We start from the raw sequence: 51,594 nt of genomic DNA, 5'->3' as shown, positions 1-51,594 counted from the left end.
AAGCATTAAGTTACTCTCTTTAGAAGGAGCTTTTGGAATCATTATTTTATTCTCCAGATAACAGATTATAGTCTCCCTCGAACTGGAGGGAAAGTGAATGAAAGCTCTGAGTGTATTCCATAATGGGCCTTTTGGTCTGCTAGCAGATAAAACTTGGCAACTTCTACCTATGAATATCACTTCCCCTCCCCCTCCTTTTTCTTATAAACTGGTGCTTATTTGATATCATGCTTATCTGACAATGTTCACAGGTAAAAAAAAAAAAAGGGTAACAATGAGAACAAAGTAACAGGAGAGATTTGAAGAGGAGAATTGGGACAGAAAGAAACAAGCACTTCATTTAAATCAGTCTTTAAGTACAAATCATTCTAGGCAGGACTGAGCATTATTAATACCCTGGACTCATGACAGAGTTGTTGTTACAGCTTAAGATGCATTTGCCTTTGTGATTGGTCTTGGTTTAAGCACGCAAGTACTTTGCAGAGGTGCTCTTGGTGAGACACCGAGTGATGTGTCATCCGTTATTTTTGCATTCTCCAGCAGAGAATGGAGGAAAACATTTTAAGATCAGTAGTCACATTAATCTATTTTAGGCATCCTCCTTCATAGTAAAAAGTACATAGTCCTTGGTATGTTAGTAAGTCATGATATAGATATTACACATCAGTATTTTAACTGCTTCTTGATAAGGTTAGTGATTCTCTTACTTTTCAGTTTCCCATATTTGGTGTTTCACATGCAGCCCTTGAATTAAACATCTTTATTCTGGGAGCACTGCACTGCACTACCCCAGTTATCTTGACTGGCCAAGTGTTACCTCTCTGGTTAAACAAAACTAGGCAGACGTCAGTGCTGTTTTATGGTTGACTAAAAGAGCAGAACACAGGTAGCCTGCAAGACATGTCCAAAAATCTCCAGGTGGGCAAGACTGACAAAAATGCTACTTATTAAGGGGAGGCTGTGAGCTCCAAGAGCAGCTCCCAGGCAGGAATAACCCACAAGTCCCATACCTAGTGACATAAATAGGCCATGCTGATCAGTTTCAGCGTGATCCGGCAGAGTCCTTACCTTGTCCGGCTGCCAAGAATTTGTAGTATCAAGCAGCTCCTGTGCCAGCACAGTCCTATTCAGTCCTAGGATGCAGCCATACCATGGAAGGCACCCTTTAAGTGCCTTTGAAGCTCACAAATCTAAATTGCTTTGTAGCATGTTCATAGTAACAAAGCTTCACGCAGACTGCTGGTAGCATGGCAGGTAGCAAGGGAAGCAGGTGATTCCCTACCACCTCCTGACTGCAGGAAGAAAGCTAACCTATACCCACCTGGGAGAACTGCTTTTGAGGAGAAAGCAGCAGCTGGCAGTACAAGTCCCAGTACTGGCCACCTATAGACTGGTAATATACAGCTGTAGCTCCTTGAATATCCAAAGAACAGCTTTACAATACATCCTTTCCAAGTTGCCTGCATACCTTACTTCCTGTTCTTCAGGGGTGGTAGGCTTGGAGACACCATCTTAAATACCTAAGTGATTACAGATTTTGCAGGAGTAGGTAGTTGGAAAATGCAAAAACTGCTAGGAAAATAAAATACAAACTTAAGGTTTAGCTTATGGTTAGTAGAAGGTATGTCCTTAGTTGCTTTAGAGTATCTCAACTAATATCCTTAGGGAAGGGAAACAGGGAACTGAGGGCCCAATTTTTACATAAGAGCCTTATTCTCTCATAACTAATGTGCAGTTCTGGTTGGAAAGGTAAGTGCAAGAAAAAAAAAAGCAGGAAAAAAAAAATGAGTGTCTTAAAGTTAGATCCATGAAATCAGATTTCTTCCTTTGTTCCTGCAGTTTAGGAGAATCTGGCTGGTCATTTGTCACCAACATTTAGAGCCACTCAGAACTGAGAACTGATAGCAACCTGTTTTTTTCTGATACAACACTTTCTCCTTGTCAAGTTTTAGAAAGACAAAAATGGATAAAGAAACTCTCAGACTTAACAAAGGCAAAGCATTCTGCTGATCTTTGCTTAGCTGTGGAGTAATATCCGGGCAGACCTTGCTTCAGCAGGGCTTTTGTTACTATCACTCCATTGACTTTGCTATATAGGCTCTTGGTTCACTTAATCTTGAGAAATGTTGGCTCCAGGAACGCTGATGGCATCGTGCATTAGCTGTGTTACAGAAAAAATCAGCATGTACTGCTAAATTGGGTGCTTCTGAACATGTAGCAATGCCTCGTTACAAAAAGTACTTTAGATATATTTCATACTTTCTTTCTGCAACAAAAATATTTACGCCTGCATCAAGGCAGTGGTATAATTTACTCTTTCAGGTATAAGTTTAAAAAGCAGAAAGCAATGGTGTTTGTCATTTGTAGGTGGATGAGTTCTCACTGTAGGTTCAAGGGCAGGACCCCCCCTGGGTTTTTTTCCTCTTTTTTTTAAACTCCCCTCCTGTGTGTAAAGGAGTGTATAGTTGCCTATCATTCAGGCCAGTTTTGACAGATTTCTCAGAATCCTTTTCCATCTGCTGGCAGCCAAGGAATGCAGGAATGCTGCTGTATGCAGCACATACAGGCCCCAGTAAAACCTCCCTGAAACTAGTACTCGTATGCTGAGCAACGTTGCAGTGCTAGGCCAGGGGAGCAGAACTAAGTATTTTAACTAGCTGGTTTATTTCCTCTGCAACTCAGCACATCCGAAGTTAACAGAGCAGATACAGAAAGGATAAGGAAGAGGAGAAAACTGGCAATCAGTAGCAGGTTCTAGGCCCAAATAAAAAAAAAAAAAGTGCTTATGGCAGCTGTAGAACAGAGAAACAGAACAGGCCAGGGAGCTACAACAGATAGGACAGAAAGAGGACATTTATTGTCATTTCTGCCTCAAAGGGAGATCAGAGAACATGGTCCTCTAGCCCTCCTTTATTACTTCTTGGGAATATAGAAGAACAGAGGATCTCCTCTGTCATCTTCCTTTCAGTACTGCTGTGTGCAAAAGTTAAAGGGTATGGACAGGTGCATAAAGAGATAAAATAGCAGCCTTCTTGCTTGCAGGGAAGATGACAAGGCACACGCTCGGAAGTGTAGCATTTAAGCAAACAACCATATTACTGTGATTTTATTCTCCTGATAGTTTGGGGTTTTTTTGCTTTTAGTAATTGATGTCTGTGCATCTAGAAGGGTGCAGCACCAAGACCAGAAAGGGAGTACAAGTCTGTAAATGCATGTCTGGTGCAAGCGACTACTGGAGATGGCTCAAGTAAACAAACTCCCTTCTTTTCCAAGCTACCATTAGGAGACTTTTGGAGAACAATCAGTAGGAAGGTTAAAGAGATTCTCAACAATTGCTTTAACGTGATTTAATCCTACAATAACCCAATTTCTGTGAAGTCTGCAAGAAGTCTGTTCATGATTCATGGAGTGGGAATAAATAAAAATGAACCTGTTTGTTACCCAAACTTCTGGAGCTCCTACTATGTCTCTTTATCTGCATCCTTTATTCTCATTTCTCTCTGGCTTATAAAAAAACCCAAAACACTGAACTTTGTATTAGCATGATAAAAAAATGGGATTGAAACATCTGGTGTCAAAGGAATATGAACACTAACAATGAAAACAGTAACCACTAGTTTCTAAGAAGCAGCATGATAGGCACCAAGAGTAAGAATTTACATAGCTGTATACCAATCTAAACTCTTTAAAAAATCCTTTTTATTGATTCATTACCATACAAAATTTATTCAAATTACATCCATTTGAAGTGGTAAGATCACAGCTAGAGAACAGGTCATCCCTTAATAAATCTATTTACAAAACTCACCATAAAAGCTTTTTTTTTGTTGGGTTTTTGTTTGTTGGTTTGTTTTTTTTTTGTTTTGTTTTTTTTACAGTATTTTACAGAGGGTTTTTTTTTAAACTAGCATACAATGCAAAGCTAAATTATATTAGTATTTTGCCCACACACATTGGGACAAGTGTTTAATTTGTACAAAAAAAGATGGTCTGCGTTAATCTTCATTTTCTCTTCCCCCACAAAAGTGCCCCTTTGTCTCGCAAATCTTCATGCTCACACAACTTTTACTTTCCTCTTCCACAAGACGAAAACGTTAAATACTACAATTTTATTTACAGATCCACATCTAAAAAAACTCTTAAAAAATTACAAACCAGCTAGAAAATATCCTGGCAGTGTTTACAAATTAATTCTATTGTACAAAACTGCTAGATAACTAAAGTGTGAGTTGAGAACATATATCAACTTAAATACAACTGCTGAATGATCTATGCACACATTTGTACATATAAACACACACTTAACACTGTTTAACAGTTCTTTATGTGTTGCCCTTTATACATTTGTTATATTCCAAAACTCACACAGTTATACAGTTTTCTTATTGTGACTTCTTGCTTTTTCATGTGTGAGCTTTCATAGCAGCAACTCAATGGTACCAGAAAACCTGCATACATAATATTCTACTACAGTACAAATAGTACTAATTTTCTGAGTATGTCAGATAAGCACAACAGTAATGCAAACAAAAGGATTATATGGGCATCATGTAATCATTACATCAATTTAGCCCAGAACGTGACAACACAGTTTACACTCCAAAAAAAAAAATTGTTTAAGACTTCTTAGAATTCCTCTCACATTCAAAAAATAAATATTGGTACTATACTACCAAAGATCTTTAAAAAATAAATGCAATTCAGTTGATGTGGTACTTACAGTTATGTACTTTGGAAAAAAATCAGTTCCATTTTGCTGGCGAAGAGAATTATAAAAAGCTGTAAGCAGAGGAAGCTAACCCACTGAGATAAATATGATATATTGAACAAACAAAGCTTGGCATAAGTGTTTTCCATAGAGGGAAAAACCCACAGTGCATCTCTAGTAGGCACTTAACACAAAGCCCCACTTAGTACCACAAAAATTTATGTACCAGTTCTAATGCACACTGGGGGCAGTAAAATTGAACTGTGCATCTTCGTTCTAGTTTAAAAAAACAACAAACAAAAACTACTTTCACACACACACACACACACATACACACACACAAGCATTTTTGAAAAATCTGTGATTACTACGAGAAGTGGCAGAACTTTATACTTTTCAATATTTGCAATATACACTACATTTACAGTGTATTTTTTATTAAAAGCTTTTAAGGACACAAGTATTTGACCTCATAATGAGACACATACACAGCTCAAAATGAGCATTATGACAGCAATTTCAACATTCCCACAAGTAGCTGAAGAATCCCATTTCACGCTTTTGCATTACTTCATATTTATGTTCACTGCAGGTACAATCCATGTTGTGACACTCAAATGACATGCATTCTCTGCAGAAGGCACGACCTGAAATACTATTATAAAATTGTTATTTAGGACTAAACCAGTTCATTGAGCCCTTCTCCGTAAGCCCACTTGTCACGGTAAGCAGAGACTGGGGGAGTGTGAAGATAAAACATTTACGGTCACCTGCTTGCACTTGCTGACTCACCAGGCGCTGGAGCTCAGGGTCAAGGAGAAGGCCTTGCTATAGAAGCCTTCCGTGTTGTTTATAGTATTTTAGGGTGTATTTAATTAAAATACCAGCACTGTTCAAGAGCCTAGTTTATTTAATAATGCTATTTTATAGTAAGTAGGGGACAACTCTGAATGACGGCAGGTTTTTTGATTCCATTAAAATTATGATTTAGGTACAGACAGCATTTAAGAGAATCAGCTGTATATAAATTCATCCACCAATGAAGGAAGCTTCTCTAAATCATAAGCATCAAAGAGGTCACTGATGCCTTCTTCATCCCCAAGGCTCAGTAAATAATCTTCCTGAAGCAGAGGAGGCAGCAAATTCACAAACGGTCCTTCAAAGTTTGATGGAATTTGGTCCTCAGTCTGCTGTAGAAGGTTGCCTGGAGAAGCTAACGGAGAGATAGTTGCCATATTTACTGAGCAGTCAGCTTGTCCTGAGTTAGCAGAAGCCACTTCTGTAAGAGGAGGGAGAGAAAAAATAAAGATGACACATTCAAAATACAAGAGACAGATCAAACAAAGTAGCCACTGCAATAACGGGCCTGTCATAAGGCATAATTTCAGCAAAAAATTACCTCCCTAGTTTCTAGCTTGTTTTTGATGTGTTACAAAGGGCTTCTCAAAAATGCTCATGCTGCTATCACCCCTGACTTTTCACTAAAAAATTATTTTATAAGGTTATAACAAGGGGAGGGGGGAATCAAGCATAGAGATGCCCATTTTTCAGTGGAATTCATAGTCAAAGTGAAAACTTTGAAGGCAACAGATATCATCACTGTGTGATGACGCTGTGCAGCTGCATATACCCCCACACAGAGATTTCTGCCTTGTGTTTTGACGTGACTCTTTCCTGCTCTTGTCCTATTTGCAAATGCAAAAAGAACAAAATTGTCTTTTTTTCTTCAATATTGCATAAACTTTGGTCACATATGATATGCAAATAGGAAACTTATTTTAAACAATTGATGCTGAAAAAACCATATTTCCTTCTATATAAACCAGAAAGGCACAGTGGAAAAATCAACACCTTAGCTTTTCACTTCTTCAAAAAATAAAGCCAAAACATAAGAGCAGGATATCTGACATTCAAAACAAAATCTTGAATGAGAGCATGAAGGCAGGACATTTGTATTACAAAAAAAAAAAAATTACCTTTGGAAATTATTTTGGAAATATTTCCGTTGTGGTCCTGACTATAGGTTTTCATTGGACTGAGGGCATCATTTTCCTCTGGGCACAGATAAACTTCAATAGGTCCTTGAGTACTAGATAAATGTATCAATGCACTCTGCTAACAAAACAAACATCGGTAAGGTGTTATAGCAATGAACACAACAGAATACTGATGATAGAAAGTAAATTCTTACTAGGGTGTGAGTCTCCGAATACAGTTTTTACTAAAGAAAAGAACCTGAAATCCCCCATGCATTTTTTTTAAGATGTGAAAGGCTTGGCTGATCTGTCTTGTAGGCTAGAATAGAACATAAAAAAGCTTTTCCTGGTGTCTGTAGTGCACAAATCTCAGAAGCCCATGATTTTATATGTTGTATCATAACCAGAGAGTTATGAAGGATTGAACACCTAACATTTTCTTACACCAACAATAACCTGGAGCATTCTGAGGGAGTGGAAGTATGGGATGTAAGTCATCAGTTTTATTATTATTCATAACAATATGTTTTGATGTATTTGTGTAAATGTTTCTGCTTCGAAAGGATGCCAAAACATCCTTCCCACTCCCCCAAAAACCTTCAGCACTTATTCATACTGAACTCAAACAGCTATATGAAAGTTCACCTGTTTATCAAGGAAGTTCTTCCAAATGACAAAAAAAAGAGAAACAGATGCTATTTTCTTCACCCAAACTTGTTTATATAAGTCCTTCTGCCCCCTCAAGGCAGCAATTTTGATGGTGGTTCTGAATAACAGAAACCCCTAATTCATCACAAGAGGTTACATTTTCTTAACTTTTGCACATTGATGCAATAAAACAAAGTAACATATATAGACATAGAAAATCTGCAAAGTTGCTCTTCCTGTGATGACGCAAAATTATAAACAACTGGCTCCAAATAAACCTGCTCCAGCTATATTGCAGTAATAGTTTTAAAAAGCATGAATACAGGCATTATATACCTCTTTGCAAACTTCTTTCAAATACATTTTAATGGGCGCTTTGACAAAAAGTTCCTCGTTATTTGCTTCTGACCTTTATGTAACATCATAGACAGTGTTTACAAATACAGAGAACAACTGAACAGGGATTCCCCCAGGGCAGAGAAAATAGAGAAGAGTACTTAGGGCAATGCTATAGATAATTAGAAAAAAGGAAATGGAAAGAGCAGGAGTTGGTGAAGGTACTGTTGAGTGACTGAGGTTTGCAAAAAAAGACACCGAAATGTAACAGCAAATGAGAGAAAGAAATAGGACTTCACTGCCTGAAGCTGAAAATTGAGTAAGTTGGGTACAGGGGCTGAGAGAGGTCTATGTGCTAATTTTAATGATTGTGTGCATCTCTCTCTACATGCCTGCTTTCACTGAATTAAAAATCAAAGCATAACGCCTAGGGGCAAGAAACAGGAAAGCAAGCAGCAGTAACAGTATATATTTATGGATACTGATAAAAGATATTCCTTCCTCACTGCAGCAAAATGATTTGTTCTTCCAAAACCTGCACCTAGGTTCAAAGAGGAAATTAAGGACAATGGTGGGGGGCGGGGGAAGGGGGGGGGGAAGGGGAAGGATGGAAACTATAATGGGCCTAAGCAAATGCAGAATAATCTTAGGAAAAGACGTGACAGGGAATCAGGAGCCTGTTCCTGCCCACCCCTGGCAGCAGGTAGCCCTGGGCTCACTGGAACTGGTCCAGCAGAAGGGAGGAAGGAGTAACGCAGAGGGATGACCACCACACAGGAGTTAGGGGGTTAGCCCTGTCTGTAATTGCTCCTGAAGAAATCAGGTACACTTCTTGAATCTCTAAAGGAGTGGCTCGTGCAGTTTATTTATGTTTGCCCAACATACCCGGGTCTGTCATAACAACTGGGAATTGCGAAGCAGCACGCTTTTGCCACCAAGAGAGAAAATACCAGGAGCATCTGAACCACGTAGTTCATAAACCAAGAGGAATGAAGAAAAGTAAAGCTACTCCCTGAGGGTATCTTCAAAGAAAAGTCACCTGAAGCATTTTTCTCTACAATTATGACGTAGGTAAAGCAAGCAGCTAAGTTACCCTAGACATCTACCTGAGATAAGTGAAAGAAAAAAAAAAAAATGAGGACATAAGAATGACAGCCAGGCCTCTCATGGACAAAAGCTGTCACTCAGAGAGAGAGAGAGTCTGTGGCTTGAGTAGCAAAGGGCAACAGAAGAGAGACGCAGATGAACACAGACAGCTTCAGAAATGGAAGCACTTACGATAAAACAGGAAAGGAAATCCCCATCCCCTACAGCCTTCATGACAGCAAACAAGTGCACAAGCAGAATGTAAAAGTCTTACAGAGATGTGAAAAGTCAGTGTCAATGAACCAAAGGTGATGATGGAAGAGGGAAGGGCAGGAACAGATTCTAGGAGTAACAACAGTTTCTACAGTAACTGTAATACTTCATAAAGAAAAATCCTACATGAAAACATGGGTCTCAATAAATTAGGATATCAGTAGTACAAGTGATCAAGATGCTTAAGGTATTAAGTCATCCATAAACTCTAAATACATAAAGCTACAAAAAAAAATAGAAGAGCTGAATCTCTTACAAAAAGGGATTTACATAGTTACAAACAGGAAATTTACATAAAGTATGGCAAAAGAGAGTATCTGTAAATAGTAATCTATACTCCATGAAGGAAGGCTGGAAGCGAAAGAAAAACAAGTAATGATTGCCCTGTGTAAATCCATTATTTTAAAGTCTCCCCTTCCTTTAAAAAGAAAAAGAAAAAAAATCTCTACGGTTTGTGAGACAGATGAATATAGGACTGTATGCCAATATAATCCAACCTGGGCATCAGGTAGCACAGTCAGACTCACAACACACTTGCTCTGTCTATAGAAAAAGGATATATAACCTGGCAGGAAGCGCCAGGTTCTCCTTACCTCCACTGGGTCAGGCACTTCAAGTCTTGTTTCTGGAGGAGCTTTCACAACTATAACAGTTTGGTCTTTAAGGCCACTAATTTTTCGAATATCTTGATATGTCACATAAGCTAATGTAATCACTGTTAAGGAATTTTCCAACCCAGGTTACAATATATTCAGGCTATTAGAAGAGGTATAAGTCTTTGAATTATTTTTCCATTTTCTCATGGCTACATTGCTTTTAGCCCAAAATTTCCTACTCTCTCACTGGTTGTGATTGCTGCAAAACTATGTGAGAACTTCCCTTTGATCTAACACCCGGGCCACTGGCGTGTGAAAAAAGGGATTCTCTGTGCATCTCTCTCTCCTCTTTTACACACGTAAAGCTCCATAAGCTGAAGCTTATGTATCTGAAAGTACTCACAGACTGCACGAAGCCCAGGTTTTTTTTTTTCACACACTCACTACCAAAATGCAGAGAACTGGAAACAACAGAAAAAATGTAAAGGAATTTAAAGATGCATGTTATAAATGCACACACACAATGTATTTAAGTCATCGACAAAAATCAGTTTCAGTTTTCATTTTGTAAGCATTTATACGACATATAAATGTGCAAATATTTATACAACATTCATATATTTATGTATTAATTTATATTATATACAATTACTTAAAAAACTGTTTAAACAACCAGTTTAAACAATGTGACAGTGCAGAAAGTTGATATCTGGATTAGTGTAGCATGAATATGAATATTTCCGTGTTCAACATGAATTTGTCCAGATCAGCGTAAGTGTTTTGGTGGGTTACTGCATGGCCCTGCCTCCTGTACTGATCTGTGTAACTGAGGTGTCACGGTGCTTTTGCTCACAAAAAGAACTGTGAAATGGCCTTGATCGCATGCAAGTGCTTGCAGCCCTTTGGTTTGCTCATCTACAAGGTACCTAGCATAATGTTTATGCCACACAAATAAAAAACCTGATTTATTATAATATTTTTGGGAGTGTAAAAGTGAACAACTTTGGTAACTGTGTACTATTACCACACAGCACAGCAAGACAGACTGCCCAAGCTCGGAACACCAATACCTCTCACCTCTAACTTGGAACAAACAGGTCAAGAGGCAAAATGACAGGTCAGCTTTCACCCAAATGGCTTTTACCACTCATCTAGTAAGGTTTTGCAAAGGCAGAGTAGAAATTACAGCAACAGTGGCTGTCACTACATGAACAAAGGAAAGGATTGCATGGTTTTCAAATAAAACCACAATCTTCAGTGCTGTAGCTAAAGGCTCCCCACGCTAACACCGGGCACATTCCAATACATCAGTTACTTTCTCATGCTATTTATAAGGGAGACGAGGAAGCACACTACTTAATCACGAGGGAAAAGAAAAAACCCATCAAAAGCAGATACTTCATCTTCAGTGATAAAGCAAAGGAAGAGGCTTCTCAGCTCCCTGAGTATTCAGCCAGTCCCCTCATGTCAGTGAGGTGAGCAAAAGACAGTACTGGGATGCACTCAGATCCGTCCCCAGGTGTCACACTTTTGCATTCCTTCCTCAGTAATCACTAGTAGTATCAATAAACGAAGTCACAGAAGGATTTGGGGAATATGCTCTCCTAAACCCAAAAGCATGAGGCCAACGTGCTGCTAACGCTGATCCCTCCTTGCCCATCCCCACGGGAGCAGGCAGCAGCAGGGCAGGGATCTCTACCACAGCAATCAGCAGTAGAGAAATATAGAATCATAATGCTCAGTTTTGTCTTGCTTAAACCTCTTCACGGATCAAGCTCTTAGCTGAAGGCAGTGCTGACACTACTCCCCTGTGCTACTTGGTGGTTTTTGCTTACATCTCAAAACAGTGTATGAAAGCTAGTCAAAAACCAATATTTACGTAGTTCTTTTATTTCTTACTGACGCTCCCGTAGTTGTTTCCTACCCTTCAGAACAGAGAATCAGTCCACCTTGTTAGATGCTCTTTAAGAACTGCTCATTAAATAAAGTAATACAAGTTTTCACATCAGCATTTAATAAAATGCTTTCTTTGTTGCTAGTAGGTGGGAAATCTAGTGAAGATGAGAACTGGTTAATTACAAGGGGTATGAACAGCCAAAATACCAGAAGTCATACAAACCTTATGCATTTCAGCTTTGCTATTGCATTGAATAATTCAGCAAAAAATAGACATTTTGAGAGCTCATAAAACCTTCATCTATGATAATCTATTGTAAATTCTCTAACCAAAGGAATCTGAAAATCTGTTGTAAGTTTCAGACTAAACTGACTCCCAACTTTTATTTCCCTCTCTGTGCCTGTAATTTATATGCACATCAGTTTAAAGTGAAAAAAAAAAATGAAGTAATGAGTACACACATACACAATTGTCTGTTACCTTAGTAAAGTCTTTGTCTGCTTGCCTTTATAATTTCTGCACCCATAAAAACAGGGTTTGCACGAGGCTTGAAATAGCTGAAAAAGCACAGGGCTTTTGGATATTATCACTCATTAATCAGCTAGATTCTTGGTTCTACTCTATATGAACATAGATTTTAACAGGATCCTTCATATACCACCTTTTTTTTTTTTTTGGATATCCCAGAAGCCTTACAGGTGCGAGTGGCTTAAGTAAATTTTACACAGAACTACATTAAAACCCATCAGCCATCTTCTTGAAATTTCTGATGCTTTGTAACACATTACGTAGAGGAATTCTCCTAGTATTACAGGGCACAGCAAGGAGACTGACCACTTTTGAGGTTTCAGGGAAAAAAGGATATCTCTGATTCTCCGAGTCCTCCGTTAGCAGCTTGAGGTCCAGGGTGCAGCTTTGGATTAGCTCATCCAGTTTCTTCTCTTCCTGAGTCAGTTCGGTCACCTCCTTCGTGAGGCCCTGACGTTGTGCCAGCATGCCACCGTCCTCTGACAGACTGCAGCCCCTACGGATACCAACAAGGAAAACACCCTTTCAGCATCTGTAGAACTTGACCCTATGCTACGGGAAAGGGAAGAGGCAGGTTTTTACACCACAGATCAGGTTCTTAGCCCTTTCTCCTTAAACCTGCCCACAGGGAGTCAACATAAACTACGCTTTCCAGAAAAAGCATCTTTTTACCATAACACATTTTGGAACTGCCGCCATAATGGAAAAGTTGAATATTTCTAAGCACTTCCAAAATCTTGCTTCTAGCTCCCCTTTCCTCTAACCACACTTTGAAACAGACAGAGGAAGGCAGTAGGTAGAGGTGTGTACCTGAAAACTTACTCCACTTGCAGAAGTAAAGGACTTAGTCCAGCATTCACATAAAATCTCAGTTTCTAATTTCCCTAACAAATGCTATTAATACACTAAAAACCTGTCTCGACAGAAGAAGAAAGCTTTATCCTCATGGAAGGCATTTGGGATGATTGCTTGGAGCAAGGTGTTAGAATGGAAGGTGGGAGAAGAAAAAACACTGCTGCACTGTGACAGTGAAATTAGCCAGCAGGAATGGAAAAGGATAATGAATACTCACATCCACTGAATGTTGTTTTTGGATTTTTTCTTAATGAGATGGATGCCTTCCAGTACATTGGTGATATCGTAAATCCTCCTTTTTTGCACCTTGAGGACCTCTGCCGCTCTGTTCAAATCTAAGACCCCATCAGGAGATTGGCTCAGCAACTGAATGAACTTCTTTGTAAGAAGCCCAAGTGATGTATCATACCGAGTCTTTTCTGAAGGAGATTTTGGAGCTTGGAAAGAAAAAAAAAAAAAAAACAACACAACAAACCAAAAGCTCAGACAAATCAGGTTTTCTCATTTTGATTCTGAAAGCAGCATCCAGAAATGAAATTATACATATTACAGATATTCCTTTCATTTTTATTTAAAAAAAATCTCTTAAACCTTTGCATTAAGACACAACTTACCACTGGGTATTTATTTGTATTTCAAGATGTACCTTTCCAAAAGTCACAGGTACATGAGCAAATACATACATTTTTTAAAATGCAAATATTTCCGTTAGTCTGACAGATACATGTTCTACTTAGGCTTTCATTATGTGAATTCTTAATAGTATTTTTAGTATCTATTTATCCTGGCAGCAATACCAAAAATTCCCCTATGACTCTCCTTCATCAGGCTGATAGCCAGCTTTCATCAGGGTTTGATTTTCCCCTCTTGTAAGATAAGTGTTTCACATGCAATTAAGCAGGACTTAGGTGTACTTCAGTGGGCGAACACAATGACAGATTCCATCAGCGCCAGACCCCACAGCTTACAGAAAACTCAAGTGAATTAGAGGAGATTGACATCATTCCTCATAACCAAACAATGCTCAAACTAGGCAAGAGCATCCACTTCTAAATTAGAAGTCAGCAAACGGCTTGATTCTTACTATAAAACTCTGTTTTAATGCATGAATGCAGCATCTATATACTTAATAGATGCGCTTTTAAGAGTTTAAATACTTAGAGCATAATGACTCCTAATTCTAAATGTGGGAGGCCTTTGTGTCAAGAGAAACGAGCCAGCCATTATTAGATGTCTGCTGGGCTGGTACATCTCATACCTTTCATTTTCTTCAAGTATTGCTCAGGATGGATTTTAGGCTGATCTAGTGGTCATCTTCATGTTGTCAAGGTTCAGGTCCCACATTTAATTGCAAAAGTCAGTCAAAACTGAAATACTATCTGAAAATGAACCTTTAGACTACCTATGACGGCTCTTCAATGAAAACCAAGTAATTGCCTATTTGCAAAGAGAACCAGCTAGCTGTATCTCTTGCTTTGGTAGATTTGGGGCTTGTCTGCACTGGAAGACGGAGATCTCTATCCCTTAGGTCACCTTGTGAATTCAGAGCAAGGTGGTTTCTTTTTTCCTTTGTTTTTCCTTTGGGGTTTGGAAAAGAGTAAGAGGCTCAGAGTCGTAAGGGCAATGGGCTACTTGACCCCCACCTAAAATGACATGTGCTCCTGGTCACACACGGGAAAGTTCTCTGTCTGGCCTCACCAACACTGCAGCAGCATCCTATGCTCCAAATGGTACTGAACTTCTCTGAGAATGCACTTGAATTTAAAAGGGACTTCATTTCACTTAATGAGGTTCAGTTTAATTAAAACAACTGTGGTTGTTTAACTTGTCCGCTTTAAGTTCGTACCATCAGCTCATTTCACATTTCTTATGTGCCTCAATAGAAGCAAGCACCTAAGACTGGTGAGGAGGGACAAGTACCCCTTCACATCCCTTCCTCTTCCACTGCTACCACTACTGTCCCAGTCGTCCCCCTTCCCTGCCCGTCTCCCTCTGCAAGCCTCATTCCCCTAAACAAGATGGCAAGGCTAGACACCCCCCCCAGCTGCTGTTGCAAGAAACCTACTGCCCAAGGCAACACAGATGTGCCAAAACTAATAATAGCAGCAACTAAGCAGCAGCAGTAATGATCTAGCCATTGCAGGGAGAGAAGGCAGCTCAGAGCCCACAGAAAGCATTTAGCGTGCAGCACCACCGAGGCACAGCCGCTGCTCTTTGCAAATCCCCGCCTGGGGGAAGAAGCCCTGCCAACGTGACTTTAGCAAGGAAGGAGGAGGCCCGTTTGATTAGCCTCGCCTAATAACTAACTGCATTCAATCCCATCATAGTACCTTCACTCCTCAGCATCTGCCTTTCCTGAGCATCCCCAACTTCACGGCCCCAGCTGAAGAGAAGGCCCTGGGCGAAGGCTGCAGGCAACCGGCAGGCAGCGGAGCAGACCTGGCAGCCAGGAGCCTCCGCAGCCCTGCACCAGCCGATGCTCGCTGCAGCCTTGCTGTCTGCTGCCCGGCTGGGTATGTTCATAGCATCACAGAAGCATTTCCGTTGGAAAAGACCCTTGAGATCACCAAGCCCAACTGTTAACCCAGCTCTGCCAAGGCCACCGCTAAACCCTGTCCCCAAGCACCACATCTACGCGTCTCTGAAACACCCCCAGTACAGGTGCCCCCTCCCCGGGCAGCCTGTGCCGGTGCCTGACCACCCTTCCAGGGAAGAAATGTCCCCTCACCCCCACCCTAACCCTGCCCTGGCGCAGCTCGAGGCCGTTCCCTCTGCTCCTGTCGCTCCTTCCCTGGGAGCAGAGACCGACCCCCTGCCCACAGCCCCCTGTCAGGCAGCTGTAGGGAGCCATCAGGGCCCCCCGAGCCCCCTCCTCTCCAGGCTGCCTCCCCCCTCAGCCTGTGCCCCAGCCCCTGCCCGGCTCTGGACACGCTCCAGCCCCTCAGCATCCCTCTGGCAGCGAGGGGCCCAGAGCTGAGCCCAGGGCTCCAGGGGCGGCCCCGACAGGGCCCGGCGCGGGGGGACGGGCACTGCCCCGGCCCTGCTGGCCACGCCGTTTCAGACACCAGCCAGGGCGCCGCTGGCCTCCTTGGCCACCTGGGCACGCTGGGGGCTCTGACCAGCTGCTGGTGACCAGCCCCCCGTCCCTTTCCCGCCGGGCCCTTCCCAGCACCCTGCCCCCACCCGCAGCTGCCAGGGGCTGATGTGACCCCCGGGCAGGGCCCAGCACTGAGCCCTGGGGACCCCGTACCACTGCCCTTGGCCCCTGGGCCCAGCCTGCCCAGCCCCTCGCAGAGCCCCCTGCCCCCAGCCCGCAGCTCACAGAGGGTGCGCTCGGTCCCCTCGCACAGGCCATGGGTGAAGGTGCCAGGACATTAAACAGAACTGGTTGTTGTGTTGCAGGCACGTCCAGGCAAGGACAGTAAACACACACACCCTTCTGGCCGGGCAACACAGCCTGTTGTACTGGTTCACTCATAGCTCATTAGTAAAATAAAACCCTCCGTGCCACCCAGCACGTCACAAGTCCCCTTACTTTTCGGACTGTCTGGGCTTCTTGTCGCAGCTCTTCCTTTCCCCTTTGGAGTCTTTAGTCCTTCAGCAAGATACTGGTGGCCACTTTCTCCTAGCTCCAGCCTTCGTTTTGCCTGTTAAAAAAAAAAACAAAATTTTTTTTAAATTTATTGATTGTTAAGTATATTTCCTTTATCAAACACTATATTGGGGCTATAGGAAAGGCAGATAGCAGAGAACTTTCCACAGCAAGGTACAGGTTCATAGCCCATGTTCATCACAAGGGAATATGAAGATTTCTTGGAATCCTCAGGTGGATTTAAAGATGTCACTTTCAAAAGCTAGGTTGATGGGGGTTATTTGAAAATTCAGCATTTTTTTTTAATTTGAAAAACTGAGCGACAGTTGTATGATCTACTTCAGTCTAGTCTGGACCTTCTTAAATACATATGAAAGATTTTACCCTCACTCGAGTTGAGACCATTTCAGTTAAGAAAAACAAAGTGAATCCCTCAAGCACATGCACGTATGCACCTACAAAACTACTTTTTTTTAAAAAAAAAAACAACACCACCCATATAAATTTGTGCACAGGTAGCATTAGTTATGTTTTCCCCTCACCATTTGAAAGGATGGCTTTGAGAGGACAAGTAACTTCCACTACTATAAACTTTCCATCAATGAAATAGGAGACATGACATCATGAGCAGCACTGGACAACTGCTCTCCTCTGCTTCTCAACAATTTTTGTCCTCATTGAAAGTACAGCTACTATATTCCACGTTAACTAGCACATTTGCGCTAAAGCTGCCTACATAAAAGCAAGGTGGAGCAAAAATCCTATTAGAACGATGGTGGCTGAAAATCAGCTAGATGTTGCAACCAGCTCAAAGGCAGGCTGTGTATACCTTGAATAATAATGAAGGACACCGTTCAACTATGCAACACGTAGACAAACTGCAACGAAAACCACCAGTATTATGAATTTGTTCCTAGACAGAAACACAATCCACTATCTTTGGAAACAATTCTATACCCTGCCATGCTACTCGGGTTACTGAAATTAAATCTGGGGATACTTGTTATCCTAACAATAGAAAGAACATTATCTCGGAAGACACAGGAAAAAGAAGAAGTTTTACATCTAATGAAGTTTAACCAAAGAACTGTTTCCAAAGAATGTTGTTTATTCAATTATGTAGAATAATTCAGTGTACTTTATTTGCTTACTCTTTAGACATGCCCCAAAGGGTTGGATCTGCTCCTCAGTGAACCAAAACAAAATAATACATTCTGCTATAGAGCTGTAGACAGATATTTCTGTACCGTGGATTTAGCTTATGCATTTTACTTTGGGTCTTTGACCAACAGAAAGTGCTAAACAAATTACTTTATATGCATTAATGTATGGATACCTAACTAAAGTCTTTGTACTGGGCTCCATTTGCAAACATCAAACTTCTTAAAGGACAAATTAAAGCTCATGAAACTCATATAAGCCCACAAAGTAACATCATGCCCAGAGTGCTTAGGCCACTCTTCTCTGTGTTTTGTGCGAAGGGGCAAGGCGCTAATTCATCAGTGACGGCAAAGCTGAGCTAACTGCATCGTGCTAACCAACGCAAGCACCGCGCACAGCAAAGCTGAGCTAACTGCATCGTGCTAACCAATGCAGGCACCGCACCATCGGTGGCAGCTTCTATGGGCATGCGACACCTCTGCTCCTCTCCCTGAGACATCGGCTCTGTAATCCAAGGACACAGATTTTAAAAAGGTCAACTGTTAACAAAAGCATCCAGCTAATATGTTTAGCCAACATAATTGGATTAAATTAAGATTACAGCTATTCCACAGGGAGAAACACATTTCACACTTTTTTAAGTAAGTGGTTTTCCACCCTGAGAACTATAAGAGAAAAGGAAGGAGGGGTGAAAAGGGAACAATTCAGGGCGTGGGAAGACTAGGCCAAAGGGATACAATTAAAGATAAAAGAGAATCTCAAAACCAGGTGTGAGAAGGAGGGGAAATGCTAAAGACTTTAAATCCAGAGATTTGCAGTGGCTCTGTCCATCAGAAGAGAAACTTTGGGGTTTGGACTACACTTCAAAACTTCGTGTCTCAACTTGTTTGCAAGACACAAACAATGGTATTTTGCCCCTGCTTTTGTGGTTAAACACATACAACTTTCTCCTGTGAACTTCAAATAATCTGGTTTGGTGGCGAGAACATCCTTTGGCCACGCAGCAGCACGCCTGTGGGTCTGACAGCGCCGTCCCTGCGGGCAGTGCGGGACTGCCCACGGGTTTCTGCAAAAATACCAAATAACAGATGCAGCACCACGAGGCAGTTATTGTGCAGGGCACGAAGCAGACAGAAAACCTCAGAGAGGTTTTTATTGTATTTTATTTTAGAGGAGTTTAAAAGAGCTTGGTGAAGTTATTGAGAGGCAATTTTAGTAAACGCCGGGGAAGGTTGAATTTCTGGCCAGGTGTTACATGTCACTCAGCAAGTGCTCTCTTCCCGTTCCTGTTTTAAAAGCTTCGTAACTGATAAGATGTGGGACTGAAATGGTATATTCTCTTAATTTCTTCTTCCGTGACTTACAGACCAAAGATTTTCCAGTGCCTTTTTCTTTGCACTACAGATCCTGGGTGACTCAGATGGGATGGTTTCTCTCTCCCATCTCCAAAATTATTCACAGTGCTTTCTGATCTCAGAGTTCTCGTCAGAAATCTGAACACAATCAGCAGAACCAGTGACCCTTTTAAAATAAAACTTCTTACTTTGCATAACTTATTTCCACTACAACACTACATTTGTTATTTGCACTGCCTGTACAAATCTGTGTATTTTATTTTTCTTCGTTTGCATCAATCATAGCATGCAGAATCTCTGACACAGTGCGTGGGACCTGGTAAGAAGCAGCAAGCCTAAGGACGCTGGTGCAAAGCATCCCAACGATAGGGAATGATAGGAAACATATAGACTAAGAACATCTCAGCGACATTAAATTGAGCGCAATAAATGGAAGTCAGATTCCTCAGGGGGATTGTGAAAGGATTGCAAAACACATGGGGCAGTGACACAGGTAAAGCCACAAATTGATACATCCAGCAAGAAACATGAAAGTAACAGGAAAGGATCCTACTGAGCTGAACCACCTACCTAACCACTTAGTGGAGACAAGAAAAATGTGGGAACACCTGTTTTGCCTCAATTTTCTCTTCCAGTACTATGAGCAATTCCCAATATAGACAGAACTATGGATTCACTCTTCAGTGCAGGCCACTAAAAACAGGTGGCACCTTGACTCCTATGTAGTAATGCCTTTTTAGCTTCCATTTCCTTTTTTAAAACAAAAAAACAACAAAAAAACCCCAAAAACAACAAAACAAACTGCTACCACAATTAACATCAGAGGCAAAGCCACAAGAACATCTTTATGAGAACACTTCTCTCAATAGGAAAAGAGTTTAAAAATTCCTAGGGTAAGCTGTGTTTTCAAGTAGGCAGGATCTGATGCAATTCACTTTACAATACTCAGTCTCGGGGATTAACTTTTAAGAAGAGGTTGGAGGCAGGTACCCAACACTAGGAAAAAAACCCACAAATTTGTTTTTTCATGAATTGAAAAAAGGGGTGAAAAAGGTGGAAACAGGAAATTACAGCCCATTCCCCTTAATGGGCTGTTTTGCGCTCACAGCTACCTGGGTCTAACAGGTTGCTGCCACCACCTCTTCTCCTGCATGGTCCCCGTATGCTGGTGTGGGCAGTGCTTGACTGATGGGTCCCCATCAGACCCCACGGGAAGCTGGCTCAAGGGGTCACAACCAGCAGAAACTGGTTCTCCTCCAAAACAGGAGGGAGTTTTCTGCCACGTTATCCCTTGTGGGTGACTTGTCTGCGCTGGGAGCTGCTGGGCAGGAGCAGCGGGACACCCCCCATGCCCCTCGGGGCATCAGCTTGGCATCGGAGCGGCTTGGCTTTCGTGTCACACAGCTATCAACTTCAGTTCTTAGGGAAAGAAACCAGCACTGATTAAGAAGAAAACACAAAAGTCAGAGAGTCACTTTGTAAGAGCATAACAGACAGTGCAGCGCTAAGCGTTAGGTAACAGCCAGCATGGAGTTTTATCGAGATAGCAGAGAGGGAAGTGCCATGGCAGGAGACTGCCAACATCAGGTTTTGAAGACTGCACCATGTCAAACCAAAGTCTCGCTTTCTACAAGGCTTATATTTCTAGGTTTGAGGGAAGATGCAGTAAACCCTCCTCTAATTCTTTCCAACGATAAAACCATGGAGCACAGCTTTGCCAAACTATGCACATTGAAATTTTTCCTGCTAGAAGCCTCTCTCAGCTGTATTACTGGATGCAAGACAGTTGCACTCTTTGCAAGAGACAGACCTAAGAAAAATAATGTTACCTGTGCTACTTTCTGAAAACCCTTTGAAATATTCCTGCACGTGTTAGGCTTTAGCAGGCATGTAAAAATTTGACAGAAGGATGATCCAAGTTGGGCATATTCTGTTAACTCACAATCCTAAATTGAAAAAGTGCAGTCAGTACATTTTCATTATAAACATTAAGAGCCAAATTCCATTTCAAACTGCAAGTGCCACAGCTCTCGGGCCCGCCAGGCTATGCACATGCCATCTCTTGGGAGGTCCTGTCCAGGATGAGACACATCTAAGTCCCCTGCTCCCCTAGCAGGCATCCAGGGTATAGGAGAGCCTCAGCACTCCGATTTAAATACAAAGGGACAAAAGCTGAACTCAGATGCTGAGATGGGGACGGAAGATAAAATAATTTATTAAAAGGAAAAAAATAATCAAACAAAAAAAAAACAATGAGATGAGGAGCTGGAAAGAAACTCCCATTTAGGGTTGACTGGGCAGGAAAAATAGGAAGACTGGAAATGACCAAGCACAGCAAGGAAGAAATTGTGTGTGTATTAAGTGATAGCTGACAGCGAACTAAGCAGCAAGCCAGAGAAATGCACCGCAGTGCTCAGCTGTGTCAATGTCTCAGAGCAAGGACTAAGTTGGGCAAGTTAAGCAAGGGCAGATAACTAAGCCCAGCGTAGTCTCTAGAAGATATTACAATTGCAAGAGGCAGATAAAATGGCAGCTTTTCTGTATGCCACCACAGTGCTGATATTACCGGGGAGGGGATGCAAGCCTGCCCAGGGAGCACAGATAAACATTGACTGCAGCGAGGGAGCCGCAGCACAGGCACTTTACCAGTCCCCACGCACTTTCCACAGACCGTCTTCCACGTTTTCCAAATGAAGCAGTCACTGAAAAATGCAATTTAAAAGCCAAGGTTCTGAGGCATGAACTCTAGAAAGCTGTTCCAGAGGTCAGGAGCTGCAGAGAAGAAAGCAAACATCTTACATGAAAAGATAAATTAAGCTGGAGCTTGATGAGGAAGGAGTACGAGACAAGAAGCAAAGGGAAGAAGGCACCTTGGGGTGAACACACGGAAATATTCATATGTTAAGGCAATTTCTCCGCTGAACAAGGTGATACAGGCTGTGCATGTTGAACATGCTCAAATGAACAGACTGGTATGTGGAGAGCCCCGAGTGCCTGCCCGAGGGCTGCACCCAGCCGAGGGCACAGCAAACACTCCGGCCAGCACCAGAGAGATGGAAAAATGGGGAGAGGTGCAGTGACAAAAGTGGAGGAGCCCTCTGCGAGGGAGGGCTGAGCTTTGCTGGTCCACGCGCAAGCGAGAAAGCACCCGAGGTCACCAAAAAGATGCAAGAGGATGACCAGAGCTCCCGCCCTCGCCCCCCTGGTGACAGCTCCTCCTTTCATTCCTATTTCTGCTGAGCAAGGAGGAGATCCATTTGCAGTTCAAACTCCTGGGAGGGAGAGGGATTTCACTCTTCCATGAATTATTTACCCCAGTGTTCTCTACACACAGGTACCAATAATTTGTACCATACTATGCTTGGTGTTGGTAATGAACTGACAGTATAAAACCATTAAAAGGGTATTTAAGAATAGGAAGACAAAGCAATAGCCGGGAATTAAACTACTTGCATGTAAAAGATAACAAACTATGTCCTTAAAAGGGGAGTTCTAAAAGTCCTCTCAACTCTTCCCAAAAATATTACTCACTTCTCTGTCAAAAGCATGCATTCCCACACTGCCTTACACAGGGGAACAAGACCAGGAATGGTGCTTCCATGAAAGCATGCCCTCAAAATGAAGCTTTACACATAGCCCATTCATTAGACTGAGGTAAAAGCATTTAAAATGATACACAAAAATAGTGCCTTGAAAATGGAATACATTGTAAAACCAGCACAAGGAAGAACGGGAGTCTGAAGTGTCGCTACTTATTAATCAGGATTATTAGTGGAGTGACAAGCAGCTAGTATTTGAAGTAACATTTAAAAAAGCATTTTAAAGCAAATGAAAACACAGCTTGCAGAAATCATCCTGATCAACCTACTCCAACACAAAAGCCTCACATTTTCTTCTCAGAAGATGGCAAATGTATCAAAAAGAGGACAAAAAAGTCCTTTCCACGATATCAATTTGTGTTTCCTAAACTATAATTCTTTTTTTTTTTCATCTTATAACAGTTTTGACTGAGGCAAATCCTTCTCCAGCTCCTATACTGGAACTGTTCATTCAGCTACAGTCGAACTGTTTGTTTTTAATATAGATGAATATTAAAAGAAAATGGCCTTTCAGTGTCTTAATTGGGTTTATAATTCAATGAGAGGCATCTGACAATTACCAAATTAAACTACATTCTGATCACCTGGAGCCCCTCTTCATTAGGCATTTGACCCTGACAGCTGAGGGCTGATAGCGTTACTCTGGTGATGTTTCTTCCAAGGCCTAATTAAACCATCCTATTTCCACCCATTTTCTATTTTCACAGCGCCCTCAGAAGTATCAGGAGCATTGAGGAGGCCACAAACTGTCAGCGCTTCAATATCAAACCGCAGGGCTTACATTTAGATCAAAAAAGTTAAGATGCAGGTGGCCAAGTTTCAGTGCTGGATCCCTCTTGGAAGGCAGGACCCAAGCCAGAGGGACCTAGCACTGCCTGTCCCGTCTCCGGTTGAAGATGCAGAGAGCAGCAAGGCGAGCACCCTGGGTGCCTCCAGCCATTGCCGCAGAACGGCACACGATGCCGCTTTTAATGCCCCCCGAAAGGGCCAGGTTTGCTTTCAGCCATGCCCGATGCTCGGGGTGCGGCAAGCTGGCGTTAGCAGCACTGTGCATCGATGCCCTGCCTGAACAGAACATTTTTCAACTTCATTTAGACAAAACACAATAAACCAAACCCAGAAAGCAGCCAAACACAGCAATGAAAACTGGTGGTTTCTTCCTAGCCCTACCCCTACAGCGGGTTATTTTTCCCCAAAAGAGGGTTATCATCTGAAGGTGCTAACTGCTTGTGTTTTTTTCATCCTGGTATCTCGTGAAGAGCTGACCTGCCAGAAAGTCAGAGCATCTCCCCATCACCACAGCTAAGGCACTCAGACACTGCCTTACAGACAACCCATCTGATGATATTCCATTTTCTGCTCATCAATCTGCTTGTGGGATCAGCGTCAGGCTTGCGCTTAGCACAGCGGCCACTGCCAAAACGTGCAGCTTATCTGAATTCTCCTACATGGGTGCAGTACTTCGTATTTTCTTTGCACTAGAAGGGGAAGGACATTACAACGGTTGTGCAAGAAATAAACCAAAGCATAAACCACGTTTCAGGCCTCAAACCAACAGAATTACACCTAGGCTGCATAGGAAATGAATCATCTGAGATGTTTCTACTGCAATTTTTTCCACCAAATATGAAACAATTGCTTCTTACTGGAAGCAATAGCTTTGTGCTGTACTACAGCTTGAAAGCTCCCGTTACCACTTCATGTTGAAATACGAAAAGTTATTTTCAGGAAACTGCACCCAGTTTTCATCTCAACTGCTAAACTGCCCCAAGGTGAGGAGCAGACGCGGCTCTAAGCAGCCCTGAGAACAGCTCCGGCAACACCTACGCCCTCATCCCAGCGGCTGCTGGGGCTGCGCTGCTCCTGCCCACACGGCGTGGAAGCTCTGGGAATAAAAATTCCAGAAAACAGATGGACAGCCAGGCAAGACTCACTGCCAGAAGCACAGACAGACCAGCCAGCATCTGGGGTGGCAGTGGGGGGAATCCTGACTGCAGGGGGTTTGGCGTGACTGGGTGCAGCACAACAGTTTCCCTGCAATTCCCTGGGGAATCGTGCAAGACCATGGTAGGAAGACTAGCCATGCGACCTGCAGGCTTTAATGCCAGCCTGGTCCTACACACCAATGTCAACGCCCCTGGCCATTCTCACACCACTGCAGCGAGGCTGTTGCCCCCACAGCAAAGCCCAAGGGTTTGCAGCTGCAGCTCGTATCAGTAATTTCTCACCACACACATCCTTTCAAGAAAACAAGACCATCATAAACCAGGCCTGATGCTGAACTTCCCAACTAACAGTGAGCAGCTGGGGAGGGGGGGCCAGCAGGACGTGACAACCAACCAGCCACGTAAGAGGCTTCTCGGTGTCACTTCTTTGTATTGTGTCTATATGAACAACCACACCGCAGGGCCACCACCTCCAGCTGAACCCCCGGGATCGAAGTCAGCCAAACATGAAAGCAATAGTTCAAATCCTGTTTGGGCACCACTTCCCCATATGCCCGCAAGCGCTTCAGCCCTTCCAGAGACTTCCAGCTTCCCAAAGAGTGAGGTTAAAACCGAACGGGACCCATGGAAAGAAATCTTTCATATAATTTTAAGGTTTGTCCCAAAGAAAAGAAAAAAAACCATCGCAAAGCAGTCAGTCTCAAAATACATCCTCGAGATTATTTTGCCTTTTGAATTTCAGGCCTATTTTTAAAAGTACTCTTTTTTTAAAGTCATTAACTTCAAATAAGACTGTGATTGGATTAGTTCCACTGAGTCGCTTCCACTCTATATGTAGAAATCAGCACAGCTACTCAAAAAAAAAAAAGAAAAAAGCAAACAACTTCCAAACACTGCCAGTTGTCTGCCAAATTGTCTGCTAAACAAACAAGCCCTGGGAGGAGGGAGGAAAGATATTAAGGGAGCTGGAGAATAGGACGGGGTGAACTTCCTTTGAGGAAATTCCAGTAAACGCCACAAAGTATCAGATACACAGGTTAAAAACCAAAATAGCAGTACACTGGGCACGCATGCCGAGGTAGGAATCGGGAAGAGAGTCCCTCCTTACAGAACATATAGAATGCCATCATAAAACTCTCTAGGAAGATGTAATTAATCAGATTTGATATGAACAAAGTGAAAAGGGAGGAGGAAGAGCGCTGGTAAAACCATGCCAGGGCTATGTCAGCATAGGTGCACTGCAGCGATGCAAGATTGGGCTTGCAGCACAAAGTTTGCTCACTAAATTGCCAGCCTAAGCCACAGCATCCTGAGCTTTGTTTTCCTTGGGCACCTAGAAGAAAGGACAGCATGTGTGGAATTACACTAATGAAGTTCCTGGAGCGCAAGTTTTCTTCTCTGTGCAGGTCTACAGTTTGAGATTTCCCATGCTGGCACACCGAATCTTCCTGCATTTGCTGCAAAATACCAGTATGGAGTTATACCTCATATATACAGTCCTTTGGCACTGTACATGCATGTCTGTGTGTGTATATATACATATATATGTACAAGTGTGTCTGTGTGATATATATATATGTATATAACTACACTGTGCCAAGGGACTGCATGGCTTTACTGACAGGTAATTCATAATGAACCAACTAACTTGTTCATTCTTCCAAAAATTAATGACAAAGAGGATCCATATGCAAATGCTTCAGAAACTACAGCAAAGAGCTACAAACTAGAAGGCAGCAAGTTTTAAATACCTGGACCCACATGGGCATTAGTGTTGGGCATTCATGCCCCCAAAGGAGGAGAATCCTTTCTTAAAAAAAGTCGATACCAATCTTAACTCCATATTTTTAATTCACTGCCTGAGGCACGATGGTTCTTACATCTAACTACTGGTTCAATTAATGTAATTAGTTAAGGGAAGTCAGATCTGAAGTAGTAAAACATTTGATTTTAAAATATTTCCTTCACCTAGTTCCATACAAGTATAAAAACGTACAGCTGGATTCCCTGAGAGTAATAAATGTACTTTGGATCCATTAAAGGTGATAAAAATATTACATAGACGTCCAAAGGACATTGTAAGTGGAAACCATTGCATCGCATCTGGGTCTGGTTGTCTCCCAAAAGTTTTTTTGCTGAGTCTCACTGAGTCAGACCACACAGGGTCCCAAGCGTTTACTGTAATACAGGCCAGGTCTGTACGTTACGTAAACTGTGCGGGTTTTAGTTCAGTTTAAGGAAGTCCCAACAGTGTCCAAACAGATTAACCCAGAAGTCACTTCTGCACCTAGGAGTAACTATCATGCTGACTTCACATGAAGAGATCGATTTATCGTTCACAAGCTAATTAGGTATGTTTTTAAAAGGAAAGTACTAGTACCATTAAAGACAGAAAAAAAATCCTCAAGTAACCTTGAAGTTAACACAATAACCTCCTCCACGTACCAAACCGCAGAGTAACAAAAATAAATAACAAGTGCCCAAGAAACAGGAAACACGGGTAACATATCCAAAGGCAACTATCCCTAGAAACAGCCAGAAGCGAGGCACCAAGTCAGCAGAAAGTCACAGAAATAGATAAAAGCACATAAGAAGAGACCGAGGGAGGGACCGGCAGATGGCAGGGAGCCAGAGACCCCAGCGGTGGCTGACAGCCCCCTTCATCCTTGACCAGGAGCTGGTACTGCCATCAGGAGGCTTCTTCACAGCACATTCACTACAAACTGAGCTGGATTTTCACCTGGCTGGGCTGCTAAACTCTGGGTACTGGCGATTTCTTCCCTCCCCACCCCACGGCAGGCGGCTGTCGCATTCACGCCTGTTGCGCTGCTCAGCTCGGCAGTGGGCAGCTCAGGTGGCAGCACAAAGGGAGCTGAACTCTTAATATTTTAAATTCTGCATAATGTCACAAAGAACAATTCATCCGCCCAGCTCTCGCTGCGCCGCACACCCTGCCTCAGCAGTGCTTTATCACTCCATCAGCCACACCAAGGAGCAGAGCAACCTGGGAGCGCTGGCTAAATGAAGATAAATTTGTTCAAACAGCAAGTTTTACTTCATCCCCGTGACAGAGAGGGAATAAAAACAAGACAAGATGACAACAGTTGGTAAGAAAAGTGAACGAGTGTTGGTAGAGTAAATGGTTTTCTTTTTCACATCTGGATAAATTCTGTCATGCCACAGATGGGACAATCTAAAAAGCTGATGCGATAGCCTCATTTACAGGACAACATCCAAAACAGATGTGTCATCACAGGGAAAAAATTTCTAGGGGAAAAGAAGTTAATGTTGCTGCCCTTTCTCAGATTATGAAGTGTATTTTGAAAAATTTTTGGCTCTGGTGAACCAGAACATCTCAGGTCATAGAGTCAAGCAAGGACCTGGCTCTACACCAAAACTGACCCACACCTGACAATCTATCCGTTCCGCTTTGCCTTCCTATGCATTCCCTAACTAAATACCTTGAGATGTCTTCTCCAGAAAAATGAGTACTACCTTTAAGACTCAAATTTGAAGATGAAATTAATTCATGGTTTCCTCTAACCCATCCCTTGATCTTGAACCCTGACTTTCTAACATGACCTCCTATGTAGCGCAGACCACTAGATTTCCCCTAGTTGCTATGCCGTTAACAATAAGCTGTTGGGTGGCCAAAGAGAGGAAGAATTTGCCATGCAATTTTAGAATCTGCATTATAAGAAAGTTTAACGAGCAAGCACCTGTCAGGAAAGACCACAAACACCGTTGCTCCCACCAAAAAGCAGGCACATGACCCGCTGACCTCAAGGCTGTCCAGAACTGAAATTACAGAACGTAACTCTGCAGAGAAATCAGAAAGCAAGACATTCACTCTGTGAAAACTTGAAGCTATCAACTCATAACTATTTCCCCTCACTTGAAAAAAAAAAAAAAGTCTAATTTCCACTTTGAGTTTGTATTGTTTGGCTTGCAGTATTAAGTTCTCGCTGTGCTCAAGTTCAACAATTTAAGAAGTCCTTTAACACTAGAATCATCTCACAGAGTGGCTCAGGTGGGAAAGGACCTCTGGAGATCATCTGGTCCACACTCCGCTGCTCCAAGTGGGAGCACCTAGAGCAGGATGCCCAGGGCTGTGGCCAGCTGGGTTTTAAGTATCTCCAGTGAAGGCGACTCCACAATGTAAGAGACCTGTTCCAGGGTTTGATCATCATCACTGTAAAATCTTATGTTTAAACGGAATTTAAATTGCATTTCAGTTTGTGTCCATTGCCTTTTGTCCTGTCACTCACCACCACTGAGGAGAGCCCGGCTCCATCTTCCTCACTCCCTCCCATCACGTGTTTACACACTTTCTCTCCTCCAGGCTCAACAGTCCCAGCTTGCTCAGCCTCTCCTCACATAGCAGATGCTCTGAGACCTTAATCACCTTCACGGCCCTTTGCTGGACCTGCTCCAGTATGTCCACGCGTCTTTTATACTGGGGAGCCCCACACTGGACCCAGCACATCAGATGCGCCGTGCCCGGGCTGAGCAGAGGGGAAGGATCCCCTCCCTCACCCTGCTGGTAATGCCATGCCTAAGGCAGCCCAGGAGGTCATTGCTGGCCACCAGGACCCCCAAGGCTGTTTTCTGCAGAGCTGCTTTCCAGCAGGTTGGCCCCAGCCCATCGTGGTGCCCGGCGTTATCCCTCCCCACAGGCAGGACTTCGCACTTCCCTTTGCTGAGCTGCATGAGGCTCCCATCAGCCCGTTTCCCCAGCCTGTCGAGGTCCCTCTGGACGGCAGCGCAGCCATCAGCTGTATCAACCACTCCTCCAAATTCTGTATCTTGTATGTTATCAGTCAAGTCATCCCTTAGTATTAATTTCATAAGCAAAATATTGCCAACGTTGGACTGCAGGGCATCTCCTTCAGACCTCAAATAACTTTTGCTGCCCTATTTAACATCATCTTCTATTTCCAACATTTTCCCCTTAGAAGTACTAGCGCCAAATCGTGTATGTTAAGCATCAGCCGCACCAACACTATTCACTGAGGCAAAAGCATCCCCTTCTCCTACTCCTTTTGTTGCCCACGCCAGGACGCAAGCCCCAGTGCCATCGCTCCTTGGCATCGTGCTGGAAGCTGGCGTGCAGTTGCTTGTCCACTACAGACTTCTCAGAAGTGCTGCTTTCCAGGATACAGGCCCTCTTTCATAAGGCATAGCTTGCATTCCCTGCCCCTGGCATACAGCTTTGCCTTGGGCTGTGTTAAAGACACAGGGTGTCTGAATGTGCCTACAGAGCAAGTTGCGAGAGCTCCGTTATCGTTCACTATTCTGCTAGCAAATACTATCAGTAACAGGTTTTTTTGTTTACTTCTGGGACAATGGTGAAAGCACTCCATAGTATTGAGATCAGTGCAAATACTCACTGCAATCCATCAAAAGGCCCCTTTTCTTGTCACTTTGCCAATTTTTAATCCAATGCCATGCCAAGTTACTTTTTTTTTTTTAAAATCAAAATGCTTTACAAAATTGAACATCTTTATCAGCTTCACTCACATGTCAGGCAGCTACATCTTTTGTTATCTTTTACTTTTGGTTAGTGTGGAGGAAAGGCAGGAAAAGAAGGGTGAAGGTGGGAAAAGCTGGCTGCTGGATACCACTGGGAAGTGTTTTAGGAACCACCACAGGCGGTTTTTGCAGTGCTGTATACAGAGTAACGCCATCCTTATCACTGCACGCTACTTACACCCTACAGAAAGGGTTATTTCAAGATTGTTGGGCATCCCAAGTTTTATGGATGCTAGAATGAGACTGGAAGAGCGGAACATTGTAAAAGCACAAAGGTAAGAGACGACACCTAGGAAGAAAGCAGAAACTCAGGTGTCTATTAACAAGCTTTAATTTCTATTCATTGTAGCCTAAAGTTCAGAGAAAGCCCCTTTGGCTTCCAGCACCGCTGCCTTCCCCCCTCCTTCCCCTTCTGCTCCCTGCCTTGCTGTATAACCCTGCAGTTGTTAGAACTATCCCGTAGGCAATGGACAGCTAAATGGGATTTTCCAAAAGCCTAGAGAAGTCTTCCAGTGGAACGTAGCACTAAAATATCACCTATTAAAGGCTGCACTAAAAATTCCTTTCTTTAAATAGATTTCTCTCTTCAAAAGTATCTACCCAACTCAGGCTTACGGGTTCTTCCACAAATGTACCTTAATCTGTTCAGAAAATAAATGACCATACAATTTAGTTGTACCTCCTTCACAAAACCTGTAACTTTCTCTTGTTATCAGTACACCTTGATCCTTTTCATTTTCAGAGGCAGTCCTACTTATGAGTCATCTTTCCCTCCTCTCTCACACACATACACACACTTTTCCGTTTCTCCTTTTCATCCTTTTCCTCTTGTTTTAGTAAAAGCCATAGATAGGGCAAACCAAAATAGCAAGTTTCACAACTGGACATGAGACATCCTTAAATTTAGATTAAATGAGCCCTTCCAAAGTACACGGGCTTTTTCCATCCAGACAGATTTATAAAAGCTACATATAATTATGGAAAGGAATAGGATCAAAAATAGCTGTACGATGGCTTTTCTCAACAGTGTATGGATAGGAAGGAGGACAGCCTGGTTCTCTTCGCAGTAGGAAGAAGGGTAAAACAACTCAGGGCAGCCCTGGGAAGCCCCCACCATTACTAAAAAGCCTAGTGTGGTAGACCCTCAAAAAATAAAAAATCCTAATTTTCCACACTAATTGTTTTCCCAACCCTAGTTCCAAAGTGTATCAAACTGAAGCCAAGATCACCCAAGAAAACTCGACTACATTTCACTGTCTCAGACTGCGAATCCTTATCCAAGGTAAGGCAAAAGCACTTTAGAGAGCACCTTGGAAGAAACCTGCTGCACCTGTCATTGGTTTGTCTTAGAAGCATAAAACTCAAAAAAAAAAAAAAAAGAAAGACAATCTTTTGTATTGCCTTGACATCAACAACTGCTAACCTGTCAACAGGCGCCTGTTGATGATAGCAGCGAGAGCCTTCTTTCTCCCGGCCTCCCCCCACGCTTTGCACTGGCAAGGAGCCCTCACACTCTCCATGTTAACTTGGAACGAGTTTCTGCAGCGTGGCTCTGCGCTTTCCACAGCAAACTTGGAAATTTCATGTCCGCTTCAGGTAAATACATTTTATTAAATTAAATATAAGAAAGTAAATATGGCAGGGTTACAGCGTTCCTTGTGCAAAACACTGAATTCCAAAATAAATAGGAATGGTACATAGCTTTCACATTCTACTATTCTGCAAATGTTTCAATGCACAATGGTGCTAAAGAAAGTATCAGGAGAAAGACAGAAATTTTGGCAGGTTCTGTGGGGAGAGCTGAAGCTTCTGGCAGTAGGCAGTGCGTGGAAGGATTGTGAGATAAACACATCCAAAGTTTTTTGCTTAAGTCATCAATATTGAAATAATTACGTTCAAAAGTAAGCAACACATTCAAAGTGATCTCTTATTTTGTGGCCTGATTCTGTCTCCAGTTAGTACTGCACTAGTTGAGTTTGTATGGGGAGGTTTCCGTACACCCACAACGATACACCTCCTTTCAAGATGGAGCCGAAATTCGGCAGTGTATTTTGGTCACAAGGGCAAAATTCTGCTGTGGCACAGCCTGAGCAGGTCCCTGGATGCTCTCACCACCACGCTGGCTGCTTCGTCTCTCCGCTTGAAGGGCAGAAAGAAGACCTTGCAATGCGTGCAGTCATGAAACTCAACCTTCCTTGATGAACTTTGCCTATGACTAGAGCTCGTTACCACTCCTGTGGCCAGAAGCTCTAGGAACTTTCTGACGTTCACAACCCATGCAAGATAAGCCTCGCAGCTGTGGCTGCAGCTATTGGCCATAAAAGCCATCCCAACTGATACCTTCTGGGATGCTGTGACCTCTCGTGCAAGAGCCATCCCAACTGATGGCTTCAGGAATACTGTGACCTCTTGTGCAAGACCACAACACCTTTACTTTCATTTGTTAAAAATCAGTCATTTTAAAGCCCAGCTCAGAGCAACCGTACCTGTCAAAGCAGCACAGACGGTCTTTCCTCAGGGGGTGTTTCCCGATAGCGATGATTTCAGAAAAGGCCTCCAGTATTTTACAAGCTCACTACACACGTAACTTCTAGGCACAAATTACATTTATATCTTCACCTACTTCAATGCCAGCTGTCAGGCTGTAATTAAATTACACGTAGCCTGGGAGCCCTGGTCAGGGACTGGGAGGCGAGTGTCAGGAGGCACAGCGCAAACAGTGCTGAGAATGCCAGCGTCGGCAGCCCAGGGTCCCCAGCACACAGCCAGCCAGGCCAGGGAGATCGCTGGGCTGAAAACTCATCACTTGCCCAGCGCCTGCCTTCAGCCGGAGCAGATCCCCAGCGTGTCCAAGCACCAGTGCTGATGCAGGGAGGCACACAGCATGATCGTGGCAGCACCGACTTGGATCACCGTGAACTGCCTGCGACAACACACCCCCAAAGTGTCCCCCAGGACAATCCCAGGAACCCCCTCCGTCACGGAAGCACTCCTAGTAGCACAGACCAGACCCCCAACCCACCTTTTCCTTCCCACCCCAGCAGGCAATTAAGGTTACCCTGACTATGAGAGGATTACATTTCATTTCTGAAGAATATGCAGATAGGAAGCAGGAGGATACTTTCATTTCCAAGGCAAACAGCCATTCCCACATGGCTGGACCAAAGGGATCCAACACATTGCTCCTTGCCATCACGTCCCAGACCAATGGGCAGAACTCTGACCCTCACTCACCTCCTGCAGATCCCCACCTCAAACAGGCTGCTTTCCGTTTCAGTCCCTACGTGAAGCTAGTGACCACCTGAAGGGTCTTGACATGGAATTTAATCTTCTTCTATATGTTACTGTCTTCAGCAATACTGAATAGTTTACCAAGCAACACAACAGGTTTAATATTAGCCTGTGACGATCGAATTTAGCATGCTGAAAAGCAACTCCTGTTTTATCTACCCTGAAGTGTAACCAGGAAGAAACTGGAACTATCAGTCAGTAATGTTATCACTCTCTTCTCACAGCTGGAGCTGCATCCATCAGCGGCACTGCAGAAAACCAGGAGAACAAAGCTAATCAAATACCACCACCTTTCTTCCTCTCCATTATTGCCTCTCCTAAGACTGACCACATTTGTGGTTAAATGCAGGGAGTCAAACTTCCTATAAGCAGTGTCGTTACGGTTCCAGATTTCCACTGTGGTTCAGCCGTATCACGGATCTGGAAAGGCACATGGCATATGCTCAAACCACCGCCTGCGCTACTGAAGGTGAAAAGATTCCATATCGCAACTGGAAAAGGGTCTCACCTTGCTGGCCTGCCTTCTTAAAGATCTTAATACCGAACTTAAAGAAAAATAAATTAAAAAAACCTACCAAAACACATTCTTGAAATCAGTAGCCTGAATAAAAATGTTTAGTGAAGAGACTGATGCCATCTCCCCATGCCAGGGGAGGTGCAAGAAGCAGAGAAGCAGAAGTCCAGCTCCCGATGCCCAGTGCACACCTCGTTCCACTGCTCCCAATGACCCCCATGCAGCCCTCACAAGCCCCGCCGCTGTCTACGTGTATGTCCTGTCTTTCTGTGCCTTCATCAGTTCTTTCGCCATCTGAAGCTCACATCGCCGAGACCAACTGCCCAGCCTCACCGCAGCCAAGATGCTGGAGGCAGCTGGTTGGGCTGGCGGCAGGACAAGCAGCTTGGCCGCTCAGAAAGCAAGTCTGAAGGCACAACCTCCAAACTCATGACAACCTCCAAACTCCAAGCATTTGCTGGTAAGTGTAGCTCCTCACAACAAGAAAAGCTCCTAAGTTTGCCTTTAGAAAAGGATCAGCTCATTGCAAAATGGACAGAGTGAAGCATGCTTGGCTTTGAACACTTTTTCTGAAGACAAAAATTGGATCAGGATACGACAACCCTGTGATGGTTGTCAAAGTCAACCTAAGAAATTCAGTTTCAACTCCGCCTCTGAAAGCAATGGGAAACTAAGTGAAAGCTGAAGTTTCTCCACTCCATGCAGTTACACACAAGTAAAAGAAAGCAGCTGGTCATGGCCCTGATCAATACTACTGTCCAAAAAATTCCGGTCTTGCATGTGTGGGGCACAGATGCACAAACAAGTAGACCTGCAGCAACACGTGCATAAAGATCTCTCCCATGTAAGTGTGTCGCTGTATCAGTCCTGACCTGCACGCCCACCTCCGTTCAGACTCACACACCTACTAAGTTCGCTTTTTTCTCAGAGCAGACCATGTACCTTCCCACACTCTTAATTTAAGATACTTTTAATTCAAGGTAGCAGCTGGGAAGATCACTGCAGGTGCTCCATGCTGGAGCTCCTGCCCGTGCAGTCACAGAGCAGCACTCAAGCACAAGGCAGAGCATCAAAGAGGACACAAAGCATCATCTCCAGCATTCAGGGAGAGGTGAAATACTTGCAGGTGGTGCTCAGCATTACTTTGCAGCAGAAGGAAAGACAGTATTTTTGTACCACTTGTGCAACACGAATCCAAGGGGCTGAATCTAAACAAAGCATCCGACACCAGCTTTTCCAGAGGAAAGCAAACCTTGGGGACCATCACAGCTGCTGGCAGGCAGGCTGGCCCTAATCTTCTAGGCGCACCGTGCTTGCATGGGTGGTGGGAGATGGGGCTGCCCTGGTGGGAAAGTAACATTTGCTGGGACCTTTATGCTGCCCCTCTTGTGTCATCACGCTATTATGGAAACCTCCAGAAGTTTAAAACTGTTCCAGATTTGTTGGCTTTTTCCATTTCAACAAGGTATTGCCATCAAACAAGTCAATAGGCAAGCTCAAGTATCTGGTATTTTTAGCTAGACACACTATAGCATCTCACAGATGCCTAGAGTTTTCTCCCTGCGAGGTCTTAAGGAGATTCCTCCCTTCTCAACTGCCAGTCGAGCAGTTTGGGGGCTGCTCTTCACACGCTGAGGCAACCGAGCTCTTCAAACAGCCAAGAAAGCCACATCTCTCTTCAAATGAAGCACCAGCAACAGACACAATCCTGTCTGGCACAACTGGTGCTGCTTGCCCCCCTTAGGGGAATTAGGGAAATGTGTTCAAAGTGGCACTGAGGCCATTGAAAAAACTAAAGGCTTGTCAAAAAAACAAGAACAAGTCTGAAGTGGAACATAAAAAGGCTGAAATTCCAATCCTTTCCGACTGTGCATGGAATGATTCAGTAACTCCTGATTCACTTTGAGGCAGAAATACCTGATGTTGGCCTTAAAGAGAGTCCATCTTCGTCTCTGCATTGCAGATGAGAACAATCACATTTCTGCTTGCTCTGACTTATTACTAAATTGATTATTCTCCAGGTCTGGCCAAGAGGGAGAAAGGAGGGAGATGGCCATCACCCTTATAAAATTCTTTAAGGTGAAAGAAGTGAACACATCTTACTTTTCCTAGCAACCCTCTTTCCTAATTCTGAAGCAAATAAATCACACTAAGGATAGTATCCTGAACATATGGCTTTCTCTGAATAAGGGGAATTTGCCTGCCTACAAGCTCGCTTTTCTCTTCTCTCTTTTTTTTTTTTTTTTTAAGTTTAAATATATCAGTCTCTGGAATCCCCTACACATTCCCCTTCACAGCAAAGAGGGTTTCTGCCCCTCCACCTCCACCCACCCCCCCAAAAAAAAAAAAACCACAAAAAAGCTTTATAAGTATTAGCTTATTTCTGCCCACAGAACGCTGCACCTAAGCTTGGTATCTAGCCAACAGCATGCAACCTGTTCCCTACTGTTGCATTCACTGCCCACATATTCTGCAAAAGCATGGTGTTACCAAGGGAAGAAAGGGAAGGGCTTCAGTGCCCCGAGGCCAGCAGCAATGCCAAGAGCATCTTTAGAGAACACGTCACAAGCAAACAATGTTGGAGGCCTCCAAATGATCTTGTACCTTTCTTCACCATCTTCCTTGTAAACATCTACAAAGCACATGGCTCCAAGTACAGCAACTCGCAGGGTGTGTTTTGATTTTGCCATCTCCTCCACGTACCTTGAATGCTCCCCAGCCTTTCTGCAGAGCAGTTGAAGCAGAGGACCACAGGGAGGGATGCTGCATACCCCTCTGTCTGGAAGAGCCTCCCTGCAGGTGCCTTGCAGGCTCTCGGTTGTGAAGCGGTTGTTGCAAGAGCCCCAGAAGGGGAAATGCCCCCCGGGACAGTCCTCGCCCCCCCGCCTGCGATCCAGGGCAGCAGCATGCAGAAAGGGATCACAGAGCAGTTTGCCAACAGGAAGGAAAGGGTAGCAAGGATGCCAAAAGGTAGCGGTGGTCTGCATTCTGTTTGCCCCAGTAACAAATAAGCAACAAAAACATGCTAGCAATTGAAGTCAGAAAGGCAATATAAGTTATTTTATAGAAAGAAGTGCAAACCCAAGTCGTACCAAAAGCCACCTGAATTTCCCTCTGACTGTCATATGCAATTTCCCATGTTCATTTATGTCATTTTCACAGCCTCAGTTTGAGAGAACAATTCTCAGCTCAGCACGACAGAGCGGCAATACAGAGGGGCATGCAGAACATTAGCAGTTGGTTTATAACATGCTAATGTGAAGTGGGGAAAAAAAATCACCGAGGCAGCTCTTATGCTCAAGAACCAGAGAAAGAAAACGAGCAGCTTGCTTATGCTTTCAGGACACCGTCTTTTGCAAAAAAGACCTTTCCCTAACCCCTGATTCCTGAGGGGAAAGAAAGAATAAACCCAGTGAAATACCCACTGTCAAGACAAAGCAGCCAGTGAAAATGCCATTATAATTTTTCAAGCCCTCCCTGCCCCCACCTCTAGTACTAAGCTGTCTTTTCCACCTGCTCAAGAGGTTTGGGCTTAAAAAGAGTACTACAGCCGAGTTGTGAAGTTTCAGCTTCCTCTCACCCGACTCGCAGCTTTACATAACTCCCAAGAGACATTTTCAGGCTACAGATACCACGGAGCTGGGAGAATTTAAAAAAAAAGAAAGAAAAAAAGAAGGAAAAAAAAAAAAGAAGGCAGCGCAGAAGCATTATACGGCAGTTTGGATCTGGGTTACTTGGAGCCACTTAATAAAAGTCTTACCATGAAAAGTAAAACTTTATTCCACAGCGCCGAGGGCCAGGATTATCCGTGCGTGCAATAGCCCTGATCAGCACCCTCCATCTGCCCCGCGCGGGGCTCTCTGCCTGCCGTCCCCGGGCTGCGGCGGCAGATAACGCCCGGCCGGGGCACCCCTGCCACCTCGGGCAGTATTTCTGTCCCGCTCGGCGCCAGCGTGCCACTGCCTAAGCATTATTATAAAAAAAATTCTGCGCCTATCTCTGTTCGCCACGAGTGGGGAGAATGGCCTCATTGCAGGAGCCCCGATAAAAGCTCCAACAAGACAGCTTTCAGATATCGCCACACAAAAGCCTTCTGTGCGAGCTGTGACCAACATCAATTCCCGCTACGCGAAGACATTAGACAAAGTGTGAACCAGCTTACTGTACGGGGACAAAAACCCGACTGTCAACGTGTGGGACCAACGCTGTCTAAAAACACAGCGCTGGCGAGGCAAAATAACACCAGCATATATACATGGTAATTGCCATTTAATTCCAGAGTTAGCAGCACAAGAAAACAAGTACTGAGGGCACTATTAGGTTACTAGCATCACCCAAGACATTATAATTCCATATCATTCCCTTTCTAGTGTCGCTGGGTGGAAAAACCACTCGCAAACCAGCAGATGTTAACACAGCCCCCAAGCAGAAGGCGAGGGAAAGCTCCGTTTCCATCACAGCAGCAGCCACAGAATGCAGCAAGCCCTCCAGACTTGCTCCTTTCAGTACATGGTAGACAACCTGATCCAGGCAAATGGCCATTCCACCTCCGGTACAAGACAAAACCCTTTTTGCCCATCACTCTATATTTTTACACATTTATCTTCTCACACTGGGGTAGCACCCAAAAAGCCAGAAGCATACTGTCAACATAAACGGGCCGTACCAATATAAACGCCAGGCCACAAGGTTACTTTTTTTTTTTTTATTATTTCCAGCCCTGAAATTTGCCAGATGATGCTTCTTAAATGGGAGTTGAGGTAGGAGGGATGCAAGCAAGTCTACGCGCTGGCTTGTTTCTGACCGACACACAAGGGAAATTGGAAAGCAAAGTTTTATACTGAGCATAGTACACTCCCTCCACAGAGAAGTGTTTCACTCTAAAATTACATCTGTACTTCAAAATACATTTAAAAAAAGGCATGAAATCCTCTGGTTCAGATTCAGTAGCTTGCAGAAAAAAAAAATCTATCTCTTGCTGCACTCCAATTTTAGTAACATTTTGTAACCAACGGGTAGAATCAAAATTAACACAGTCATCGTTAGAAAGAAGTAGAGTGGATCGATAAGCCTGACATGATATGTAAGAATTTGACTCCTGCACCACACAGCGACAGCCACCGCTGGGTCCTTTTAATGTCACCTTAATTAACAAGGAAGGAAGTTTGCCAATGAGTTTCTTCCCCCACCCCACTTTCTAGCTGTGAGTTACACAAAACATAACAACCTTTGAACCAACAGCTGTACAACAACCAAAACCACCAAAACCTGGATAGTGTTGTCAAGAGGAGAAGCCTGTCAAGAAGTTCATTAATGAAAATCACTTCTAAAATCTATGTGTACATCAACCAACGCACGCACACACCACCACATGGATCAGGGATGCTGGAGCTGAAGCAGCCAGGGCTAAGCAGATACGTCTGGTTATCCAGTTTCTGAATACAATTTCTTTTTACTGAAAATAATTGTATGTTTTCTACCAGTTTTCACAGATCTTTGCAAAATAACTGGTGGCTTGCAATGCCTACGTGACTCAAAAATCCCCTTATAAAGGCACAGATAATATACATATTTTATTTATGAACATACATATAAATATTTTTATTCTATTAAAATAAATATTAAATAATTTATTTATTTTAATAAAACAAAATTTTATTAAGAATAAAAATAAAATAGCAGCCTCTGGTTTTAACAGTGGTTTGTTCATAGAAAGCTTGAGCTACCAAGAACCCGACGCCTGCAGCACTGCAACAGAACATCCCGGGAAGCACCCAAGATCTTCCTAAAAACCAGGTGCCAGAGCTTTGAAGCAGGGCACCGAGAACACAGACAGCCCGAGGCGGTGGACACCGCTGGGCCTAGCAGCTGCCACACACGAGCTGGATGGGACCTCGGCAGTAATGCTGGTGATCAAATTAAGTCTCCCACTTCACCAAAGTGGCGGAACGGGGTGCTGGGTGGACTTCTAGGGGTAGGAACAAGCAGAAGCCCTACTCGTTCTCGCAGAACGCGGTCACACGGCGGGTGCCGGCTGATTCCGCAGAGGCCATCTGCAGCGCTCCACCTCTCCTTCCCAGCTTAGGGCCAGGCCAAGCCCTGCAGCACCAGAGCCTGAAAGCTGCAGGGACGGCGACCAGCACCTCCACCTTCACCCTGCCACAGCTCACGTCAACAGCTGCTCACGAGTGTGACAGGGAGGCACGACACACGCCATCAGCCACAGGCAAGCATGGGTCGCCAACGGCCACCAACACGTTCGTGATATCCTCATACAGCGTGAAAGGCTGCAATGCACGAAATGGAACGCTGCTACCGCGTAGCAGAGGCCATCTTCAGTCTGCTCTGGCTTCATCGACACCAAGCGGAACTCTTGCCTCTTCCCTTTACAGGGCCTGCAGATGGAAAGATTTCCCACAGCTCACACCGGGCTCACGTTGAGCCCACAAGGCATTAAGAACCCCACAAGATGCAGCACATCGCAGCGCCATCCAAGCAGACCTGGAGACACCCATGCCAGCCATAGCACTTCCAAGTGTGGTTTTGGACCAGCTTACTTGAGGAAAACAGAAGTGAAATAGTTCCCTTTTAAAGATGTGATAAATTGGGCAATTTTGCCAAGTCTGTCTTCCAACAGAACTGAAATTGAAACCAAGTCCAAAGCAGCAGCAGCACCTCAAGCGCCCGAGCAGCCGCATCCCGTGGGCACCAGCAGCCCCCTCCCACCACTGCCCTGGCCACGCGGAGGGGCTTTCTGCTCCCCACGGCCACAAACCCAATTCCGCTCTGGAAAAGTAATGCAGGAAGCCATTAACTCTGCCAGCCAAAACAAAAGCCTGAAGTCCAGCTTAGTCACTGGTAAGGATGAGAGTTGCCACCATATATACACACTGGGTGCTGCCAGCTGTAAATGAGATTATTTGCAGAGACTGTAAAACCTGGAGATTTAGTTACACTAAGAGCTTTCCATCTGCTGAAGCCCTGCTCTGGGTAGGGCGGGATGCCCGGTACCACCATCGGTGCAAGCAGCTCAGCTGCACCCAAGTCATGGTCACCAGCCCAGCCCTAGCAGGCAGCTCCTGCATGAGCCCGAGTCCCCTCCCAGCCCGCTGCACCTCCAACCCCACCACCAGCGCTGTGGCCCACAGCCCCACGCCCACCTTCGGAAGCAACGCCAGAAGGTTTCAGAGATGTCATCCTTGCCACTACAAAGAAAAGCCTCATGTTGTCGTTTGTCACCCAGTTGCCCTCCCAGGTGCTCTGGATAGGAGGGGTGGCCTGGGGTCCCCTCCCACAGCCACACCAGACCCACCGCCCCGCCCAGGGCAGGGGGTCTCCAAAGAATGCTGCTGCCGCGTTTTGCTTTTTGCAGCCCAGGCTTTCTGATGAGGCATCCCCAGAGCTGTGGGGCACACTCAGCCCCCCCGCTCCACATCTCCCACTGCCCCCTGGGCCAGGCAAGGGCTTGTGAAACAAGCTGGTCCGAGAGGGTCTCAAGGTCCCCCTAGATCTGCAAAGTGGGGCGGCCATGTCCTCACATCATCCTTCAAAGCTGCCAGTGTCCAAAAGCTTCACAAGTGAAAACTCACAACGAACAGACGTGTTTGTTTACACACCCATGCAGTTCTTTTATAAAAGGACACCTTTAAGGTTAATGGCTTTCACTTCTGCAGAAATGAAATAGCCTAGTACCCTCCAGCTCAGAGAGGACAACTGAGGACGGAAGATAAAGCATCATAAACTGTGTAGAGAAACGTATGAGCAAATCATTCTCCCCTACCACAATATCTCAGATCATGCCCTAAGACCAGACAGCAAGTTCAAAACTGAAAGGGAAAAAAAGCAGAAAAATAAAATTTTTTTCTTCCACACAAGACAGCAAAATCATAGCTAGAACTCGTTGCTACGTAAGGTCAGAACTACAACCAGATTCAAAGAGGGATTAGACAAAAACCACAGGCCCTTGGTGGCTACAAAAGTCCTTGTAACCCCTGCCCAAGAAAGCGCTCTCGAAGCAAGCAGACGGGCTGTCTGTGCAAGCCCTCTTCTCGTGTTCCTTCCTCAAACGCCTGCCACGGGCATACTCAGAGGAGCAGCAGGAGGACCCCTCATCTTGCAAAATACAGCTGTTCCCAAGTTTAAAGTTTTTTTTGCCTTTTTTTTTTTAATGCTTGCACAAACTTAAATGAGCTCACTGTAGAAATTAACAAAGCAGCACAGACATACTTGAGATAAAGTGAGAGGAAAGAAAAATGCCTTTAATTGCTCAATCAGTTGAAGCAGCCTCTACAGAAGAATAAACGGGCTGTGACGTGACCCATACCCAGCCGTCGGCAAGCAGGCTGGTGGCACCGAGAAGATGCCTTCGTGGTGAGAACAGGCATGACCAACCTTAGAAGACCGAGGCTCGGGGAACCGATTGAATGCCTCAACACCACCATGTGGGAAACCTCCTGTGTCCTTCCTTCACCTCGCTCAGCCCACCTTGGCCCCCTATACCCACTACCTACCGCCCGCCAGACCTAATGCTCACCAAGCCCAGCGGTTTCCCCTTGTTAAAGCAGTGGAAAGCAGCCACTGCGCGCGTGGGTGCTCCCCAAGCACCGAGGTGGAAGAGCTGCCCGGCCAGGGGCAGGGCAAAGGAGATGCTGCAGAGGAAAGGGCGAGGGAGAAGCAAGCCTGCTCCCTCCAGTAACAGTAGAGCTTTTGAGCGGCTCAGCTGCTCATGGACACCTGCCAGAAGCCCTTCTCATCATGGGGCTGCTGTACTTCGGCAGTCGGGGTGCAGACTCTGTGCTGGGCTCTGCGCGTGGGTAGCGAGGCTGTCAGCAGGCGCAGCAAGCTCCAGGCTATCCCTGCCTGCTTCCCTTCGGATGCCTGCTCCCCACTCGATGCTTGTTGGCACGGGTAGGGCGATCAGGATTTATACCTCTTTGAACTTTCCTCAGGCAGCTGTGCCAAAGGACCATGTGGTACCTCCTTGGGCTCAGAAGCAGCCTGTTGCTGGAAGAGATGGTTTTAAACCAAAGAAACTCCTTAAAACAGCTATTCAAAAAGCAAAGGCCCCGGGCTCACACTAGTGCTCACTTCTAGTAATACAAACTATCAGGCAGAAAAACACAAAAATGGGTCCCACTATGAAGACACCCGTGTCTTCGCAAACTTTTTAATTCCTGCAAAACAAGGAAAAGCTCCTTGCTAACTGCCCGCTTCCTTTATGCGACTTCTAAGGTTTTTCTCCCATACCTCAAATCCTCATTCAGAATTTACGTCCTCTTTGGCCTGCTCCTTCACCTAACACCTAGGAGAAAGATCGTGCCTTGCACCATTTCCCCCCCCCCCCCTTTCCAGCTGTGACTTGCTGAGAAGGAGGGAGGAAGAGGTGCTTTCTAAACCACCAGAAAAAAAATGAGAGAGGTGCTAAGTATTCAGTTTGGAAATGTAAATCCTCCCGCCCCTTTCTGAAGTATGCCGAACCAGCCTCTCCACAGCTCATGTCATCTAAAGGCCACAGGAGTTCTCTAAAGATATTGTTGTTAAGAGGATTTAGCCCCTTTTAAAAAGGACTTAACATGTGGGTGGTGTCTCCATTTAAGCATTTTCTCATGGCTAAGAAAATGGCCCTCTTCTTAAAGGCTTATCTTTATAACCCAAGGACAGTAAGAAAGTCTCCACTATTTGAATTAGAAACATTTTGAGCAGCTGGCTTTTCTAGCAGCCCCAGTTTTAAGTAGTGGGATTTCCAAGAGGTAGTGACTTTCTCACACCATGGGAGAAGGCAACACCAGCAAGAACACTGTTGGGGTACCTCGTCAGACATTAATTTCACCCATGTTTTTATAAGGAGCTGAGCTGATTTGCAGCCCACCGCCACCAAAAGGGCACGGTGTCCCTGCCCCTGCGCCCTCTCCCCGGCCACTGCCTTCCCTTCATGGTCCCTGGCACATCCCAGACCTTCCATTAGCCGATTCAAGCTGCCTGCCCAGCAGAAAAAAAATGTATTTATTTTGCTCAGGGTTAATTTTTTCCATCCTGGGAAGCCTGAGGTTGCAGAAGGGAAGAGGGGAAGTGGCACCAGCCCTCGGCAGGGCACGGGGGAGCACGCAGGACCACCCACCCCATCTCTGGAGGCTTTCCTTCCCCAGGAGCACAAGCCAACCGTTGCGCTCTGCAAGGGTTAATTCTTAATTACCACTGGTGTTTAAGCCATGGCAGGGGTTCAGATCTACCCAGTAACACTTTTTATTAACTCCACAGGAATGGTGAAAGAGCTCCTGGAGTTGAAAGGGTGGCCAGGCTAGGTCACAGCCCCCCAGAGCCTGGGCTCACCGGGGTACCACAGCCCAGTTAGCAGCCTTCGGCCGCAGCAGCCAGCATGACAGGCAGTGATGGAGCCAGGGCAGTGACGGAGGAAGGAACAGGTTCCAGGCTGCATCCAGGTACCTGCCTGGGAGAGGGAGGAGTGTGTAAACTCTCAGCACTCTGGGGCTGGAGCCACCTGTTATTACGGGCTAGGCCACTTTTCAAGGCTTTTCCAGCACTGTTACACTTAACACAACCATAGATAAAAGTAACAAACGAATTCCCAGGGCTTGGGGGAAGAGGGGGGGAAGCAGCTTACTTTGGCAAACAAAACATTTTCATTTGCTGGTACAGGCAAACACCTCCCCGCACAGCCCAAACGGTGCCGGGTACCGCCTCCTCTCCCATCTTACCCTGGTTTATGTTTGGAAGCGATGCATGGGTTGCCAGTGCAGTTATATCTGCAAAGCCAGAGTATTTCCATAACCCTAACCAACGCAGAGGTGCCGGCCAAATTTTAGACTTCTCCCTATAGTCTTTTGCATTGCAGGGTCTTGCTGGGGTTCTCAAACTCCATGTGCTACTTGCAATTCAACTGATCAAGTGTTCAATTTTCTATCAGTGCCACTTGCCCAAGCTTGCTGCCTCAGCTACCCAGCATTTTCTCACTCCTCTCACCAGTCTGAGATCGGTTTCACAAAAAACCTCAGCCAGGAGCCAACCAGGAAAATACCCTTGCCTCCCAGCCCTGGAAAATCCTCAATGAGTTTTGAGGAAAACCAAGGAGGAGCTGGAGAACTGCAAAAGGGCTGTACCATGTCGCCCCAGCCCTGGCAAATAGCTTGCGGAGCAGAAAGCCCAGGCAGAGCACTGGGGTGCTTCAGCCTTACTTCCCAAAATGACAGGTCTGGAGCCAAGCGGTGTGGTGGCTCCGAGGGGGGCACTCACCCAGCACCGCCGTCGGGGCAGAGCAGGATGCGCAGCCCCTTTCCTGGCACGTGCCGTAGGTGCCTTATCGCCCTGGGAGGGTGCCAGCCACAGCCTAGGGACACCACCGGCCTGACCACACTCTTCCTCCCCCATCCCACATCTCTTCCCTAAAGGAAAGGTGGGGGCTGAGGGCGTACAACAAACTCACGACTTGCAAGGGGACTTTTTTTTTTTTGCAGGCAAAGCCCAAAAGTGCCTGTCTTGCTTCAAAACCTTTAAGGTGGAAAGAATCTTCTTAGTTTTTTATGGCCAGGAGTTCCTCCTATTAGAGGAGTGAACAGTATACCAAAAAAAAAAATTCACTAAATTCATTATTTAAAGGTCTTGTAGCACCTGTTAAGAAGAAATTTTAGGAGCCCCCTATGACAGCATTCCTCCCGCAAAGCCAAGAAGAGGCTGTAGAATTACTGTCCCAGCATCATCCTGTTGCAAACACTCCTTTGTACCCATTCACCACCACCTTCTAGGAATGAAACCATCCTGCAGGACAGCCAAATATTTACAAAACGGCTTGAACCAACCTGCTTGTCACCAAGCACCGTTAGGGTACGCTGAAGACCAAGAGCACCGGGAAAAAAAATAATAATCAATTATCTTTTACAGCAAAGATGCTTATTAAAAAAAAAAAAAACAACAAACAACCCAAACCAAAACTTTTGACTGGGATTTGAGGAGCCTTGCAACTTGCACCCCCACCTCAGCAGGCAGTACCTGTGAGGCCCCCGCTCCATCTGCCCTCGGGGTCTCCCAGCCCGGCCGAAGCCACAACCCGCTGCTCCCAAGCTCTTGCAAAACTATTTCAGGATTCCAGCAGCATCCCACACCTGGACCATCACCGACTGGGGGCAGGGGGTGGGGTGGGTGCGGAGGTTAAAACCCCTTTTATCCGGGAAGGGGTGCGCTGGGGTGGGGGGCGGCTTAGCCATGCCATGCTGCCGGGCGGGGGTCGTGATGCCCCACACCCCCCAACTCGGTGGGTTCCCCGAGAGCCGAGCGCGCACCCGAAAACACCGAGGACAAAGAAAACGCACGGGGGGGGGGTGGGGGGAAGCGGAATATTTTTTTTTGGGGGGTGTGTGTGAGATTTTAAAGAGGGGCCGTAAATTTTGAAGGGGGTGGGGGATGGGTGCGCGCCGCCGCCCCAGGAGTCACTGACCTGCTGCAGGGGCATGGCTGGGCGGCGGGGACGGGGGCGGCCGGCCGGCGGTCGGGCTGTCCCAGGCCAGAGGCAGCAGGAGGAGGAGGAGGAGGAGGAAGCGGCGTCCCCCTCCCCGCCCGCCCCGGCTCCCAGTCACAGCCGCGGCCTCCGCGCACGTGTGCCAGACGTCACCGGCGGCTCCGGGGGTGAAGCGGAGACACCGGCGGGGCACGGCACGGCCCGGCCCCCCGCCCCGGGGCAGCGGCGCCCTTCCCGGCCGGCCCGGGACTCCTCGCCCCGTGCGGCGAGGACCTGCCCCCCGCCCCCTTCATCCCACCCCTCTTTTTTTTTTTCCTTTTTCTTCCTCCCCCTTTTTTTTCTTTTCCTCCTCCTTTCCCCCTTTTTTATTCTCCTCTTTTTTCATTCCCTTTTGTTTTTCCTGGTTTTCCCCCTTTTCCCCCCCCCCCCCTCTTTTTTTTTTCTTCTCCTTTTAAACAAGACCCGGCAGCCGGGTGGGTGGGAAGGAGGCAGGAAAGTTTTATTGCAACAAAGCGCTGCCTCCGCCTTTCCTGCCCTGCCCACCCACCCCCCCACGCACCCGCACCCCGCCCGCCCCCGGACAGCGGCGGGGAGAGGGCCTGCCTGGCGCTTATCCCCCACCGTCCCCTTCACCCTCCCGCGGGGACGGGGGAAAAAAAAAATTACCGGGGGGCGGCCTCCGCCTCCGCCGAGAGCGGGCTGCAGCAGCGCCGTCCTGCCGGCGGGTCCGTGGGGGGTGCAGTACAGCGAGCTGCCAGCGGGCTGGCCCCCATCCGCCGCCGGGGCAAAGGCACCGGGAGCCTGGGAAGCGGCGGCGGAGACAACACCGGGCGTCCCCGCCGCCGCGCCGGTGCTGCGGATCTGGATGAAGGTGCCGGCGGCAAAGCGGGCCGGGAAGCCGGCGGGGGCTGCTCTGGAGTCCGTGGACGGTGCGGGCGGCGGCGCTGCCGGGGCCGGCGGCTGGAGTCCCCTTCTCATCCTTCCCTCCGGGTCTGTCCCCGCAGCCGCGTCTCCTCCTCCCCCCGGTCCCTCCCCCCCCCGGCCTTCCCAGCTCCTTTCCTCCTCGATGCCGAGGCCCCGCGCAAAATACTGGGGGCTGCGGGTGCCGGGGGGGCCCCGGCTGCAGGATGCGGGGCGCCGGGGGGGGACGGAGGCGGTGGGGCGGGCAGATGCGGCGGATGGAGCGGGGCCGCTCCCGCTGTGTGGGGCCGGCTGGAAAATGGCTCCAGGAAGCGGCTGCTGCTGACAATGAATGAAGGGAAAGGAGACGGGTTACGCGCCAAGGGCCTCCCGCGAAACTCGGATTTCCCGCCCTCTTTTCAAACCAAATTTGCATGTCCCCTCCCCCGGGGCGCGCCCCGCCCGCCTCGCTGCCTCATTGGCCCCCGCCGCCCTCCCCGCGGTCCAACGGGCCGCCACCTCCCCGCCCCCCTCCCTTCCCACTGGCCCGCCGCCGCCTCAATTTGCATACCGCCCCGCCGATTGGCTGCGGGGGCGAGGCTGGGGGATTCCCCCTCCGACGGGCCGGGATCCCGGTTCGCCGGCTCCCTGACAGTGACAGCTGCGGCGGCGCCTGCCCCAACGTGCCGGCCGGAGGGGCCACCCCGGCCCCGCCCCCGAGACCCGGCCCCACCCCTGGCCCCGCCCCCGGGGCCTGGCCCCGCCCCCTGGCTGCTACTAGCGGGGGGCCACGGGGCGCTCGCCCTGGCGAGCTCGGGGCGGCACCCGGCGGGGCGGGGGGGCGCAGCGAGACGTTTGGAGCCGCCCGGCCGCGGGGCCGCTCCGGGAGCCGGGGGAGCGCCTCCCGTCCTCCTCACGCACCGGCACCCACGGAGCCCCCGGCCGGCCCCAGGCGCCCGGCTGCTCTGCCCGAGGCAGCCCGCGCCCCGCGGCACGTCCCCGCTCCCGGCCGCACGGCCTGCGGCAGGCAAAGCGGCGCAGCGCTGCCCTCCGGCTGTCCCCGCTGCCGGGTTGTGTCGCCACCTGCGAGGTGCCCCCTTGACATAAGAAATGCCCCCCAGACTTAGAATGTGTCCCCCTAAGTCACAACATGTCCCCCGAACTTATTAAACGTCCCCTTAACTTATAAATAGCCCTCTTGACTTACAAAATGCCCCCTTAACTTACTCGATGTCCCATTTAATTATTATAAAATGCCCCCTTAACTTAATCCCATATATTTATTAAAAAATGCCCCCTTAACTTATAACATGCCCCTTTGACATATCAAATGGCCCATTCACCTATAAAACACCCTCTTGACTTATAAAATGCCCCCTTGTCATACGAAATGCCCCTTAACTTACAAAAGGCCCCCCTAACTTATAACATGCCCCCTTATTAAATGTCCCCTTAACATATAACATGCCCCCTTAACTTATGAAATGTCCCTTTAACTTATAAAATGTCCCCCAACTCATAACATGCCCCTTTAACTTATTAAATGCTCCCTTAACTTATAAAACTCCCCCTTCACTTATAAAATGGCCCATTCACTTATAAAATGTCCCTTTAACTTCTACAATGCCCCCCCTGCACCCTGTCCAGCACTCACTCGCCATGCCCAGTTTTCCCAGGTTTGTCCCCCCCGACAGAGGCAGCCCCTGCCACCGGTGCTCCCACAGGCACGTCCGGGCTGACGCTGCTGAACTGGGCAGGTTCAGACCCTTTCCCTTGAGAACTTTCCCGCCCCCCCCCCACTAGCAGGTGCACCAACAAGTTCTTCACCTGCAACCCTGCCCGTAGGTGCCCTGGGTCGGAGCCCAGCTCAGGCACGGCGGATGCCTATGGAGCGATGCTGTTGCACGTAAAACGAGGTCATCTTCCGTTCTGGGCACGTTCTCCATGCAAGGAGGGAATTCTGCTCCATTTGGCACTGAGGAGGCCTGGAGGAAGCTACCGCATGGAGCTTTGCACGCTGCATGTTAGGGAGGACACAGCCTGGAGAGAATCCAGAGGAGCACGAGCACAATGAAACGTGGTCAGAAAAATGTGTCCTACTGCAAAGGCTGGCTTTTGTTTTGTTGGGCAAGAGGACATGGCAGTGGTGGTCTGACACACAAAAGGGATTGCTTTTCCTCTGTAGGGAAGGTAATGGACTTTTAAAGCAATATTAGTTTTAATCTAGAGAATTGGGGATCAATAGATATTGAAGTGAGGAAACCCTGCAGCAGCCCACCCAGGGATACTGGAGGGGTTTTAGCTGATGAGGAAGACTTCTTTTAGGTGGGATGGAAGTCTGGACTGAGCATCCAGGACCTCTCCAAGTCATCATTATGGTCCTTCCAGGCCAGGCAGGAGCAGGGATTGCCTGAAAAATGTCACCTTCTTCTACAGAACCTTACTGTTATTTAAAATTTGATCTAGATCTGCAGTTCTGCTACTGCAGACTGCTCTTAAAGAGTCAGCAACGCCCAACTTCACGGCCATGCACAGCGTGAGGCAGCTGAGAGCTGTGCTCAGTGTGCCTTGGCTGTGGCAGGCAGAGCAGCACCTCACTGGCCAGGTGAGGCACGTCCGCAGCAGATACCCAGAGAAACACAAATCTCTCCCCACTGCAAAATTCAGTCTTCTTCCTGAGCATCTTCTATGGTTTTCCCTTGCCACCCTCAGCTAACTACCCATGATGCGAGGGCGTCCTACGCCGGGACTCGCTGCCTCGCTACAGGGGCACATTCGAGGGGCAAAGCAGGGCAGACGCCGAGGAAGGAGGAAAGCAGGTGAAGGGGGAGGGAGAAGTCCAGAGAGAGAGAAATGCAGGGGCAGGTGGGCAGTAAGCTTGCTTATAGTTCAAAATAAAGATATTTATTTTTTTTCCCCATGTGTGGAAAAAGTAACACTACATTGCTTGTGCATATCCTAGAGGAAAGGGAATGGAAATAACAGGGAAGAATGGTGACTGTAGGCAGCTGGGAAAGGAGTAACGGGGACTTTTCAGGGAAGCGGGGAGAGGAAAAAAGTCACCCAGGAAACAATGTGGATAGAGACAAGAGTATTAAAAAAAAAAAAAGACAGAAAAAAGGGGGGGGGGGAAAGGAAATACTCAAGGATCCTGCAAAATAAGGAAAAGAGCCATGGGCCATGTTGTTATGTGATAACAAAAGCAATAAAGAAAGAAACAAGGTACAAACATAGCAAAGTGACAACAGCAAAACCAGAGAGTTCTTAGAGCAGGCCATTGAAGGGAAAGAACGGAGAAAGACTGAAGTATAAAAAGAGCCGTGTAGGTATAGCAGAAATAACCAGGATCCCAGGAGCAGGAGCAAGACACAGAGGGAGTGAAAGAGGCAGCGCACAGGCTAAGGCATGGTACGCTTCGGAGCTGACTTCTTTACATTGGTTCTGTCATTATCTAAGTCTCTAGTAGCTCATGGCTCTGTAAAGGGCATAAGTCAAGTGGCTGACATAAAGTAAAACTAAACAACTTTTAACAGGTAAATCCTACATTGTTTCTTTGTGTGTTGTTTTTCACTGTGAAGGAAAAGGGTCTGACTTAATGCATAAGAAAGGTTAAAAGTTTTCAAAAGCAAACAAAATCGTGTTACACTTGAACTGAACCGCAATAAATCCAGAAAGATAGTATCTATTTTTATATCAGAAAAAGAACAGAAAATAAATTCTTACCCCAGCAGGGGAAGAAACTCCACCAGGTAACATTTCCCTGTGACCAGATGTAAAAAGCTTGTCCCAGAAACGTGCACCAGCTGAACGGGATGGCCAGGAGATGCATCGCATATCGCCAGATCAGGAAGGTCGCACGTTCCCATCTCCTGGGAGTGGAGTTGTGCTGTGACTGTGGTGAGGCTGGTGGAGAAACTTCAAAGAAAAGCATTGGGGTCCACCTGAAACCCACCTTGCTGTCCACCAGCTGACTCACGCAGAAACCACTGCGGGAGGTGCTCTCTCTGTTCTTTAAACCCAGTTCTGTGGCAGGTATTTCAGCTTGCAACGGGACCTATCTAACGGGCAATTCACTTGCCAGAGCTAATGGAAGGAACCTAAAGAAAGCAGAAAGTAAAAGGTATGTCAGAAGTGTACAGACAGCTACGTAAAGGAAGCTCATTGCAGGCCCAAGAACCTCTGTTGGTCTATAAAAATAAAATTGCTGCCTGCTGGGATGCAGTCATCCAGGTATCTATCACAGAGAAAATACCCTGCGGAACTTGAAGGCTTAGGAGATACTATAATTAAGACTGATGTGCCACTGCAATTTATCTTTCCTTGTGAGTATGG

At 46.0% G+C, this 51,594-nt stretch overlaps 1 protein-coding gene across 3 annotated transcripts; it reads right to left on the bottom strand.

The window, feature by feature from the left end:
- Window positions 1-3,677: 3,677 nt before the first annotated feature.
- E2F3 (E2F transcription factor 3) lies at window positions 3,678-47,639 on the bottom strand. Of its 3 annotated transcripts, none has more exons than XM_037380272.1 (7): window positions 47,029-47,639; window positions 16,439-16,550; window positions 13,121-13,340; window positions 12,386-12,544; window positions 9,621-9,735; window positions 6,685-6,823; window positions 3,678-5,987 (listed from the first exon to the last, which is right to left on the bottom strand). In XM_037380272.1, the coding sequence occupies exons 1-7, from the start codon at window positions 47,338-47,340 to the stop codon at window positions 5,722-5,724; spliced, it is 1,323 nt and encodes a 440-aa protein (XP_037236169.1). In that variant the 5' UTR covers window positions 47,341-47,639; the 3' UTR covers window positions 3,678-5,721. The 3 variants fall into 3 exon arrangements, with proteins under 3 accessions (XP_037236169.1, XP_037236170.1, XP_037236171.1); XM_037380273.1 differs by having other exon boundaries at window positions 6,685-6,820; XM_037380274.1 differs by lacking the exon at window positions 47,029-47,639 and adding an exon at window positions 46,342-46,427.
- Window positions 47,640-51,594: the final 3,955 nt, after the last annotated feature.

Source organism: Falco rusticolus, chromosome 3 (assembly GCF_015220075.1).
Source record: "Falco rusticolus isolate bFalRus1 chromosome 3, bFalRus1.pri, whole genome shotgun sequence".
Taxonomy (NCBI): domain Eukaryota; kingdom Metazoa; phylum Chordata; class Aves; order Falconiformes; family Falconidae; genus Falco; species Falco rusticolus.
The sequence above is the reverse complement of the archived record's forward strand: the minus strand, read 5'-3'. Positions and strand labels throughout refer to the sequence as shown.

Excerpts from the sequence above, each read along its gene's own strand:
- E2F3 (XM_037380272.1), bottom strand. The coding sequence starts at position 47,340 with ATGAGAAGGGGACTCCAGCCGCCGGCCCCGGCAGCGCCGCCGCCCGCA. Across the intron at positions 12,545-13,120 it reads AAAAACAACATTCAGTGGAT|GGGCTGCAGTCTGTCAGAGG; the intron begins GTGAGTATTCAT and ends TGGTATCCGTAG. Across the intron at positions 9,736-12,385 it reads GAGGACTCGGAGAATCAGAG|ATTAGCTTATGTGACATATC; the intron begins ATATCCTTTTTT and ends AACAGTGATTAC.